Genomic DNA, 65,709 nt, shown 5'->3' on the forward strand with positions numbered 1-65,709 from the left:
CTCCATTCAAGCCAGATGAATCAATCAGTCTTGAGCGTGCACGCTCCCGTTTAGTGCCGCCAATCACCCGTGTTCCAATCAATGCGGAGCCGGCTAGCCCTTACTGCTGCTACTCAGACATCAAGTCTCAATACTCACCTCCGGCTACGGACTCCAGCAGATAATGATGATCTAATTAAATCAGTAACACAACCAACTGTTGTCATGAAAATACATTTGACATTTTGTTTTAGACAGGTTTGGAGGAATTACGTCAAATGTGCTCTTGAAAGGAATGTTAACAACAGCCATGAGTCTGCTGTGCTGGCAAATGGAGTGCAGCACAAGGGGCAGGAAAGGCTCTTCAGGCAGACATGAGGACATGGCGTGGACCTTTCCGGTGGGGTTGGGGGGTCTGTCCTATTTATCTCCAAACCACCCATTCCCTTCAGTTTCCTTTGAGGAAATGGTCGGGTAATAATAATTACAGGAGCTGATAACAGTGGAGCACACATCTGCACACAACAAACAACTGCTTGTTTTGCACACAAATAAACACAATAAGGACTTAACCTAAAAAAAACAAGCATTTATTCAGTAATAAAGCTAATTTGTATTGCCTTGTAACATAAAAAAAAACATGGTATACAATTAAGTTACTTTGTCACTAAACTAAACACACTTATAATTATAATCAAACTATGAAAATACAACATTATTCTAGTTCACATATAATGTCCTCCTTCTGGAACCAAAATCACCCAACATAATTAGAATGAGGTGGCAAATTTGGAAAGTTCTGTTGCATAACCCATCAAAATCTAACTGATAATATCATCCTCATCAATATCGTCACTGTCGTCTGTGTTGACGATGAGTAGCGGGTTTGTGCGAGGACAAGGCTCGAGCAGTGTTGGTGTGGCTGACACCTCCCCTCGCTGTGCTGCAGCAGAGGGCTGAGAACCCCCTCCACCTCGCTGGGCCCGTGTGCTGCTGCTGCTGCTAGAATGCCTCTCTCCAGACTGGGCCTGTGCCAGGGAGATACACAGCCCCTCCCCCATCATCAGCCCCAGCTCCTGGATCAGCGGGCTGGACGAGTCGTCCCTGGCTGGGGCTGCAGTGGAGGAGGAGGGGGGGCCGTTGGGTTTCCTCAGTGCTGAGGGGATGAGAGAGAGGGCGGGAGCAGGGAGGGCAGGGGAGTCAGGCAGGGGCCAGGGTTGGAGGGGGCTGTCCTCTGCCGTCCCTCCTCCTCCTCCTCCTCCTCCTCCTCCTCCTCTCTCTGCTCTGGGTGGACAGTTCTGTTCTACAGAGTTGTCTTCACTCTCTTCGGACGAGTCGGTGTCGTCGCTATCGGGCTCCTCTCCGCCAGGGGAGTGAGGAGCCCCCCCGGATCCTCCTCCCTTCTCCTCCTCCTCCACCAGCCCTGCAGCCACCTCCAGCACCTCCAGCTCCAGCTCCAGGTCATGCTTCCCCAGGGAGATGCTCTGTAAGGGATCTGCCAGAGCCGTCACCTTGGCGGACCTGAGATGCAGAGCGGGCGAGAGAGAAATGAGGAGGGAGGAGAGAGAGAGATAAGTACATCTGAGATCGAGCTGTTTCTCCTGTTTAACTATTCATACAACCAGAAAGGATAAGCCATCTCATATCATTTCATCTGCACTGTACCAAGATATGGATACTATACTGACTGACTGTATATTGCGGGGTAAGGATCCAGCAACAAGATAGCCATCTACAAATCTAATATCCATCACCCAAATCCCATTCTTATCCAAATGCTAAGTAGACACCGATTCGCGGAAGCACAAGCTCAATGAAATATGGAAATGCTGTTAAATAATGGAGATAAGATGAGGGGTGCCGATAAGCAGGTCTGCCCTTCTCCTCTCCATCTGCAGCTCTCCCTGCAGGAGGTGATAAGAGACTGGGGGAAATTACAGAGATACAGCAACCCCCACCCACTCTCTCTCCCTGGTTCACACGCGCAAGCGGGCGTGCGCACACAAGCACACACACAGTCAGGCTGACACCATAGTTAGGGCTCCAGCTGGAATGGATCTAGTGTTGTTCTCTGGCTACAGAAGACTGAAGTCTGCGCTCTGTGGAATTGGTTAGCCTCGTATCTGACTGGATTTGAAGGCAGGCTTAACATCTTGGTCTTGCCGTGTTGGAAACGCCAACACATTTTTTAAAAATTATTATTTAAAAAGAAAGACATTGGGCTGTTAACAAAGCACATTGAAACTCAACATTACATTTTTACTCTCCTCAGCTGTAAAACTTTAACTGCATATAAATGAATAACATTCAAGTAACAAAACGAGGCAACACAAATGACAGCAGCAAACAGTGGAGAAACAGAACCGAATAATTAAATAATAAACCAAACCAGCTGTATCATTTGAATACAGTAGAGAAATGTTCGAAGAGAACATATTCATAAAAAAAGTGCATTAACAATGCATTTCCAACTCCAACAGGACACTTAAAGACAAGGGCATTCTTCCAGAACAAGTTCTCTCACTAATGAATTTCCTCCACCATCCTTCTGCTCCATGGTGCTACCAGTGTGCTCCTGCCCATGCAATATTCATGCTGCCAAGGATGTTTCCAAACTCAAGTGGCTGCTATTCTTACCCAGTGCAGTCAAAGCGGGCATGCAACTCTTATCGCCATGGAGACTACCAGCTGACCCCTGTGGGTCAGCCTCCCACGCGGCTCCAGCCGTGTCCATTCAGGGGGGGGGGGGGGGGGGGAGGGGGATAAAGGTTGCGGAGCTGCGCTCCCCTCCAGCCATTCAGCCCCTCACACTCTGCAACACAAGAGCTGCCGCCGTCCTCGCTGGCCCAATTAACCCACCGCTGTGCCCCAAGATGGCTCCTTGTTACTGAAGAGCCCTAATGAGCTCCCGCTCCCAGGAGGAGAGCGCTTACAGTCAGCATGCAGCCATGTGATGTCATTTAGGAGCTCGGGAGGGACTGGGTAAACAGATTGTGTAGAGAAGCTCAACCGGAGAAACATGTGGGGGGGTAAGGGGGGGATTGGGAGAAACGCGCCGTGTGAACCCTTCCCCAATGCCCCATAAACACCCAATGGGAAGAACCGCTCCAACACTAAGACATGGCTATACTGGGGGAGCACATTCCCCTGTAGGATGTGAGGCTAGACATGGGGTGGGGGGGGGGGGGGGGGGGGCGTCCCACCTCCTCTGGTGTGGAGCATATGGAATGGCGTATATATATATCAGTGGTCGTCAGGTCTGTGAAGGCCTGTGCGGCTTCCAGGAGAAGGCTGGCTGGCAGGAGAGAGAGACCCTCCTGTAGCACTGCCACTTCAAAAAGACGGCCCGTATTCTCTTTCCCCCGTGGGAAGTCATTATTGAGTTAGCATTGGAGAGGCGCCCTTGTTTTCTCTCCCCTCCCTCGCTCTGTGGTGGGGGAGAGCGGGCTTGTGGTGAATACAAAGGCTCCTTTCGAAGGGAGGGATAATGTTGTACACAATCCAGTCATTACTGCACCACTGTTGTGGCTCGCCTTCATTAACTGAGGAGGGGCGGCGTTTCAAGGTTGGAAAACTTCGATGTCGAGACAAAGACGCCTCCATCTGCCACACACAGACAGGATGTGTGTGTGTGTGTCTGTGTACTAGGCAAGATAAAAACTGACTGACATCACTTTCATGAAGCCATGTTTAATGAGAGCAGGAAACGTCTAACATATGCTTAGATTTAAACGACTTCCGTTGAGTCGAGGCCCGTTCTCAGATGCAAGAGTTGCCATGTTCCATGAGCACCAGGCTCTGCCGTCCTGGTGGCTGCAGCACCCACCAGCTGAGGTGAACGAGCCAACACTCCGGAAGACTCTTCTTGTTCAACTCACTTAAATGCCATTCTGACACCAGAAAAGAAACACAATCAAGAAGTCAGGGTGACTTTTGGCTGTTCTCGTCAAAGCGTAAAAAAACAAAACAAAAAAACAAAAAACAAAGCAGCGCTAATAATAAACAGATGAGCAGCGACAACGAAAGAGCTTCTAAAATGGTCCCCGGGATGCTGTTATCCGTCATCGTGGCCCGCTCCAGGAGGGCAGCGAGCCTTGCAGGTTGCATCATTAGAGTGCTGCCGATGCGAGCGTTGGGGAAAGTGTGATGGGCTCTGCGTAAACACACACACAAACGCCGGGGGCCTCACGCAGAGAGGAAATCTGTACTGCTTATCCCCGGGAGCAGAGAGACACATCCTTCTTTGTTCAGCCCAGCAGGATCCTGAGATCTCCCGTCTCTGTGGCAGGGCTCAAACCCCCCCTCCCCTCCCCCCAGACAGACTGTGCTATCTGCAGCATCAAAGGCTCCGGGACGGGACCGAGGCAGATGTGCTGGGTCCTGTGGATACGGAGCGCTGAAGGTGTCGCTTCAACAGGACAAACACCACCACTGTGTGGACGGGGTGTTTATTAGCCGTCGGCTGCTGCGTGCGTTGACGCGAGGCGACAGCACATACACACACACTCCCAAGGATATGGGCCACAGGGCCTTGGCGGGGGACGCTGCATGGGACTCTGCTGGACTCTCAGCTCTACTTGACCCCCTGGCCTGGTGGGGGGGGGGGGGGGGGGATCCAGCTGGTTCTCCCCGCGAGGAGCTGCTGTCCGCTGAGGCCCGCTGTGGAGGGCCCTCCTCGTGGCCATTGTTATACACGCACAACGAGAGCGAGCGCGCGCGCAAAACTTTCAGGTTGCCATGGTTTTCTGCTCGGGAATTTAATTGACCCAATTAACGAGTCGGAGACCGACACCAGGGGTGAACGAGGGAGGAGTGAGAGTGTGCCAGAGCTGGGAGAGCGAGGCAGGCCCGGCTGCTTTAGCTGCGCTACAGTAACACAACACTGATATTATCAGCTTTGTTGGGCTGGTTGCACAAAAATCTACATTGGCCTTCCTCCAAGCCTTTTGATGAGTGGGGAGAAGCAGAGCCAAGAGAAAATGAGGAGTGTGGGGTTTCTTTTCAGTCCAGGAACACTGCAGGGCTTGGCATCAAGAGATGATGGGAAACAGAGTCTAATAGACTTAAGAGGCTGCTCAGTGTGTCTGTTCACAACTGACAGCTCGACAGACGATAAGAATCAGGGGACGTTATATACACAAGAGAGCTGTGTCCAAGTGATGGGCAGACCTTTGCACTCACAAAAATCAACTGAAGCCCTTTTCCCCTCCTTAGCCTATGATGGACAGGCCACTTGTTGTCTGTGTGTGTGTGTGTGTGTGTGTGTCGACAGGGCCTGTCCAGAAGTTTAAATCACAGGCAAGTCTTTCCAATGCAGTCAATTTGAGAGTGATGCCTCAGCAGTCAGTGAGACTTGAAGAGCACAGACTCATGTTGTGCAGCAGGGAGTATAAATCAGACAGCCAGAAAACACTCATCAAACGGCACGTCCATGATGAGGGGCTGACGGTGTGTGTGTGTGTGTGCGCGTGTCTGCTGGTGGGACTGACGAGATACAGGGCCGTGGCCCGGGTATAGATTACATCTCATCTTACACCACAGAACTCCCATGGACGACTCACTTAGCAGGGACGACAAATCCATCACTGGGGAATATCTCACGGAGGACAACAATGCTTCTCCAATCTGTCATCAAACCTGTCACAGGCCTCACCAGCCTGCCACAACAAACGGCACGTGATAAGAGAACTGCGTCTGTGCAAACCACAGACGCTCCAGCTCCGGGTCACTCAAACTCAAAGAGCAGCTCTCGGCAGCGCGGAGCACTCTCGCTCTAATCTCACACTTGAAAGTCAAAGAGGGAAGGAGTCCACGAGGCCCAACGTTATAGAACAAGTCTGGAATGTCTAAAATGCCGTGGCTGGGGATGGGTTTCACAGACAGGAGAATGGAAAGTATACTACATGCTCTGGCGTTTTGCCAAGTGCCTCGAAGCAACAGCAACAGGAGAAGTAACTAGCTTTGAAACAGCCTTTCGACAACTTGTCAACAGCTACAATAAGCCTGTTGGGGGCACAAAAAATAAAATAATAACTTTGTGTTTGACTAAAGTGAACATGGAAATGTAACAATGAAATCCGGGTCAATGCAGAGAGAGGCCGGGCTAATCCATTTAATGATTGATCTGGGGTACAGCACAAGTCAGCATGTTAGGTCAGGCGAACATTTAGCTCAGATGTACAAAGAGCAGAAGGAGGGCAGGGGGGGGGGGGGGGACTGTGAAGAGAGGGAAGGGAGCACTCATCCTCAGGTGTCCTTCTGCCATTTCATCTCCTTGACTCTCTGGCTGAGGTGAGACTGATTGAGTTTTCCAGTGGGTTGACAGTGCTGCTTCTCCTTCACGCACTGAGAGAGCGCTCCAAATAGAGCGATTTAAATCTCTTTTTTTTTTTAAGACTTCACTCAGAATTCTTCATCAAATCCCTGCAGACCTTTTATCGTGTCGGCATCTGGGCGCTGGGCCTACAACATCAGGCGCACAGTTTTCCAGGCGAGCACACCACTTGGCTGAACCCCATCCAAGAGTAAAACAGAGCTCATTACTGAATAATGTGCTCGAAGGCTCACATTTGAAATGTGTAAGTAATTGTACAGTACGTACCGGAGCGACTGCCACGGGTGCTTTGTCATTGAGGGAAAATAAATCAGCCCAACAATGACAACCTAAGAAACAATTCTAGGTTTTCTGCACACACATGCACACAGATATACACGCTCTGATTAGACGGCGTGCCTTCTCCTGCCTCTCCCATCTCAGACGCAACGTGATTCAGGGAGACAGGCCAACAAGCCTTTAGAGGAGTCTTTAACATGGGGATAATTGAGCCAGGTAGGTTACATCTCACAATGGCTCTGCCACTCACCTGCTCAAGCTGTGACAAATGACTCGTCTAATCCTCTCCTCAACTGGAGTGATGCACCCTGGGAGCTTAGCTGAGAAGAGCTCCTCACCTTGGTCTGAGAAGTGCCTCTACTGGGGATGAAGGTCTCCGTGGAAGGAGTTGGTGTGTGTGTGTGTGTGTGTTGCAGAAAAACGTACTTGACCTTCTGGATCCAGATGCAGTAGTCTGTCATGTAGAGGTCGTTCAGTATGTAGGCCGGGTCGTTCTTCCGGAAGGTGCTGTGGATCGCCAGCAGGCATTTGAGGACGCAGGCCTTCCCTGGACACAGAAACACAAAAGGCCAGGGTTCTTACTCCAGCTGTATGTATGGAGCGTAAACATTACAGACAGCCACTTCTGTTTGCAGTAGTGCCTCACGGGTCCAAGAGCGCTTTAGCGTCTTCTAGATCTTCTGGAAGGTGAGTGAAAGGGGCCATTTGATCCCGCCCCCCCCAAAAAAAGTTGTCATCACAACACTTCTCCCTCAGAGCAGGAGGAGTCCCCTGGTGTGAGGTGTCTGAGCCACAGAGCAGAGAGAACGCTCCCCCCCACCTCCTCCTGGCTGGCCGCTCGGGAAGCAGCCAACACATTCCAGCACAGTCAAAACAAACAGTGCTCTTGCACCGAGGAAAGCCTTAGACAAACATTTGGTTCCCATTGAAGCACGGGATCCTATGGAGGAGGATGGGGTCGGGAGTGCCGCTTCCAGCTCCAGGACCGGCCCCAAGAGGGAGGAATATATAAGCCCCCCGTCTCCTCCCCTCGCAGCCGCAAGCCCCCCCCCCGGGCAGCTTCCCTCTGGATCCCAGGGCCCACCAGAGGAGACTGAGCCCTGCTATTTCTTCTGTAGAGACTGATGACAAGTTGAGCCAGCTACTAATGGTTCTGGTTGGGATCCAGGGAGACAAGCCCAGTCTGGCCCGATCTCTGGGCACGGAGGTAGGCCCAGCTGCCTTGGGGGCACTGCCCAATGACATCCATCAAAGCCAGGGGATGACAGAGCACTCGCACGACACACGCCATACATATCCAACTGAACCAGTCTGAACTGGTCCAAGATCCACTTTTACAAAAATGCAATACAATACAAGGTAAAACATTTTATTTTTTTTATAAAAAGGATGATTTGTTTTCCCCCCTGCAGAAGGTCCCCGCAGTAGAGACCCAAAACATGCGAGCCGTCCCCTGGTCATCTCCCCCCCAGTCCTCCTGCTCTCTCCGCATGGCGGCTGCCCTGCCTCGGGCCACTCCGCCCAGGCAGCTGGAGGAGACCCTCCAGTCTGTGTGCCACGCTGCCAGAGGCCTGTTCAAATATTTACCCTGGATAACATTTCCTTCAAGGCCTTAACCTGCGTGCCGGCATTAATGGGTTTGTTTTCCTAATACGTATCAATGTTTGCTTTCACAGCCGCTCAAATGAAGTGCCTCAAATGGGAACACACGGTTTCATTTGCCGTATTCTGACTAATGAATTAGTGTGAAATGCTGCTGGGAGGAATCGCAGGGCCTCAAATGTGGGCTACGTCAAGCCACGTAACTGTAGCAAAACAGGTCAATAGGGAGAGACATTAGTCACCCTCGCCTGTAAATTACCAACATGCAGATGTAAGCACTATGCCACTATTTCCACCCCAGCAAGCACAAACGGATGAAAAGAGGGACTTGTAAATAATATAGATATCACCAGTCCGCAAGCCGTTCCCAGCACGGAGACGGCACACATGGCCCTGTGCCAGTATCAGCAGACTTTCCTAGGCGAGGGGAAAGTGAGGATTCATTATACCAGGTGAAGCGTGCTCTCATTTATGAGAGTGAAGGCTGGGAGAGGGGAGGAGGAGTGAGTCTCCCCTCCTCGCAGTGACACCCCCACTCTCTTGATCAACTCATCTCTCCCTCTAGCCTATGAGCCGTGGAAATGCTCATCTGGAGCTTAAAGGGCCTTTAATTTGACAACATTTACGAGTGTGGAAATCATCACAGACTGGGTAATGTCACACACACCCCCGCGCACGCAGACAAGCGCACACAGTAAATGTGTTTATGTTGCAGAGCCTTCATCTCGCCGCGGGGCTTTGATTTTGGAGATTAGTCTGTGCACTCGCCAGAGATCTCAAAGTCAACAGGCCGTTCTTAACGCATCCACACTCCCTGCCCAGGAGCAGCCAGGGCTCCGCTTGAGTAGCAGCGTGCGAGAGAACAGGTTCGAAGACACCTCACTGTGCGTGGTTTCGAGCAGGGACATAGCCTGCTGAATGCGGAATGCTGACTGTGCTCCTTGTGTCGTTACAGTGTGTGCCAGCTGTCGGCCTGGGTTTCTATCAGCCTCCAAAGCATTCAGACAGCAACATTCCAGAAGCTTCCATGCAGGCAATAGAAAAGCCTCCTCATTTCCATTTCCAACATAAGTCGATTTCCTACATTGGTTAGGCTCAGGCGGTTCAATAAAATCAATGATCTCAAATTAAGCCCGGGTGGGCACCCGGAGGGGGGGGGGGGGGGGAAGACTAGGTCACACGTGGGCGTAGCAGGCGCTGCTCGGACGGCTGCACCACACAAAGAGGTCACCAAGAAAACTACTCAAGGTCATTGGCAGCTGCCAGTGGTCATAGGTCACAAGAACTCACCTGACTGCAAGATCAGAGCGGTGTCACGCACGGCTGCAGAGACCAAGGAGAAGTGCCTGTAGAGAGGGTAACACAACACCCTCCTCCCAAACGCCACCAGGACTTCCTTCAGAGAGCTGTACGTCTGAAAGACAAAAGAGAACCACATTGATTTCCCCTCTTCCTCGGCCATTCATAAAAACAGACAGAAAAAGATACGCAGCCTAAAAACCCAAGAGCCGGCGGTCTTGTGTGTTCCTGTGTTCTCCTCAGCCTACGCGAGGCTATCCCCCCCCCTCCTAATTGCAGTCATTGGCGAACTAATTAGCCTTAACGACTTCTCTTTTATAAGGAGGGGGGAGAAGCGAGGAACTCTTAAACACCTCGGCTGCCACGCCTTAATTGTTGGTGGTCTTTAATCACTGGGTTCACCAGAGCTTCTCTCTGCTCCAGTGGACATGCGACCAGAGGGAGACACTTTTCTCCCCCCCCCCCTTTCCTTCTCTGCGAACGCGGGAGTCATGAGGGATCCTCCGCTCCCTGAGGGCTGGAGGGTCTACGTGAGCCTGCTCCTGGAGGGGAACTCTCACTCACGCACACAGACAGCGTTGTTTAGATAGGTAATCAGCCAGCTAATGGAGGGAAATAAGGTACGAGGAGGGAAGGGGAGAGACGGAGAGCGGGGAAGAGAGACAGAGAGAGAGAGAGAGAGAGACAGAGAGACAGAGAGACAGAGAGACAGAGAGACAGAGAGACAGAGAGACAGAGAGACAGAGAGACAGAGAGAGAGAGAGAGAGAGAGAGAGAGTCTGAACGCGAGGTCCATCAGTGTGAGCCGGCAGCTCTGCTGAGTGACGGCAGCTTTCAGGCAGCTGGAGGATGTCATTACCACCTCCTCCATTATCACCATTATGGGCAAACTGCTACCTCTCTCACTCTGGCCGAGGCATCCGATTACCGGGCCTCATTGTCAGGTTCACAGCTAGAATGAGAGGGATTAAGGGCTGGAGCATCCCAGAGTGTAAGACGAGCCGCGGACACACACCCAACTCCCTCGTCTAGAGCCGACACTCTTCGACACTCACAAAACTCTCCGTCTCTCACACACACACAAACGCGTGCAATAGTGAGGTAGCGGACCAGTAGTGGCGGTTGGTGAACAGACGCCCATCACAGAGCGCTGTTCTGCCCATCACAGAGCGCTGTTCTGCCCATCACAGAGCGCTGTTCTGCCCATCACAGAGCGCTGTTCTGCCCATCACAGAGCGCTGTTCTGCCCATCACAGAGCGCTGTTCTGCCCATCACAGAGCGCTGTTCTGCCCATCACAGAGCGCTGTTCTGCCCATCACAGAGCGCTGTTCTGCCCATCACAGAGCGCTGTTCTGCCCATCACAGAGCGCTGTTCTGCCCATCACAGAGCGCTGTTCTGCCCATCACAGAGCGCTGTTCTGCCCATCAGCTGGGAGTGAATACCTGGTTCAGCTGTAGCCTCTGGGCTCCGGTTCTGTCCTCACTCTCATAGTGTGGATGAACAGGGAAAAACAGCCTCAATTATGAGGCAATAAAAAACGGAATTCTGTTTATTACACTCTTCTAAAGTGAAAACATTTACATCTGCGCCACCCCCGATGTCTATTTAACATGCCCTTTCAACCCAGTAACAACAAACTGAAACATAGAGGGAGCTACAAATAGGCTGGTGTACAGGTTCTCAGCAAGTGTCTGCCTGGATACGACGTGCCTGCATCAGTGACATCACAGAAAGATGACGCAAGTCCAGTGGCTTTGAGGAAGCTCCAATGGCCTGGATCAGTCCACTATCAGTCCACCATAACCACACTCCTGATAAGACCCATTTCCTGAACCTTCTGACATCGCCGTTCACAGAGCTGCTTTCTTACCTCAAGCCAGCAGAGCGTCCCACTGAGTTTGCGGATGGTCCAGGCTGATTCCACCTGCAGGAAGAGGACCACAGACATTCAGCCAGCGGACTCCCGTTGCAGCAAAGCCAGGAGTGAAGCACACTGCAGAGGCAGGACTCCATCCTTACTTAGACACACGTACAAAGAAAAGGAAATGAACATCAGATTCCGGTGCACTCAGCCCTCGCTCCCTGGTGTCTATTACAGGTGGCCAGCGAAGCAGAGAGAACGTGTGGAAACAAAGGCTGTCGGAGGGTAACTACCCCCATGGTGTTAGCCCTGTTCACAGAGGACGCTTCACAGGTCCCGGGGATGTGCATGTTGGGCTGCAGGCCTTTCACAACAAGTTCCACATCTGCCATTTTAAATATTGTAGAGTGCGAAACTACTACATCTCAGGACTACTGTACTGTGGCCTTTAATATCTCCTAATATGCCACAGCTCAGCAAAGTATCTGCTGAAGTGTCACAGAGGAGGGTAGACAGGAGAACCACAGACCTCTAGATGACCCCGCTCCCAAATCCTGTGTTAAGATTCTGACTGATGGAGTGCTGGAGGGGCTCATCTGAAGGGGAGGGAGTTGTAAAAGACCAGATAGAAAAAGCAACTTTGGGCAGTCAGCCTTTTCCCATCGAGCAGCACATACATGGAATACTATACCCACAGAACAAAAGGAGTATCCCATCGCTGAACTCCTTCTACAAAAACAGTGGTTAAATAGACAATCAAACATGCAGTCGTGGTTATGTCATCGTTTTACAATTTACCTGTGCATGTGCTCTTGTACATTTTCGTTGAATGTTAAAATTTGCCATCAACCTGCCAGGGAAAAAAATGTGCCTGTATGGCGAAATCTGGCCCACTTCCATGGACCCAAGTGCTCACGTGGATCGCTGCGCTTGATCCCTTCCTAGACCAAACAAACGAGCACCAGGAGGTGTGGAGCGTGTAGATGCGCGCCGACTCACCGTGGGCTCCCCCTCGGTGGTGCGGACCTCGTAGGAGTAGGCCAGCAGGACGTCCACCAGGCCCAGCCACACCTGCTGGCGGGCCCTCCTCTCCAGGAGGAACGAGCGGTTGGTGAACCTCCTCAGCTGCTGCTTGTCGTCGTCGGTGAAGGACACGGCTGGGAGAGACAACAGCTCTGTCAGAGAACGAGCCGGACCTGAAGCCAAAGCCCTCCGCCTCAGTGGTTTTATGTCTGGCAGAGGAGAGGCACGAGTCGCTGGTGTCGCCTGCATCTTTCAGTGGTGAAAGTCACACCGGACGGCTTTCAGACCAGACTCAAGTCAGCACTTTTTTTACACAGCTTATGGAACAGCTGTAAGCAATCCTCCTCTGTGTCTCTGGGGATGGTGGGGGGGGGGGGGGGGGGGGGGCAGGTGGGATGGTGGGGGCAGCCTGGATACTGAGAGCCTGATGTGTAGGCTGCAGCGTGTAAGTACACACACACACCACAGCAGTTTCAAATGATCCTCTTGGCTGCACTGGGATCTTGGCTCTACTGGGAACTAGATTCCTGATGCATTACGTCAGGGCTTGGATCCCTGCAGACGATACCTGAATCCCAGTGGCTTGCAGCTGCAGCAGCCAAGCAGAAAACACACACACACACACACACACAAAGCACGAACACACCCACAAGCACACACACAATGTCTACAGGACCCTGGTTCCCATTGGGAGAATTGGCAGGCTGCTCGGGGGAAACATAGCACCCTTGCTGGCCCACATCCAGCTGCCTCCCTCAGAGGAAAGCTCCAACACACAGCCCTGGGCCATTAGAGACTGAGGGGGGGAGCGATACTATAGGGCTGGCACACCAGTTCCTTTGTGTCTTCATTAGGTCGGTGTTCTCACTATCACACATTCATCAAGTCAGCTGAAGGAAAAACGCCCATCCACAAGAAAGACTGAGGCCTCATAAGCTGCTCCATCAGTGCATCTTCCATCGTGCCGAGTACTGTGTCACACACGCAGCAAGGCTGTATACAAGCATTTGAAGCCGGTTCCTGCTGCCCATGCATCTTTACATACCCTCTACCGCTCAGGACATGAATTACAGTGTTTAAGGCTGCATTCAAGTATTTTTCTTTTTATTCAGTCTTACGACGGAACTAGTTCACACTTTGCCGGTGGGGAGCTCACCCTCACTGTAACTCATTCTCTACATTTCCCTTCTCTACTGGTTCCTACATGACCATCCTGGGGTGTTATGCTGATCCTGTGCTTTACAGCCCTGTAGCTGACCACTGCCCAAACGCCAATGCAAAGCGAGTGCTGCAGTGCTCTATTAATTCAGAACTCAGAATATCTGTGTTTCACCATTGGATTGTTTTATTTTGTACTTCAGTCTTTATTTCTCACTGCATTTGAATTCAGACTTGGTCTGGAGCTTACTGTATCACCAACAGTTTCTGAAGGAAGGGATACCTCACCGAATTGCTCCCCCCAAGGTTTCTTTCATATGCTCTGTCTGAATTTTACGATGTCAAATTTGATAACGCAACTCCCAAAATGCTCGACACTCTGTTATTATGTTAAAATACAAGACAATCCATTGATACTTAAAATATCACCACATTTTCCATCTAGCCATTCTAGACTGGGAGAGAAATGTTGGTGTAGAGGTCAGGTGCATGAAGATTAATATTTGACCTAATTCCTCCAGTTTGAGCTCTCCCCTGGTCCAGATGGTGCCGTTGACATGGAGTAAATATGCCCACTCCCACCGTGTAGGAGGCAAGGGAGGATCTCCAGTCATGGAGAGAGGGTTGGAACACAGCCTTGAATAGAACACTTGATAGGCAGAGGAAACGCTTCAGGTTAATATGTTTACAAGGCTCAAGATAAAACAACCCTGAAAATGAATACCCAAAGCGAAGGACGTCTTGTGCAAGCTGGTATTTAGTCAACATCACAGACTGCCACTGACATGTCAAATCAGCCAGAGCAAACTGCAGCAGGTTCAGAAACAGCTGTCAGCTTCACTCAGGCCTGGTTGGGAGTGTGTGTGTTTGAGCGTGTGTGTGTGTGTGGTGCCCCAGTAGCCAGCTGCAGCCTGTCAGTGCTCTGGCCTCGAAATGGGAGGGAAAGGGACACAAAAGGTGGAGTTTCTCCTTCATTAGCACTTGTGTATCCATCCATCTGTCAGCTGACATCCAGCTACTTCAGTCTAACCAGAGGAAGGGGGGGAGAGAGGCTGAGGAAGGCTTGGATTTCAAAGCGGAAGAATAAAGCTACCGCTTAATATACAAGAGCAAACATTCTCTGAATGATATGCAAGGCAACCGAGTTTCTCCGTCAAAATCTACCATTTGCTGACAAACACTGTTCTCCCAAGCCAGGGGAGCCTGATGGGATTCGACCTGTCAGTCAACCCATTAAGTTTAATATGGCCCATTTTTCTGAGTCTGCCCTCTCGACATAGCTCTACCTTAGAACGCAGAGCGGGGGAGGGGATCGGCTTCAGGTCCTGCAGTGGGCTCTACACAGTCAGACCTACCAATGCACTGTGTATCACTCGTGAGCCCTGACAGACAGCTGCTCATCAGTGTGTGTGTGTGTGTGTGTGTTGGGGGAGGGGGTTCTGAGGGACATCTCAACCGGTGAGAACTTGTGTGATAATGCTATCCGTTTAATCTAAATCCACTCCTGAGTGTACCGGCATCCTGCAATAACATAAGCTCTGGCCATGAGCCATATGGCTCGCTGGAGGTGTTGGAATTAGCAGGCTTAGGAGAGCAGCATGGCACGACGGCGCAGTGTCTTGCAGCAGTGAGGCTCCATAAACCCTTACTGCTGTCATCTGAGAGCCAGAGATAAACCTGAGGGCGAGGGCCAGCAAGCCGTGGATCCTGGCTCTTACATGAACCATTGATTCCAGATGTCATAGACAAGAGAGAGAAAAGAACGTGTGCATTTGTGTGTGTGTGTGTGTGATGGGGAGAGGACACAGAGAGAGACCATCGGGTCTGTAAAGACTATGAAAAAAGGCCAACTAGCCGAAAGGCACCACTGAATCTGTAATAACACAGCTGATTCTGATCCTGATCCAAGTCATACGTCACTGATCCGAGACCAGCATGTACAAACACTGCTTTGCAAGACATTCTCCCTCTCTAAACAAGGCAACCAATCCAGAATGATGCAAACAAGTATATTTACAACCGTCATTTGAAAACTGTCACAGAACACATAATATACATCCCTTTACACCATACATCTTGTAATCTATGATGAAGGTTTTTCAGTAAGGTGGTGATGTTAGCGGTGTAGTGGCTAAGCCTAAAAACTTAAAGCCACTGAGGGGCTGCTAGACGGACTTGAAACAAACAGTCTATGGATAGTAAGCTAGCTGACACACTTCTACCTTACATCGCTTTGTAGCCTACTGTTGAAATCAGACTTCAATAGTCATCTTTGCGTTCTGATGGCCATTTATTGATCACAATGTTCTTCAAATGAGCGTGCAACAATCCATGTGTCCATTAAGCTCCATCAACAAACATTTACACATCCCCCTGAGCGTTGCGGTGTAGCGATTTGATGCGATCAAAACTATTTGTGCTCCTCCCATTAACAGCACCCCTTGTTACATGTTGAAAGGTTCCTACCTAAATAGACATCACTCAAAAGCACACTAGTGACATCAGTGGACAATTTGTGTCCTACACCCACAACAAATGAAAATGGCTCTTCCAAGGGGTGTGTGCTGAGTGGGAGGGTAGATCAGTCTTGCTCACCTGTTCCTCCCTCCTGGGTGGAGTCTGGGCTCAGCTGAGACCACCACGGGGAGAACTTCAACAGACTCTGAATCTGCTCGTCTTCAAACAGGTCAGCTCTGCAGGAACAAACACCGGTTTCCGATTCAAGTGTTTTCAATGCATCAAAACTGAGGGAAAGTAGACTTATTCATCGGCAACAGTTTAGAATTATAGAATCGAGATTGCTGATGTATGGCATCAGCGTGAACGAGTGCAGTACTCACAGGTAATGGTCATGGCAGAAGATGGTGGTCTCTGCATCCAGCCTCATTTGTCTCCTCTCTGCTGCTGTGGTGCCATCAGGGTTCTTCACGTCAATCACATCACTCAGCTCCTCCTGATTGGACAATATCACAATCTCAATGAGACTTTTGTCAACCAATTACATAGATCGTTTCGGTGAACACAATGAAGTTTGCCATCCAGCGAACAGAGGGACTGAACATGTTGAGTTCTGCCAGTTCTGGGAGCCTACCTCCAGTCTGGTGAAGACCCCTGACCTCTGATTCCCAAACCCGTATCTCTGGAGGCTACGAAGCTGCTCCTCAGAGCACTCCATGAACACCTGCTGCTCCACCTGCCAGTCCAAATCATCTTCATCCTCTTCCTCCTTCCTTTCCATACTCGCACTGCAAGCTTCTGAAATGCAACCAGTAATGTGGGTGTAGAAACAAAACTAAAACATTGCTCATCTTCATCCAGCATCCCTTGCTTCTAGATTAGGGGACATGGCTGTCAGCATACCCGTGGTCATGTCTTCTACCAGTGGCTTGGCTGAGCGGGAGCCTTTAGGAGCCAGGAGACTGGTCAACATCTGCAGGCCCTCAAAGTGCTCCCCGGCACTCAGCTTGGGAACACGGAGGGTGAACAGACCTTGGGACACACGGAAAGGAGGAACGCAGAGAAGCTTTAATACTTCAGCTTCAGAAGCACATAAAAGCCAAACAATGCATCAAATGCAAATGGATCCTTTGACTAAGATAATTTCATAGGTTCATGAGCTCTCTAAAGACCTCGTAAAACTTTCAATTTGACATATTTAGCTTAAATGTTTCATGCTCGTCTAATTGCCTTCGCTGTGGGCCCCTAACGAGACACACTGGGTCCAAAGAGGCATCTTAATGATTTCTAATTATAAGAGCAAACAGGGACACCCATTAGCAGAGCTTTATCACACCAGCTGTTACTGGCTTCCTTAGCCACAGCATGTTGGACAGAACATCACTGACAGAGGTGTTTAAGTCCTGTGTTTAAGAGGCAGACGTCTCTTGTGAACCAAACATCATTTAAACTGATCATTTGAAATGTCACCCCATTAAACAATGATCAAAGACTTGACTTCTTAAGTGCTTATAATGTTAACACTTGCCATGCACACACAATTAACCAATGCATAAGGAGGAGTTGAGGAAGTACAATCTATGAAAATAAAAGTGCCACTATGAATGAAAATACATAGGAAGCAGATCAAATGTTACCGAGTTCATTAGAGAAACAGTACAACAACTTGATTTTGTATGTGTGACTTGCAAATATATAGGGAGCATTCTCACTCAATTAACTGTCAGAATACAGTGATATGTGTATCATCATTATCAATATAGGATAGTGACTGGTCTGCTTTTGAGGAGTTGTGATCAATGGCTTTAGACTTACCTTTATCAATGTCAAATGCGCCTTTCTCTCTTCCATCCTCCACTATTTTTCCAGGTAAGGTGAGTCTAGAACAAAATTCCTGTTTAGTAATCTGGAAAATGCACCATTTCAGAATCAGTACAACTAATGGCACTAAAGGCATTTAAAGACGGCTAAATACTTCTGAAAACATGAATGAATTGCATGCTGCCCTGTTCATCCTCTGCTCACCTGAGAAAATAGGGCTTGGCATAGAACTTGAAATCAACGCCATCAATATAGAGATCAAACTCGGTGGTTCTTGTGTAGGGCACACGGATGCTCAGATTCAGGAAATCTGGATCCTGGCTCAACTCGAAAGCTGGGGTAATCATGATGAACAGCCAATGGTCTGAAAAGGTCAAAAGATAAGTGACTTCAGTGGGGGGAGGTCAGTGGTGGCTAGTTTACCAGAATAATTATTTCAATTACCTTAGGCCAGTTCAATCTATTTGTTAAAACTGAAATGCTCTAGCTACAGGCGGGGTATGTGCAGCCTTTTGCTTTGGCCTCAGTTGCAGTGTCCGGCGACAACAGTGTCCGAATTAAATTGGTCATTTGGTCTAATTTATCCGAAATCCAACTGCTTCAGTATTCTATTAACCGAATTCACAGCTTTGATGTACCCGGGTGGGCTTATTCAATTAATTGACGTAAGCAACGGGAATCTGATCATCAACCATACGGCAGGTAATTCTGGAGGGGGGTGGGGTGCGCATTTGCATCTGAGGAATCTGAAGGATCTTATTCTAAAAGTAACTAACTACTGCCACCTGGTGAATGAGTTGTCAATTACCATAACATACCACGTGCTAGCCTTGTGTGCCACACAATAATATAGCTAAGTATCTAGCTAATCCAACAACTTGTCCTCCAACAACACCTGGGTTTAACCCGTAAACATCTACATCTGTAAATAACCTTCAATTGGAGTGAAAAGACCTGCCCATGCCATTACAAACGTATATGGCTTCGTAAGAAAGCTCAGATATGGTGGTTGTCAGCTAGCTCTAAAGCTAGCTGACTAGCTAGGCATCTGGCATTAGTGAAGCATATTCCAAGATACTGTTTCAGTGAGCTATAGCAGCTCAGACGACAATGTTCTTAAACGTAAAAGATAGCTTTGAACAATTCACTCACGAACATGTGCTTACCTGTAACGACTCATTGAAGGAAAAATTCATGTGTGCTGTTGTCCCATTTGCACAGCAGAACTTAGTTTCGCGTTCATATTTACCGTAATTCACTAGCTACGAACGTAAACCAATGGGATATTTTATTACATGTAGTTTATGATGAAGGGCAAATATGCAATTACATGCTTTGCTATCTATGCTACCTAAACTACGTGATGGTAAACACAAAAATATGTATTATTCATGCATTTTCGAAATACCGAAAGATTAAACTGGTGCCATGCATTTGAAGCTGCTGCATGTTCTCAACTTTTTGGGGGGGGCGGGGGGAGGGGGGGTATTGTTGACATGTTATATTTGACATGCGACCTTTGCCCGAACCAATCCAAAAGACACTTAAATAAATTAAATCAATATTATGATGATTACGGTTAGCCAGTGAAGCACCTCCTCCACCTAATGCTTCATGGATGTGCAAAGCTTCTCTTTGCTCTTTATCATCTGCAGTGTAATGCAATTGAGGAGTAGGAGAAGCAACAAAATGTCAACTCTGGCTGGTATTTTTTACTCACAGACATGAAAGGGTTATCATTAGTTTTTTTTGCTATCCGAACAATCATCCAAGATGCGAGTTAACTGCAAAATAGTTGTAATCGCTGTCTGTTTCGGAGTTTTCCTACTTTTGTACTTTTTTGGGGGGAATGCTGCGGACGAGCCGCCTTTGAAAGAAGTTGAAGAAGATAACTCGTATCAATCGTCCTATGAGCTTGGAAACAAGGTTGCTTCAAAGTTGATAATTAAATCACACGACGAACTTCACGTCCCACCAAAACAGCAACTCACGGAGCGGAGCAAAGAAAGGAAAGTAATTAATATAGGGAGAAATGTGAACGCAAAGAGGTAACGGAATTTGGCACCATTGCTTGCACAATGTTGATGTTATTCATCTTTTTCAGTGATCCACGCCTGGGTCCTCACCAACCAAATCACATAATAGCAAAGATATATGGTTCTATTGTGGAATTTGCTCGTATGGGCTATCGTTCGCATTTGTGTGCTCAGAAGTTGTGCAATGAGAAGGCTATTACATTGGTTACAGACACTCTCCGTCATTGGTTTACAATAATGCAGGATGAAGTCAACACCTTGAATCAAGAACAGGGCATGCAATTGTCATTTACATCATTATTTAACTGCCTAAGCTATTCGTCTTCCCATTATAGATTCACGCATGTGGATGCATGTGGTATAGTATTTGGAAAGTGGCCTTCACTACACAACCTAGGTCTATGATTGAACCGTGTTTTGAGTGCACGATGAGCTGTTTGACTGATTAGAAGAATCCCTTTGTGGATCAGATCTGTGACATTTCAGTGATCTGCATGATCATTTGGGCATTGGACCTCAAAGTGGCACTTTGGATTTGTAGTTTATCTATTTAAACGTTGTCTTGTGCACAGATGTAAAATAAAGGTCACCTTGCTAAATAATACAATGTAAATGATCATATTCTTAATTCAATCTGCTGGTTTATGATCCCATTTGGAGGAATCAAGTCAAATTTACATGACCCCAATGAATAGTGAAAATAGAAAATACCTTTGTCCTGGGACAGACAATGGACCTAGTTTGATGTTTGCAGTTTGTATCTGGAGCTTAAAGCCTCTTATTTAGTATTTTAATTTGAGCACATATTCACATTTATTCAGTCTTACATATATATAATTAGTAGGATGGCTTAGCCATGGTAAACAGCTTGCCCCCATGGTAGCATTATTACAGCTGTCAATGTAGACTGTGGTATCCTCTCTGTGACCACACCCATATGTGTGCAATGCACTGATAAGAGCAATGGGGTGAAGAGGCCAGCATTGAATAAAGAAAATGACTAAAACAGATTTGGTGGAATGAGGGCTCTGCCCACTGCACATTTACAATACCTTCAGGCTCTTTGACAGTGGCAGTGAGACATTGACCAAGATCTATAATGTTACTGTCTGGGTTAGGTAACTCCCTCTTGTTCATAACTGTATGGTTTGTATCATTAACTAGCAGCAGCAACCTTCCAAATAACCATCATTCCAAAAGGGGTAATTTTCCCTTGATGTCATGCTTCTTTCTGTGTATAAAATAAAGACAGAAAACCTCCAGTTTCCCTGAAAGAGACGACTGGTTCTGAAATCCTCTTAAATACCAAAATAAATATCTCACTTCATCATCACGCACAGTGGCAAACAATATCCCTGTAGCAAGAGTCGTATCCTGTTGCTGTGGAAATGTAAATATGTAAAAAAAAAAAAAAAAAATCTGGTTTAGGACTGTTTCACTGTAGTGCTCTGCGTTCTCCCTGCTTACCCCAACATCCTGATGAGGTTTCAGAGACTGCTTATGTGGGCCTCATCAGGGGTACAGAGCTCAAGCTTGGGAAGGCTAACTCCACCTTTTAACTGCAACACAGAGGGTTGGGAAAGGAAGGGCAGAGAAAAGAGTGGACTGTCTGGCAGTCCACAAGAGAGTTTGGAGTTGAAAAATATGTTGGTCGTTGTCTTAGGAGATTATTGCTACTTCTGGCATAAAAAAAAGGGTTAACTGAATTCCATACTCAAAGTCGATGTCTTTTGAATTTGGGTGAAAACCAAAACAAACAAATTGCTCATCCACCTTAACCACAATTCAGATAATCTTCAAATGGCAGTGGTTCACTTCAGGATATTGGACGTAACAAAGTATTTTTTGACAGTAAATTATTGCACCGCTAGACTGTATTGTCACTGCTCTTAAAGTTGAATCCTTGAATCTTGTTGTTACAAGGAGATGGATTCTCCTTGGGCACAGTGTTGATTTATTGTGCTCTGTCTTTTGCAAACAATTCAATATTTTCAAACCCCTTGAGAGCAAGATTGAGGCTGTTTAAATGTATGATGTGAGCAACATGTTTGCTTTGTGTGGGGGAATATTTTTCAGTTTGCAATTCTTGTGTTGTTACTATGGGATATTTCCAAGTGGATGTTATGCTGAAAAGAAAATAGGCCTACAAACTGTTCCAGTGTAAATATACTTGTTTTGTTCTTCTAAAAGTTGGCCAGAATACGATTAATTCATCAGAACAGTTCTTAAAAGAGCCTTCCAAGTGTAGAGTACACGTAGAGGTCCCTCTTATCCATTCTAATCTGTGTTGCATGAATATCTCTGTTCTTCTATGCAGAACACAACATGTCAAGCTTTGAGACTGTCCTGTAAACCACCTGTCAAATCAATCTCCCTGCCCCCTTGGGTTATCTGCTTCCTTGAAGCTCAGATCTTCCTGTGTATAGGTTGCACCTTGGACTGGATGAACCATTTTTTACCTGCTAGGCCTACATTTTCACCAAAATGTAAGACACACTAAACAAAATGCTTATTGTTTCTAAGAAATTACACTGACCCTGACTAGCATTCCTTGGTTGGCTATGATTACATCTGGACTACATGTGTCATTACACACAGCCAACTACAATAACTGTAGTTACAACTGGGGCTCAGAACATCTATGGTTAGATTTACCCGTTGCTGTTGTAAGGGTTACATTTTAGGGTGTGGATTTTATGCGTCTACAAATCCATTAGAATTCAGTGACAGTTCTACCTCTGCAGAGAAAGCAGTTTGACATCCGATATAAACTTGTCTTTGTGTGTGGGAGAACAAAGCCTTTTGGGTGCACAGCCCAGTAGGTACTGTACATCCAGAGAACCAGGGGGGGGGGGGGGGGGGTTCTGAAAAGTAGGCAGCTTGAGATATATCTAGTTTAGCCTTCCTACGAATCTGTGTGATGCAGTGCTGTGTCTGGAACATGTCCCAGACACATCTTATCGTATCCCTTCTGAGTTCATCTTAACAAGTCAGCCAATATCTTCCTGTGGCGCTGACATGTTCATGATGTCGTGTTTCAATGGACTGTCATGCAATTCCGAGGGGACGGTGCTGACAATTAGTGTAAACGTTTCCACTGTAAACTGAGACTTTTTTTTCCGTCATTGGTACCGTCATAGTAGACCACGGGCTGACGCCAGACGGCCCGTGTCGAGGCATGCCCGTGGGGAGGAGATCATGCACCTCGCTGTGGTAACCTGTGGCAACCGCCTGGATGAGACCCTCACAATGGTGAAGTCTGCCCTCCTCTTCAGCATCAAGAAGATCAAGTTTCACATCTTTGCAGAGGACCCCTTGGCCTCACAGTTTGAGAAAGAGGTGAGTAGTTTACAGTGTGTTCGAGTCCAGCTTCTTGGACAACATTTTTCATGTATCTCAAACATTCACATTTTCTACGGCTCAGTGTTAGATGACATTGAGACCTGAGCCATTAAAACTCCCTCTGTTACTTGCTGGAACACCTCACCAAAAAAATACAACCCCTTTTATCTCAAGGTTAGATCGTATCAAACAGACATTTGCATCACGTTGTTGCCATGCAGCATTTCAGAGTCCTCTTTACCCAATGTATGTGCCAGTAATATGAAACCATTAAAAGTTATATATGTTATACTGATATTTCATGTATTCACATCACAGTTTGATTGAAAATCCTATGTTGAATTGTATGATCTGTAAATGAAAGCATGTAGCGAAACATGCTTGCATGCATGTTGTTAGAACTTCCAGAACTCTTTTATCCATGTTGTAAGCAGGAAGTGAGAGCCAGTTTGGGTTCTGAAATGAGCAACATGTGTGTAGGATATAGCTACAGCCCAGTCCCATGTCCGGCTGCGGGGCAATGAGACAGGTTTGGGGTTTAGCCACAAGCTAGCCTCTTTGAACTCTTTACAGTCAGCACCAACCCTGCCAAGTCCTGACACTCCGATCTGTCTCTCGGGGCCAAATTGCTAAATAATGTGAGCGATTATGCAGGGCTTAAGCATCTAACAGAGCAGAAAATCATAGGCTACAGTGGTACAGTTTGGGCTTTGAGAGAATAAACCCCCAGACCAGGACATGGCAGCAGGCCTTTCTGATAGCAGCTTGTTTAGTTTCACTGTCTGGGAGTACGACTTGGCTGTATCAACAGCTGGCTGCAGTATGGTCTGTGCACACCACACCACTGCACTTAAAGGCAAGACTTCATTGCTTTACAAGGACATTCTTACAAGTCATTTGTGTTTACACTGTCGTTTAAACGTAACGCCTGGAAGAAGAGTATCATGGATCAGCATTTAGCCTGGCCCTTTCAGTACTCTTTGATACAGTCTAAACTATTTCAAAGATTAGTTCTGTTTTTCTTTCTTTCTTTTTTTCTCAGAAAGAGTAAAAAAAGGGACTTCCTTTATAGTGATTTCAACCCGTTGTGCTGTCTCTGCTAGCTCATGAGGATGTTCAGGATCAACTGCAGCCTAACATTTTGTACTTTCTCCTGCAGCTAAACCAGTGGCCTCGCGCAGTCTCTGCCAAGTTCCAGTACAGTATCTATCCAATCACCTTCTCCGTGGGGAATGCAGAGGAGTGGAAGAAGCTTTTCAAGCCATGTGCTGCCCAGAGGCTGTTTCTCCCTGTAAGACTGAAGCTCCTCCCTGGTTTTCCACATATTCACATACTCTGTACTGTATGTTGCTGGTTCTTTTCGATTGTCAACTGTTTATTGAGACTACAGTATCGCATAAATTGACATATCTGCAGGTCCCAGTAAGGGACGCGATAATTAACCCCGGATTTATCAAGTATCTGATTTCTTATTCATCTTCATAAGAAACTCATTCATGATGATGAATGAGTTTGAATGATCAATCAAAAGATGAATGATCAATTTGGCAGTTCATTGTACCACTGTGCATATTTGGAGAACCAAAGTCATATTTAACACTATATTGTATATTTTCATGAAAAGGCCTTTCCAGGCTACAGGAAATAACCTTTTCTAAAAACCTGCCACCAGGTCATTCTTAAGGAAGTGGATAGCCTGTTGTACGTGGATACAGATGTGCTGTTTCTCAGGCCTATGGATGCCATCTGGGCCTTCCTCAAGGCCTTCAACAGTACCCAGCTGGCAGCCATGGCTCCAGAACACGAGATTCCTAAGATCGGCTGGTATAGCCGCTTCGCTCGCCACCCTTTTTACGGGGTCACAGGGGTAAACTCAGGAGTCATGCTGATGAATCTCACAAGGATCCGGAGCACTTTGTTTGAAGTAAGACATGGTCAAAGAGCATGATCCTGTCACTTCTCAATGAGGAGATTCAGACTGTTAATAAGACTGTTAATCCATTGATGCTTCAATCAATCAATCTTTATTTATGTAGCGCATTTCATACCAGGAGGCAGCACAATGCACTTCACAGAAGGTAGGGGTGGGGGGATACAAGCATTTATGTTTGACAGTCATTTTCCAGAGGGAAGCAAAAAACAGATCACCCATCTGGGACAATATAGGAGAACTGTAAAAATTCTTCCCTGACCTCTCTAAAATGAGACGATCGAGCACTCTCCTGGAGAATGTGAATTGCCAACATATTACAAAGCACACACATAGCATGAATGATACTACATCATAGGAAACCTGACATGTCATACAAACGAAAATAAAAAATAAATTAAGGGAATATTGATTAATCAAAGCAAAGAAAATGTTTAAAGTGTGTCAACTTTAAATCAGTTTGGCTTTGGAGTGTAATAAGGAGGACTATTTTCCATAGCAACAATGTCAGCAGTGTGTTTTGGGCCATATAGGGCCATTTTGTAGGCTGAATGTTTTTTAGGCCTCACTGTACCACGTTGAACTTTTTATTACAGTGATTTATTCATAGTTTGCATTTGTTATGTCTTAGACAAAAGAGACATCTGATAATAGTTTAAAGCTTTCATTTGAAAAGTAGTCACGTCTCTGTTCTCAATTGTCATATTTTTTACATTTATTAATTAAGAAGATGTTTTTTTGAGAGTGAGATACAAACGGTGCTACAAAAAGTACAGCAGAAGATCAAGGATCAGAAGTGAATAGTTCTATCAGTATTTCAAGTCAAGGTACGGTTTGTATTTACAAGCCACATCGCACAGTGTGTTGCATGTTTTGCAGAAGGATGTAAAAACGAACCATACATTGATTGTTAATTTTAATGAAAAAGAGTTGCTGATATTCTTCCACTCAAAGACTAAACCAAAGTCATCCGAGTTTAATAGCAATCTGAAGTTGTTACATAGAATTGTCCTCTCACTTTGACTACACAATATGAGTCATTTAATGGCACTCTGTCTTAGCAGTCTGTGAGTTCAGAGTGGACTTTGATTGAAACTCTCTGATTGTCACACTTACATTCACAGTCAGGCTTCAAATTTAGCAGCTCTCAAGAACTCACAGTAAGAGCAAAAAATGATAGCTTCTGTGCTCAGCTTAGTCAATTTGAAATGTAAATGTGCCTCCTTTGAAATCAGGTTGTGTAAGATGCATGAAGTGTCTAGTCTTGAGGCTGTGAAGATAAAACGACTCCCTGTTTGTTTTTCAGAACAGCATGATCCCCGGTGGCTTGTCTTGGGAGAACCTCCTACACCCACTCTACCAAAAGTACAAGAATCACATCACATGGGGGGACCAAGACCTTCTCAACATTATATTTCATTACAACCCAGGTAGAAAGTGCTTTTTTGTCTTGAGTAGTGAGAAATTGTTCTGAAATAGCGCAAAGCTTCAGTATGTGTCTTCTACTGTAGGTAATATGCTAGCCTTTGGCAGCAGCAGACGTCTCTGTCACAGGTGCAGGTTACAGACAGTGGTATTAAGTACTCAAAGCCATAAGCAGACTTGGCAGCCTCACTGTGTCTCTAACAACACTAATGGAACCTGTCCAATAAACAATTATCTCCTGAAGCAGACAGTGATGGGAAAACAGTGCCATGTGGAGGTAACAGTGGGTGTCTGTCTGTGGAGTTTCTCCTCTATGGCACCACTTCAGTTCTGAGCATGTGTCTGATCATTCTCCATATGCGCCTGCCCACATGGAATGTTTAAAGCATTACACTTTTGGTATTTAATCTTTTTATGCCAAGATTTGATTGGAGGTTCCTGGAATACAACCATCTCTTTGAATGTCTTTTGTATTTAAATAAACTAAGAACACGTTATTGAGGGGTTTTAATTGGTTTGTGTGTCATGCATTGTACCATATTGGATTATTTGTTTTGTTTCAGTACAGTTATGATGTGCTAGCGTGCTTTCACTACCATCCTCTGTGCTGGTGCCTTAGAAGGAAGATGTAACAGACACATGTTGTGGTGTGCTGCTGTGTGTGTTTGCCACAGAGTGCATCTACATATTTCCTTGCCAGTGGAACTACAGGCCTGATCACTGCATGTATGGGAGTAACTGCAAAGGGGCAGAAGATGAGGGTGTGTCCATTCTCCACGGGAACCGTGGAGTGTATCATGATGATAAGCAGCCAGCATTTAAAGTAGTGTATGACGCAATACATGATGTAAGTATCCCTTTGGAAACTCACAAATGCGATTCAATAAAGTTGTTAGCCTTGGTCTCACTTAAGTCAAACCCAGGTCTCAATGCAATACTGGCTCCCTCTGCTGTTTAGAGAGGCTTTTATTTACATGATGTCATCAATTTTGATTTATGTTCATTTCTCTGTACTCACAGTTGCAGAAGGTGTTTGGAAGATTTATTGATCCCAATATATACTGTATTTCTTATTTACAGTTTCCCTTTGAAGACAACCTGTTCCAGTCACTGTTCTATCCCCTCCAAACCAAGTTTCTGGAAACTGTCAACACTTTGTGTGGTCGACTTCCCCAAGTCTTCCTCAAACAGGTGGAGAAGACCATGCGGACGATGTACGAAAAGAAAGTGGTCCACCGTGGGAAACCTCCACAGAAATAACTCCTAAATAGAGGAAGTAGACTCTGACTCGGTTGACTGCCAGGAGCTCCCAGGTTATCAATCTGATGAAGTGACATCAGGACGTTTTGATGAATCAGAATGTGTCCACAACAACGCGCCGCAGGTCAAACTGGCATTCCTTCTCTTAGGAACGGGGGTTGTGGTCAAGATGTAGCTGAATGTGGAAAGATAGGCATACAGTGCTGGTCAGTGATGCTGTGGAGTTTGCTTGTGTCACCACCCATTTACTTTTAATATACTGTTGTACTTAATGTAATGTGAAATACTGTGGATTTTTTACTCAACATGTTTTATCAAACATAAAAACTTTGAGCTCAGGAGCTCAAGTACTGGATGAGAATATTAAGATGTTACATTTTTCAAACCAGTTTCGCTTTCTCTTTTAAATGTACTTACATTTGTCTGCCAGGCATAGTGTACTTGAGTTTCCTGCTAGTGGTCTAAAATGATCCTTTCTCCACCTTAGGGAAGCTGTAATTTAAGCTTTTTTCAGACAAAGACAATTTTATACTTTTAGAGTCTCATGGAGTCACATTTCTGAAATAGCTTTTTTAACAGGCAGTTCATGTCTTTTTATTCTTCCTAATTGTGCAAATGTTTCACACCAACAAATGACTTCAAATATGGTTGTACATGTACAAGCTCATTGAGGACATATTACACTTGTTCTGCCAAATTCCAGTATCAGTATTGGATATGATCATCAACTAAAGTAATTAACATCTGATGGGGTAGTCACATTTAAGCTACTTGCCAGGATAGTGTAGTAGACTTCATATGCTGTTTATTATTTGAAACAATGTTTTGGAATGACCTAAGTGCAAGCAGTGATATGTCTTCAAAACTTCAGAGTAAATATACGTAGGGCCTATCTTCATTACAAAAGAAAAGTTTTGTACAAAATCTCATGAAGCAATTTATAGGCTATGGATGATCGTCATTATGCGAGTGTGAATTAAGTCTGTCAATTATCTGAGAGATAAACATCAAAATAAGAAACTGTAAATATTTGTTCCTGAATAAAGGAAAAGCAAATATTGAGGCATTTGATTATTTCAGCATCATGGCTATATGGTTAATGAATCGATTGATACAGCCTAGTCGGCTTTTTATGTGTATCTTATCCCGTAACGTCAAATCTAAGTGCGTAATTAATCACACCTATTCACTTAGCTTTTCGTCGTCCGACAGGTGACAAGTCTAGTAATTCAGATTTCTAAACAGGTAATCTTAGTGACACAAGAAGAACTATAGCTACATTATTTGACTGGTTGTCGACAGTCAGGCTCTGACCTCACAAGCGCCATATTAAAAATGCTGCTTCTCTCTTCACTTTTGTGTTTAGAGCGCTGCCTGCCACCAGTTTGCGTGCCTCTAGCTAGCTGGATCCAAGAGATTGACAGAGGGCAACGACATAATGGAAGTTGACTCAATCCAAGAAGCTCTAAAAGGTCATTTGACTTCATGATAATATATGCACATCTTAAAATACGAGGAGTTATTTTGTATTCAGAGGAAGGTTATTGGTAGGCTATAATGCCAAAATGTGTTGAATGTGTGCTGCTAGCCTTACCTAGCTACCTACCAGCTATCCTTCCTGGCTTGCCGGTGGATGTAACTAGGTAGCTAAGTAACACAGGTAATTAGTTGGCTAGCTCCTAACGTTAACCGTGACAAGAGGTAACGCTAGCTTTAATTTATCTAGGTGAATATCCTAGTACCGTCAGTAGGATAGCTATCTACAGTGATTACAAACTGCCTGCTAGCTAAATTTGCTATACCATGTAGCTAGCTATGGCATCTTCAGCTAGGCTAAGTTTGCTAACGTAAGCTAAGGGACGTTAGCTAGCTAGCTCTAGCTATTATGTCAATAATTTGTGATGCTAGTCAGCTTGCCTAGCTATGTATCCTTGACTAATTCTGTCTATATTGAATCCTAACTAGCTAGCTAGCTAGCTAAATTAGAAAACATTGTTCAGTTTTAGCTACCTAGTTGGCTAACTAACTTGAAGCCAGGTGCTAGTGTAGCTGGAATAGTAAGTTAACGTAGTTAAAATAGCTTGCTTTTTGTTACAACAACATCACTTAGGCCTGATAGCCAACTACAAGTTGGGTAGCTAACTAAAGCTGTTAGCTGGCAAGTGTAGTTGGCTACATTTTACCAACAGGGTACGAATAAAAAGCTATCAACACTGGCCAAGTATCGAGCACTACATTATGGCTCATTAAGAATTATCTCCAGCGTTATGTTCCTTCTCTTTGGAAGGCTGCATTCATTTTTTAAATTTTTTAATCTAGCATATGTACTTGACAATACTGTGTGTCTCAACAGACTTTGAGAAGAAAGGGAAAAAGGAGCCGTCTCCACCTTTGGACCAGTTTTTGTGTCATGTTGCCAAAACTGGAGAGACCATGTGAGTTGTATCTAGATAATAAATCTGTGTCTAGCTAGCTACCAAGACAGTTTATTTCTGTTCCACTGTCACTGTTCAACTTTCCAACTCTTGATGACCTGAATGTCACACTTGACAAGTCTTCTGCAAATTGAATTAGACTTTAAGGAATTTACCTGTGTAATGTCTATGGAATCATGGGGGGAAATAAGTCAGGTCTTGCCATATGTCGGCTAGTAGTTTGAATATCGATACAACTGAAAGGATTTCAACGTTGAATGTATTTGACTAGGTTATTGCAAATGTTATTTAGGTTCTTATATGTCAACTAACTATTAAAATCTTGACCTGTCTCTTGTATGTTATTGTCCTAGGGTTCAGTGGTCTCAGTTCAAAAGCTATTTCCTCTTCAAACTGGAGAAAGTCATGGATGACTTCAAAGCTTCAGCACCGGAGCAACGAGGTCCTGCCAATTCTAATGTGGAGTCTATTCCATTTGAAGACATGAAGGAAAGAATATTGAAGATTGTCAATGGATACAATGGGTAAGTGAGAAAGTCGACCATTAAAATAAAATGAACTAGGAATTTCATCAGTAACTTTTAGACAAACACCCTTTTCCATGTATGTGCTATTATCTAAAAGTCAGTCATCTTTACACAATGGCGCCATCTACTGAAGAGTATGTTTTTCTTCAGACTGCACAATGCTACACATCTTTAGGGCATAATGTCAATTGAATTCTTATCCAGCTGTCTGTTGTGTCACATCAGCTTTGTCTTGACTGCCTTTAGAATTCCGTTCACCATCCAGCGTCTGTGTGAGCTACTGACCGAGCCCAAGAGGAACTATACAGGAACAGATAAGTTTCTCAGGGGGGTGGAGAAGGTGAGTCTGAATTTAATCTTGAACCGTTTTAATTTTTCAAAGTCCTCTTTTTTTGAGTTTCTTCAATTACATTGATTTTTTCTCTCCAAAGAATGTAATGGTCGTCAGCTGTGTGCATCCTACCTCAGAGTAAGGGTCCAATTTTCTTATATTATGCACATTTAAAGTACAGTATATCACTGATTTGTATATCTCCTACTGAACCAAAAGCAGCATTACATTTGATTTTCTTCCTTCCCTGTGAAGGAAAAATGGATGCAGTGGTCTAAACAGAATGAATGGAGTCATGCTGCCTGGGAACACATCTGCATTTACAGAGAGGTAATGATGAGGTCCAGTGATTGATTCTAAACCTCACATTTGAAATGTTGTAAACATAATTCCCAAAATATAAATGCAATGTTTCTATAGGAGGGTGTTCGAATGTTTTATGTGGTCCCCCTCTCAGGAAAATCAATGGTCCAGGGACTCTCAGGCTGCTGAGCAGACCAAAGCTCTCCCTAGCCAGCTCGGCTGCAACCAACGGCCTCCCAGACAGCACAGAAAACAAGGACTCTACAGCAGACCAGGGACACAACACAGCCCCCAGGTAGTTGCATGATACTATAAGCTGACTGACTGTGCTGCATAGCAACGTGTGTAATCAACCTCATTGTTTTGTGACCCCCCACGCACACACACACACTTTTCAGTGAAGTGTCAGCGACGGGAGGTGCCCTTGGGAGCTCTGTGAAGAATAAACACAATGTGGACGAGGAAGAGGAGGACATGGAGGCTGAGCAGCATGACGTGAAGAGGCTGAAGTGTAACAAGGACGAGGAGGAGGACGAGGAGGAGGATGAGGAGGAGGACGAGGAGGAGGAGGAGCAGGAGGCGGACCCTCTCAGGACCCCACACGCAGACAGCCTATCGGAGGAGGCCGAGTCCATGGTCCAGGAGAAGGAGGAGAACGAGGAGCTGGACGAGGAAGAGGATAACGAGGCGGCTGCCATCTCAGCGGGAACTTGTGACGACCAAGGTAGGACATCCGTTATCCTTTTCCCTATGACGACATCATGAATGGCACGTTTTTGGATGCATCTCTGGTTAAATCTCCTGAGCACGAGAACCTGTATTTGGGTGCATTGTCACGGCATCCAAGTTGTTCCCTTTTGAAATCCCTTTTGTCCCTCCAACCCACAGAGCCATCGAGCACCCATTCGGAGGTGTCGGCAGGGCCAGGGCAGGGTGGGGGTCCGGAGGAGCTGTCTGAGAGGGAGGTCCCCTGTGGCTCCCAGGAGGAGGCTAGTGACATGGACCAGTCAGAGCAGCAGGCCCCTGCTGGTGTCCTTGAAAGCCCTGAGGCCAGCAGTGAAAACAGTGACCCTGTCAGCAGCAGTGGTAGCAGCAGTCACTTTGAGGAGACGGCAAGCGAAGAGGCAGTTCCTTCACCCTCGAGCAGTACACCTGAGACACCCACAGAGGGCGCCATGGAGAGTGGCAGTGTAGACACGGGGACCAGTGATGAACCTATGGAGCAGGATTAGCAGGATTCCTGGATTCATTTGTGACCATAAGACTCCAATTCTCCAGTCCAGCTTGACTAGCGCCAAGGGCATCACACCTAGCCCTCTAGATACTGAACGCCTTGTCTCAATTTTGGACACTCCTCTAAATGGCCACCTGGCATTGATTTGGGCGAACTGTTTAATTTTGAATTGAAGGCCTGTTTTCTTTTTCTTTTCATTTTTTTTACCCCCTCAATATATATATATTTTATATATTGTTTTTCTACCCTCTGCATTTCATTGAAGGCTTGTGGCCTGCAATGGGGTTTGTTTCAGCCTTGGTCAATCATTGGGGATATAGATATAGATTCAGAAGATGTATATCTGCCCCCTTGCTCTATAAGGGCATTAGACAGAAACGTAGGAAGCTGTTAGTTGTGTACCCCCAGTCCCAGTCCTGTCTCTGTGGGTGACTAGCAGCACTAAATTGCCAGGGTTGGAACAAGGACAGACCAGCCACACATTCACACTGTCCAGATGGGAGTGCAGCTTGAGGCTCAGCACTCGCCCCATACCACTATTGCTTTACTCAACTGCCATCCTGGCTGTTGAGAAAGATGTCTTTGTTTCTTTGGTAATATTTCATCCATCTCATTGGGAGATGGGAGTTTTGAAGTCGGTTTCTCTTTGTATGTGTCCTTATTCTCCTTTTAAACAAATGTGTTGTCTTTGATATGATACACTACCAACTCCACTGAAAAAGGTTGCTATGACATGGTACTTTTACCCTGTTGAGGACTCCTATGTCAGATTATATCATTTTGGGTGCAATGAACAACCCTAATTTATATGATCATTTCAAATTCACCAACTTATTTTTTAGTATGCTTTTGGCAGTCTGTTAGGTTCCCAAACCAGCTGTAAGTACAAAGAGAACTTCTGCTTTGTATTGTGATGTCACCATGTTGTTTCACTGACAAATATTCAGAACAGTCACTGGTTACCAGCTCCACATCTGGTTAAGCTCTACTTTTTGATATTTAGAATTTTAAATTTCTGTAAAGTAGATTTTTGTAGATTGTAATACAGTATGTGTTCACTGCCTTTGTGAAACCATATATAATGTATAATTTCTGTGTATACTCTGAATGCTTTTGCTTTCAATGCAGTATTCAGATAAAGCAATAAATGTTTTAACATTTGTGTGTTTGTGTAGCTGTCATTTCTTACTTCATTGATTTGTAGGTACTTTTGTAGGTATTTCACAGCTTTGGCTGGAAAGGGCTTGCAGTGTAACATCTCTTATGCAATGACCCCTAACACACCTCTTGATACTGGCCAATCTGTAATACCAAACATACACATACTGCGGTAGGAGAACTGTTTGCGAGAACTGAGCCTGTTTGCCTTCAGAAGTCAAAGGGGGGGGGAGAGACATGCAGGACATTTGAATTTTTCCCAAAAAAGTTGAATTCTCCCAGTGTTTCATCTTAACACAGGAAGAGAAGGGGGCTGGTAGATATGGTCATATTAAGTGCAACTTGTCTGTCTCTTAGCTGCTGAAATATGTCTGGGCTCTCAAAGGAAATAAAAAGTGGGTTGTGTAAATCCAAAAAGCGAGGTTCTGCAGGAGGCAGCGTTTTAAGAGTAGTCTTTGAAACATGTCCCCAGGGAAATAAATGCCAGGCTGATGGGAATAAAGAGCAGCTTGAAATCAAATGAGCCATAATTTGATCCCTGCTCCATGAAAGGCTTGGTTGTTATAGAGAGAGCACTGGTGACTTAAAAGTTTCACACAGGCTTGCTCAATGAGCTTTTTCATGTTCTCACTTAAATCTGTTCTCACAGTTGCTGCACTCAGATAACAGGTTGACACATATGATTCAACACAAACTGTCAATTTACCCGTTGTCATAATGAGATAAATGTGTTTAGTGTTTACAGTTCAGCTCAGTGATTTCAAAAGTAAACAACAGCTTGCCATGTTACACAGTGGCATATTACATTTACATTTAGCAGACGCTCTTATCCAGAGCGACTTACAGTAAGTACAGGGACATCTCCCGGAGCCAAGTAGGGTGAAGTGCCTTGCCCAAGGACACAACGTCAGTTGGCATGACCGGGAATCGAACTGGCAACCTTCGGATTACTAGCCCGATTCCCTCACCACTCAGCCACCTGACTCCCTGTGGTCTTGAGTGCACCTCATTACTATGTGAAAAACATTTGCATACTTGTCTTTGATATTGACACCATTGGTGTGGCTCAGGTGATCTGGGTTCATTAGATAAGGATGAAGAAGGTAAACATTGAACTCCTCTGTCACATATCCATAAATAGCTGCTCCATCAGCCTTGGGCCTCTGTCTCACAGTTCAAACTTCATAAAGGCAATGTTGGGTATGCTCATGTACAAAATATCACAGCCCTTTTTTTGCAAGCCAACAATTTGAGCAGCAACATTTTGCAAACCTTTGTTGATCATGGCATCCAAAGAGGAAATTGTAAGAAGTAATCAACTTGCGAATGTAGGGTCTTTGCTTCATGAATTTCGAACGTAGCACGTAAATTAGATATTGTTTGGCATTTCCTTGCTTCAGCTCATACTGAGATTAAATGGAAATTCAGTGTGCCACTAATTGCACATCACAAGCCAAGCACTGGTGCCAACTTCTACTTGACGCTCGGCTGTAGTTAAATCCGTTGAGATCTGTGTGCTTAAGATTTGCAACAGGCTTAGAATTCAGGCTTCTAAGATTGCTCACTTTTCTGAAGCATTTTTTAATGAAAATGACCTTGTGATAGATGTTATTCATTGTCCTAACAATCACTACCAAAACTGAACCTCTCAAGGACATCAGATATGGTGTCTTCATATATTTTCCACATTTTCTAAAATCCTCAAATGTTCTCCTTTAAGTGAACATTTCTAAAACAATGTTTGGTTGTGAAAGAAAAGCTGCTGTTATCTGCTGCCCACACCAGTGTTTCCTGGAATATTAAATTAACCTGTTCTCATACAGCACAACACTCCTGGCTTCTAAACCATCAGTCAATAGGATCCAACAGAAGGAGGAAACCATTCATCTAGCTGATGCTTTTACTCAAAGTGTTGTAAAGATGTTCATATTGTACTAATTGTAGATCACCATAATCAAAGTTATCATGTTTATATATTTATGTAATGGGTTAGTCTCACAAAAAAAGGGAGCAGTTCAGCAACATTTTGGAAGAAACTTGTGAGTGTTGATACAAGTACATCAGGTGCTTTGACTGGATAGGGTTGGATCAGTTTGTGATCACGTTCCTTGTCTGGTAGGATCACACATCTCAGCGTGCAATCTCTTTATCATCCAATAGAGGGTACTGTTTAGTTTCCCAGTGAGACTTCACATGATAACCTTGTCTTGATATAAGGACTCCAAGTGGTTGCCTGTAGCCGAAGATATTTGACATATTCCCTGTACTATCGCACATTCTTTCCCGGATCACAGAGACTTTCTAACCTGATGACTGTGTCCAAGGCAAAACACAGTCTGCACCCTGTCATGTGTCAGGCCTGAACATCTAGATTGTGAATAAGCTGTTGATGGTAGTCTATTTTCTACACTGAGCCCACACATTTGAACATCGGCACATAGCGTACGAACAGTTGATGAGATAAAAAACAAACTTGATTACAAGATCCACAGTGCTGGTCTGAAACTCCTTTCGGTATGTTTGTGTGTCTCACTGGCAAAGTAGTAGATGAAGGTTTGAACTGTTTGTTGGCCAATGTCAAGTTCCATTGTCTGGCATGCAGCAAGGTCAAACATTCTACACCATTGTGATAGATGGCAGGCATTGCTTGTGGGCAGGCACAGTGCACTTGGTTTGTACACAGACAGAAAGGATAGAAGTGCTTGTTTTTGTCCTGCAGAGACACTGCTGCTCCTGTGTAAGCCAAGGGATACCACTTAGGGCTGCAGACGTTAAACTTTACGACTTCACCAGAGCCGCCTATCGGTCAGGAGGCAGTGCTAAATATTCGGAAATGCTCAGAGAGGGAGTAGATGTTTGGGTTGTTCTTACTGTGGGGGTGTGACTTAAAGCAGGCGCCATTCTCAGGTAACTGTTGTTTGAGTTGCCACTTACCTGTCAGACTGGCATCACTGGCATCAATACCATAGACATCATGTCGAATTACCTAATTTACAAAGTTTTTTTTCTGTCAGATCTCAAAAAGATAAGTTCAGTCAAGACAATCACGTATTAGATTTGAGCATTTATTGTTACATGACATGGACATGTAGATTAACTTTGGAGGAGTGGATGATCTAAGTGAAGGACCCCCTGCCTCCTCGAAGCAACACATACATACATGACATATGAGGCAAGGAGCAATAGAGATATAATCCCCCTGGTGGAGAGAACATACAGACAGCATGGGGGAGAAGGGGATGGTGGAGGGCGGCAGCAGCACTGATACAAAAAAAATGGGTTGAGTGTGTGCGTGTGCGTATCCGCGCGTCTTTTAAAGACGACTTATCGGACGTGGCCCAATGGATATGCGCTGCTAACATGGGTGTAGTAGTGGGTGGAGGAAAGGAAGGTGAAGTAAGACGCCTTACGTCCCTGATAAATGGATGACGCGCGCTGCCCGATTGCCCTGCCTGAACCAGCTGCGCTTATGAAAGAAGCGACTGGAGGAAAACATGTTCATAAATTTACAGTAAATATAAATATATGACATTATTGATATTGATACCAGGTTGTGAACTATGTGGCCACTGTAACTCTGCATGTGGGAAACCTTTTTTTTGCTGTCTTACCTTATTCATAACATAGCAAAACCTGGAACATTGTTAGGTTTCCAGACTGCCACCCTGTCCACCCTGGCTAGAATGAATTAGAATTACACTCCTTCTAAAACTGTTTAATTCTTTATGACTGGAATGATCAGACTTGCATGACAAACTATTCTTATGAACAACAAAAACTGATACGCTGGTTGAAACATTTGCATTTATAGATCAAACAATGCATGAGACCCAAAGGTTGTGTCACAACACATGCTCTTATACTGTGTATGTGTATGTATGTGTGTGTGTGTGTGTGTTGTCTCCTTTGGCAGGGTTCCAGTTTGATCCTTCCTCCATTTCGATCCTTCCTCTTTTTCCTCTGCTCCTTTCTACCCTGGCTTCCAAACAAGGAGGAATCCTACGGATCAACCTTGACTCGAGCAGTCTGTCTGAAAGGAGTGTGCACCTTAATTGTACGCTTAACTATAGAGTAAAATATTTTCAAGTCATTTTCATCTCATTCCATAGTAAAAAACAGAACTTTCACAAGCATATCTTTGCACAAAATTGTGGAAGACTGCATTATTTTACTACACAAAAAGACAGTTTGACACACCAGATAGGGGGCCCATTTTCCATTTATACCTTCATTGATTGTCTTGATTAGTAGAGTCTCCAGGTCATGGCATCCATAAGAATACCACAGTCTAATGAAGTGCACTAATTGACTGCTGGAAGCATCTGTTTGTGCATGTTTTTTTCCCCTATGTTGTGGCCAGACCAGCCACTCAGGCTAATGGCACTGAAGGGGCTTGTTTATATCAGAGCCAAAGCTTTTAGGGTCCATTTTAAAAGAGGTGGGCAGCTCTTTGCATTGGGCTGTAAAAAGTGTGAATGGGAGACTCATAAAGGCTCAATTAGAGCAAATATGTGTGAGATACTGAAGTTAAGAGTGAGTATGTGTGAGTCCTGCTGGTGAGTTGGTCTGGCTGGTAGCTACATAAGCACAAGTGCTTGTTCGACCTCGGTGGAGAGGCAGGTATGTGAGAGCTCTGGAGGAGACTACTCTCACCATGGTATTACCAGTCTCAGCTGATACAGATGAACCTCATAACAATGTCGTAAAAACAAAAAGTAATAAGCACCACGCCAAAAAAACTATATGAAGCAACACATGCTTCGTTTTTTATGATCAAGCATGTTACATTAGACATGAGCCTAGATGTGCACGTACCTCACCCGTTTCCACTTAGCAGAGATAAGAATGAATAGTCTTAGTGTATTGCAGCCTTAAATGGAGTCTTGCCACTTAACTGGTATTGATTGGACGTTGCTTTGAAAGATCATGCGGCAGAGAAGTGGCCTGTGAGAACATGCCCGGGGTGGAGAGACTGTAGCTGGGAGCCAGACCTTCAAGAAGAATGTGCCTATTGAGCAGATAGATCAGGCCCTCCAAAGACATCCAGTCACATTTAAAGAGCACTGTTGTATCCTAAATCAATGGCAGGGAATAACATGTTAGGCATGACTGCACACTTAGAACATCAAACACCACGTTTTTAGATATCAGCAGATTGTGGGGCTGCCACTCTAATGACTAACTATAACATAATAGCAGATGCATCATAACTGTGCAAACGGGGCATTTACGTGGGTGGTAAATGTAAAATCAATGGCATCTAAATACATTGTGGTCGATGCTGACAAGTCTGTGGATTCAGGATGGAATGTGCTTATTAAGAAGAGGTATCTACTCTCCCCAACCTCCATCCTAGAGTTCTATGGAGTACCAAGTACCTTGGCCAGATAATAAAGATTTAGTTTATATCCAGACTGTCCAACTTGTAGTTTCTTTATTTTACAGATTGATGTGAGTTGCAGATCAAGTAAAAGATACTTCAGTGAATTGCCTTGAAGCTATTTTACATTTTGTATTCTGTTTGTACTGCTATATACTAATACTCATGGTCAGTTGGCTAAAAGAATATTTGAAAATGACTTCTGAGTGACTTCAGTCTTTTAAACACTGAAAAATAAAACTCTATTCCTAGCATTTATTGTCATTTCACAAGGCAGCACATTTGTTTTCATTGGTGTTTCTAATGAATTCAGGGTTGTTGACATGGTTCATTGTAAAACATTTATTTGGACAAACCTGTTCTTCATAGCATGGCCATGGTAAGGTGTGCAAAATGACCAAGTACAGAGATGAGGAAAAAACAGCCTGTGGTTGCATATCACCCCCTTGTTGACCTCCCAAATCAACATGTAAATCCTCTCTTCACTGACAAGCTCAAAGGAGGGCCCGGCTAAGTCAACAGTGTCATTTGTAAAACATTTAACGATGCTGAACGGCATTCAAACAAGAAATCGCAAGGGAACATTTGTGAAAACTATATGTGTGTTTTGTTCAGCCTAATGGAGGTTTAAATATTAAATAGTGTTTGTTGTCATCTTGCTACAATTTATACACATTTGCAATGTGTATAAATCAATGTGCTCACTCTCTTTCTCTCCCTCTTTTCTCTCCCTCTCTCCCTCTCTCCCTCTTTTCTCTCACTCTACCTCTTTCGGGACTCTTTCTGATGGAGTTCCAGTGATGGAGTACAGCTATGTCTGTGTCATAGTAAATATGGTGGAGGCGGTCTGATGACATTGGCCCTGAAGATTGTGTCAGGTAAGTCAGAGGAAACTACCCTGGGCTTCTCCCCTACACAAAAGTTCCGTCAACACACAGCCTGTGGGCAATGGACTTGACTGCAAGATCTGGCTGCAGGGTCAGGCTGCACACCTGACACACACCAGGATAATACAAAACATTAAAGATAGATTTGAGGAGCTCAATCCACTGGGAAAGGCATATGTGGTATTACCACCAACCTTCCCTCTTGTTACCATTCCTTCACCACACAACAACCTATAATCTGGAATGTGTATAATGAACAATTAGCCATAGCCAAATAAATCCTTCGCCAAGAGGCTAAGAGGCTTGGTTTGGGCCCACGGGGGTTGGTGTCTTTTTGGAACTTCCTCTGTGGGAACCGGAGAGAGGCAGAGGATCGCTGACAGATCGCTGTGAGTTACGGCTCTGCCGAGCCATAAACAAAGACAACCAAAAAGGACCTTTGAACTTAACAAGTCCATGCTAAGTTCAAGGGTCAAATAGGTTGTAATAGGGATTTATGTGTCTGTGGCCCTGAAAGAATCAGCGCCCTTTTTCTGTCATTTATCTTTATTTATCTAAGATAAATATATACATAAATAATATTACATGTGTATATTTTATGTTCTAAGATACATAAAATATAAACATGTAATATATGTATTATCAATAAATGAACACTAGAATGGTATGTCTACATTCTGAGAGCAAAGACATACACTATCTACAGTATGTGTTACGTCATACCAGTGGTTTTCATGTGTTTCAAATCTGTTTTCAGCTGTCCTTGCACTCTTTCACTCTCTTTTTTGTCTCTCACTCTCCCTTTCTTCTCAGCCATCTTGGAGAAGGAGACCAGGCTGTGAGATCAGCCTTGGTGTCTCTCCTCACGTCTCCTCAGCCTTACAATGAAAGTGCTGATGACCAGTGGCCCCATCCTGTCGACCCCAGGACTGGACTGTGTAGTGGGAAGAAGGTGTGAAACAACCATTTACAAACATTGTCACATTTGTTTAGAACCCGTAAAGGTCACTGAGAGTTGAGTGCCAAGTGCAGGGAAAACATCAACTTGAGGATCTTCGCCTGACCTTACACAAAAGGGCATCCAGTCTGAGTTGAGTTTGGTGTTCCTGTCTGTAAGTTGTAAAGGCACAGTAATGAGAATGTTGTTTAATAATACCAAAAGACAGTCCCCTCTTCCTTCTATTGACGTGTTTCCAATAGAATTGGAATATTCTATCCAATATTTGCAAAAGAAACAATATTAATAAGACGATTGAATGTTGAATCAAACAGTCCCACTAGTGGTATTTGATTAAATGAAATGCCAACACTCAATAATTCACTTATATTCATAGATGCATGTTTATGGACAGCTGGGTGGTGCCACTGGGGATTGAATGAGAACACCTTTCATTCCCGGAGAACATCCATCCACTCTCATACATCACTGAAGCCAATGCACATTTTGATGATATCTAATCTTTTCAAGTACATGCCTCTTCCTCATTTTTTTATTTCATGAATGATGCCTCTTGTCAGTCCCTCTCATGTTTGAGATAAAGTACGATACAGGATATGGCCCAGTGTTTATTATTCATTTTATGTATGTGATACTTTAGCACTGCCTCTGCTCCTCACCCAGGTTGTCAAGGAGTTTATTTATTGTTAGTTGAACCAAAGATGGATAACAGTGTTTCCACTAGGAACACTAGGGAATACTAAGTGGTTTCTCCTAGTTTTCCATGTGATCTTTGGTGGATCTAAATACTCTGAGATATGATATATCATACAGTCTATCCAGCATAGTAATACTGTTAAAGTATATGTACTGTTTTCATGTTCATAACCTATCACCACATCCTTCAGGCTTAGGTATCCTACTAATACCAGGAATTGTTTACCACTGTTTAGCAACACGCCATTAAGTTCAGATCAGAATGCTTACCCTGGATCAACATAAACACCCCAGGCCATAAACAAGAACAGAAGGTTAATTCAGTAAGATGTGATATAAATAAAGAATGGAAAAGTGGGTCAGCTTTTTATTTTGTTTATCAAGCAGTTTGATGTCTTTAATGTTGCATTCAGGATCTGCGTTTCCCTCCTGCTGAATTGTACTTTTTTCCAGACAATCCTCATGTTTGTCTCAAAGGCTTACTAACTGCAAAATACATAATTACTTTGATTTTAGGTCAAGTTGTTATACAACAAAACAATTGTAGCCTACTTTCTTTCCGTTGCTTTCTAACCTTGGAGAGAATGAGGAAACTATCCATATTCTACATTAATTCAGACTGTTCAAAGCCTTGGGTGAACCTGAGAAAAAAACTTTGAAAAGGGGACCAGTCAGTGTTCAGTAAGACATCTCCTCCCACAACAGAATGTAAACAACTCAGGCTGAACAGAGCTAGGCTACAGAGGAGCAGCCTTATCAGTTAATGAATGATTAAACTGGAGTGTTCTCTGCACAGTCATTGAAACTGATGGGCCAGCCCAAACACCGGACAGCCAAACGTACTAAGAGAGAAATACTTTCATTATCAGATAAAAAAAAAGATAATACATTGGAGCAACAAAGCCAAGAGTGTAATCTTCCTGCATCGGAGGGGGATGGTCCAGAATTGATTGTAAGAGCTTTTTGTTTGCCTTGCATGCCATATTGTTATCTCCCATTAAAGGAGTGTATACACAGCCTTGTAGCCAGACATAAATCATATAGCTTTGGCTCGGTTAGGCTTAAGGAGGAGCAATCAATTACATTCCAGCAGACACAGAAAGTAGCTGAGCCCACTCCCATGGCTAGTCTCATTACCATAATCATCCCCCTCAGCGGTGCAGACACAAACACAGAGATGGGTTTATAAATATTCCAGCCAGTGAGACAATACGTCTCATAGCATCAACGAGAGATGTCCTTAGTACATCGGATCAGTCTGTGCTCAGGTCTCAGTGATCTAAAATCTTCATCTCCATTTCTAAAACTGTAATGTAAATAAATGATCCATGTATTGATAAGTTTGTAAGACGTTTTTTTGTCCAGGTTGAGTCGAGAGCCAGGAGGATGCTGGGGGGGCCAGGGGAGGACAGAGGAGGCAGTGGCAAGTGTAGGTCAGAGCCCTGAGTGAAGGGATCAGCCAAGTGTGGATAGCACTCATAGCCCAGAGACACAAGATTCATCACACAGAGCATCTCTCCTGCCAATAATTTGTCAAAGTAATGACATTTCAAGAGGCCATGACTTGGCTGATTTCACCATAGGCATAATTCAGACCCGTATTGAGGGTGAAGTTTGAGAATTGATCACACTATGTACTGACAGAGTTGAAACAGAAGTCTTTTTCTGGAAAAATAAAAACAAACGTGTACCGTGAGGAAATGAATTGGAGTAAGGGGAAGAGTGGAAGAGGGGTTGTTCAGACAGATGGTGAGAGCCTGCTGTCAGGGACATTCACCATCACCTCAGCTTTGACCTTGCAGGCAGAGGAGTCGGCCACCCTGCCAACTCTGCTGCCCTCTTTCTAACTCATTATGCACATTCCACTTGGACAGACTTTAGTCCAGGTGGTCTGACAGTGCATTATTATTTATCAAACTACGTGATAGAGAATTAATTCAATTCAATACAACATGGTTGGCAGCCTCCTTTACAATTATGGGTTTCATCGAAAATGTTTGTGCTGATTTAAATCATAGATCAAAAAAGGATGCTAAAGTATTTTTTTTCATGACAAGATATTAGTATTAAATCCTTTTTACTGCCTGAAGTTGACCCTTTAATGCCTCTGAACTACGACCAGCAGCAGATTGGATTATTTATGTAAGCAGTCAGCTACTGACTAGGAACATCATTTTATGTCCATCTGTAATCTGGTTCATCAAGTTGGAAGTCCTTTTTTGTGTTCCTTTGAACAGGCTGAATCCTCTAAACTGCTCAGTTATCCGGGCCAACCTTTAAGAGAGGTTGAGTCAGCAACATGGCTATACTCACTTAATAGAGCATTTGGTTTATTACTTAGAATCCATTCGTACATAATCCCTCTATTTTGTAGCATATTTGGGTGAGGATGGGGAAACAGAGTAGGTGTGTGTTTCAGTGAGTTTGCATAGAAACTGAAAAAACTGTAGAGGCTTCGGGGGTTCACAGTCCCTATCCCTCATCCCTCATCTTTACTTTAGTGATTGTAATTGAGTCAATTTGTGAAACATAATCAAGGATTCCAGGTCAGAGGCTGAATGAAAAAACACAACAATTCTCTCTGATGAAAGATTCACTATCAATTTCTATTTAATTTCAAATCCAGAGCACGGATCTGATTCATCCAGAGCAACTATTGATTTTCAAATGAAACCCTTAACACAAACCTTAGAAAGCTCATCAAATATAAAACAATAATTTATTATTTCTCTCATTTTACAAGACATCGAATTGTGTAGACTACTATGGATTTTAAGATGTGTTATTTTCTCTTAATACATGGAGTCCTACTAAGGCAAGGAGACTACAATGTGCTTCAACAACAACACAGAAAGATTCCTCCTCTAACTGTACATATACAATGATATCACTTAATGATGGTAGTCTACAGTATGTAACAGATGGCATGTTGCTGGATGATACTGTTGATAACGTTAAGAATACAGCCGCCTTTGATATCTTCAAACTAAAAACTGTTTGTTTACAATAATATAATGTTTGGTTAAATTACAAAAGCCCTCTCAAAAAGGATAATGCTTTGACCTTGAAGGTAAATATTATTATTTTCTTTCAATATGCATAAGTCATGTATAACAGTAAAATACTGATTATAAAAAACTTGTTAAAAACAAAACAAAATATGTAAATGTCGGCTGTTTACTTATGGCACACAGTCTTTACACACTTACAAAACCTTTCAAAGACCCAAATATTGAGAGACAGATTACCCAATATTATTCAAAATAGCAAGCACAAAGATAGAAAGGTTATTGAAAGCATTTTCAAATCTGTCCTGTCAGATTCATCTTCTAAGTACATCCTTGGAACACTCTGTGGAGCACCTCTAGACCACTTTGGTCAAAAGTTCCTTCAGAAAAGGCTTTTCCTATTTCCTATTTACAAAATGTTGCCACATTGAACGAGGCAGGAATCTCTACCCCAAATGGTAGTGTCCTATTTACAGTACATTACATTCCTGGGCCAGTGTTCCTGGCTTCTAAACCGTGGTCACTGATAGCAGAGAGTTGTACACTCGCGTGCCATCTGGAGACTTAGTGCCGTGGGTCAGCAGTTCCTGAATGGTCATCCAGTTGTCAAATATTTTCTTGTTCCTCTTTTTATTCATCTTTTTGTGGCTCAGTTCGATGATGTTGGGCTCCTTCTTGTCATCCTGGCTCGCCTGATCCTTCAGACAGTCAGCTCGGCTCTGCTTCATGAACTCCCGCCGCTGCCTCTGCTCCTTGGCGCGCACCGCGTGCTGCTTGCGCTCCTCCTTGCTCCAGTAGCGGCCCATCTTCAGCTCGCTGATGGCATCGTCGTCCGTGGTCATGCCGCTGCGCTCCTCCCGGATGCGCAGGGCACGCTCTTTCAGCAGCTTGTCCCTCACAGGCCGCTTGGTGATGTAGCGCGTGCCGTCGCTGCGGATCTTCACCTTCCACTCCATCTTGGCCTCCAGATCCCCAGGGCTCACTGGGTCACGGCACATGCTCACCAGGCTCATCTGACTCTGGGCGTACTCCACCGCGGACTTCTGCTGGATCAGCTGCATGTAGCTCTGGTAGTGCTGTGCGTGAGCGGGAATGTGGGCATGTTTGTATGGGGAGTGGTTCTGCCCTAACATCGAGCTCCTCCCAGGCTTGCTTGGCTCTCCCAGCACGTTCTGCTCTTTCCCGTCTGGCTGCAGGTCTCCCTCTGCCTCCTTCGAGGAAGAGGCCCTGCCTCTCACGGCGCCTCCAGCCTCCTGGACAGGAGAGAGCAGGGGCTTGGGGATCCTCATGTTGAGGCCAGCAGTGCCCGAAGCCCCGGCCTCCTCTTGGTTTGGATCTCCACGGCGTAGAGAGTTGTCCGGAGACAGCTCCAGGGTGAGAGGTGTGCTGCGGCAGCTCTCCCCGGTGTTGTAGGCGCTCGAGCTGTCCTTGTCCGACTTCTCCGGCAGTTCAGTGATGTCAGAGAGCTCGTGGCGGCGCGCGTCGATGCTCGTGTTGTAGTTGCGGAAGCCGCTGTTGTGGAGCATCCACGACTCGCGGTACTGCTCCCTCAGCTGCTGCATCTTGTGGGCGCGGACGATGTTCAGGCACTCCAGCTCGATGCTGCGCAGCTCTTCGTTCAGCAGCTCCAGCTCCTTGTCCACGCCCTCCTGCTCGGAGGCCCCCCCCCCGCCCTGGCAGTACAGGCCCGGCCCGGCCGCGCTCCGCACCTGGCACTTCAGCTCCAGCAGCTCCCGGAAGCGCTCGCACTCGTCGGCGGGGATGCCCAGGAAGTCGACGTCGGCGTAGTCTGCGGAGATGAAGGACTCGCCGCTCAAGGGCAGGTCGGCGCTGCCCAGGGTGTCCTGGCTGTAGGCCAGCTTCCTGCGGCTGCTGCCCAGCGTGTTGGAGGCGGTGGTCTGGTCGTCGCCCATGTTCTCCTGCTCGGAGCTCTCGTCGTTGCGCGTGCTCTCGTCGGTGCGGCCGACGCCGCTGTCCTTCTCGTGGTGCGTGGAGAGCAGCGTGGCCGTGTCCGTCGTCCCACCGTCCTCCTCGCGCTTCTTCTGCAGGGAGACACAACAGAAGGGATTCCTACGTTTGTCCTCACACGCACGCGGGATTTATGTTCATATAACTCTGACATCGACTACTACTTTTTGGCACCTGGAGTCATATTTCAATCGACTCTCTTGGTTCAACTTCGACTGACATGCAGATGAACATGTGCGGAAGATTGAAGGAATACTGGGCGCGCGTGCGTGTGTGTACCTGCTGCAGCATGCTGGCGGTGAACTGCATGGCCTGGTGGTGCTGCTGCTCCAGCATGTCCATGTGAAGGTCGTCCAGGAAGTCGTTCCTGTCGTCGTCCATCCAGCCCTCATCCAGCTGAGACACACACCGATGGAGATATGGCGTCATTAGACTCACACGGCCATACACCTCAGCTCACATCTACGGAGGCTTCCAGGAGCTTCTATTGAGTGCGTCTGAAGCAGATTTCATATCCGTGTAGATTAGCTGTGGTGCTGTGCTGTGTGTTACCTGGATCTCAGGCCTGGCCACCAGGAGACAGACGTTCTGGTTCTCCTCACTGGTCAGCAGAGCTACTGCATCCTCACGGTTCTGGATCTCTATGCCATTGATCTGGGGGGAAGAGGACAGGGGGGGATGAATCATCAGATAGGAGTTTTGATATTTTATAGTATAAAGGTGTTGGATGGGTTGCTGTAAAGTAAGTCATGGCTTTACCTGGATAATCCTGTCCCCCTCTCTGATCCGGCCATCTTGGGCAGCAATGCTGTTTGGATCAATCTGAAAACAATGGAGAAGGTAGGGTGTACTGCTCTAGAGTTGACTATCAGGATTCTCCACATCAACTTATCATGATGGTGCTTCAATAGATAAAAGTAGTGTGTCACCTTGGGGCATTTCATATAAATGAAGGTAAAATAAATCAGGGAGTTGTGATAATGTTTAAATTCAGAAGCATGCTGTCTGTAACCTTGGACTGTCTGTAACCATTCAATGATAAATTGAGTTTGATACAGAAGACTAAGATATATAGCCGAGCATGCATTCACTGCACACCGACTGTATTCTGTAGTTTGATATGTTTAACTTCACGTACCTCACTGACATAGATGCCAGTCTCGTCCTCATCATCAGTTCTGTAGCAGACGGTCAGGCCAAGCTTGTCCTGGATGTTGGCTCTGTACAAATCCACTTCCTAGACCAAGAGAAGACGCAAGCGAAGGGTTACACCTCGCTCTCTCCATCTGAACGGCATCGATTGAATACAAAGTGTGTCTGTTGTTCATTATTGACATGGTCTAGGAACGCACCATCACCAACACCAACACATTCACACAAACAATACTGGCTTCAGTATGGGATCATGGACCAAAAAAGACGCATCAATCCCTCCCAGTAATGATAGCTCCAGCTGGGTGCAGGTGGGGCTGTGTCCCTCCACTGACCCAGTGACAGCATGACAGATGGGTCCCCGCCTTTCAGCTGAGCACAGGCCCGTTTGTCACTTGTCAACACCTGTAATCTTGAAGATGCAGACACTGATAGGAGCTGCGCTGTGCCTTAGGGCACGGGCCAGGAGTGGGCAGTGGGTTAACCAAATAGCCAGAACCACAGCAGCTGACTACTGAAATCTGCCCTAATCCACAACAGAATCCTCAGACAGGGTTTTGTAGAAAAGCTTCAAAGTATTTTAGACACATGCAGGAAGGGGAAGTACCGTACGGTACTGTACGACAGAAATACTAGATCTTGTTGGAGCACATAACAATTTAATATTATTGTTTTCAGTGGCTTTTCGTGACAAAGCCCCTCAAAAGGCTCTGCCTTCTAATCCTGATTCATGTCCACGCCGCTCAATGGTTTCTTTAGGGAACTACATAATAAGGCCTTTAATTGTTGCATAATGCTTCCCTGTGCCATAATACACTGAAGGAGAAAGATAACCACAACCCTGATCTACAGAGGGAGGCTACAGGAGCTGGTGTCTGGGTCTAGGACAGGGTCAGGACCAGCCTGTCTGCTGTGCATCAGCCTGTCTCTGCCCAGGCTGGACTGCTCTCTGCTGCTTTGTGCTTAATGTGCTGCAGTAGGGCGGTGGGGGTTGGCAGGGGTCATCTGAGGAGCACCCGAAAAGCCCTTCTCAGTCAATACCGTCCTTCTAAATCCTCACCACGACCCCATCCAGCCGCCGTTAATGTGCATCACCAGATCCATCAATCTGGCTCTATTATCTGTGCCATCTAATTATCCACTATACATGATCTCCAGCCAGGGCCTCTGTGACAAGCGTCCCTGCAAAAAGACGCATTAGCAGTTGTCACGAATAAGTAACGATGTCACCGTCTCGCATCTGCTCGGGGCACGCTGCGGAACAAACAAGCCACTGGATTCCTGCCTGGCCTACATGGCCGAGTCTTCAGCAGGGTACAGTGAGCGTGGGGTTCATCAATAACCGGGATCTATTGGAGGAGGAGACCGTGCGGTGACTAACAGAGCCATTGAGCTGGAGTCACGGAGGCTAAGTCAGCCCCACTGATGGGACAGCAAGAGGAATATGGCGTCAGCTGTCTGAATGGACATCTTTATTGAGAAAGAGACAGGGAGAGAGGGACTGAGAGAGACTGGGAAAGATATAAAGAAAAGAGAGGAACATTTGTTTAACCTCGTATTCCAGCTCCTCGCGCTCCATCTCCTGCTGTATGCCCTCCAGGAAAACATTGGGGTCGAAGTATGCATGGCCTGGGGGGTGCCTAGGAAAGGGATTCAACAATACATGGAAAAATTAGGAAATAGACAGACCACTGTAAACTAATAAAACTGTCTGACTAGATGGGGAGTTGTTTGAGAAAGGAAAAAGAAGTAATCAGGTTACTTTCTCCAAGTCCAAACTTGAATCAAGTTAAGATGCGTCTACGGCCTGGGGTTAATCTGAAATTAGCATGCCATGTTTTTAATTTGTCTCTCAAATGAATTACATGAATCATGATGGATTATTAAAGGGCAACTGTTTCCGCTTCTCTGTGGGCACTTCTCTCTAGGCTCATGGCCATCCATAGAGACAAAGTAGATTACAGCATCCAATGCAATATGCAAACACTAATTAACAAGGCTATCTTAATGTGTCCATGTGTCCCCTAGAGCATGTCCGCTGTAGCATTTAAATGAACTCGGCATGAAAACCAATATCTCCTGCTGAACCAGAAGCCTACATAGTCTCAATCTTAACTGGCAAGGTGAAAGATAACAGTGAGCAAGAATGAACACGTGTGATGAGGTGTTGAAGCGAGGAGGGCTGGGACTCACTCCTCCGGCAGCAGGTACTGCTCCAGCACAGCCATGGTGGGGCTGGAGGCCGGCAGCTTGGTGAGGGCCATGATGTGCTGGAAGGTGATGTCCGTCTGGGTGCTGATGTCCACCACCTGGGTGTCGGGGCCGGGGTTGGCAGGTTTGGGGCGAGGGGCACGGCGGAGCACCTGAACCATGATTGGATCTTTGGCAGTGCGGAAGGCCTCCACCGCCTGGTCATGGGTGGCTTTGGACAGGTCCTTCCCGTTGACCTAAACAGACACAGGAACACAAGAAGGAGAGGGTTAGGGTTTGACAGGGCCAGGTGTCTAGCGGTGCTGTCTCTCTGATGAGTGTCCAAAATTAACTTTGGATTGAGTTTCCTATAGAAATCCCCCTTTTTCTTCTGACAAGAAACTACAGTTAATGCTGCAATAGGTCATACTCATTATAGGAGCTTGGCTGGAACAAGATTGCTGGAACGTTATAGGCTGGAAAGTAGCGCATCACTCCCAAAAAAATAATAGAAATGGACATTTCACTGACACTGAGCTGTCTGTGTTGCTGAACAACTCTCAGAGGTACCTATTGTACCTTTAAAGAAATGTACATCCATGTGGTAGATAAAAAAAAACCTGTTCTGTATATAAAAGCTCATTAATAAAATAATATAATGGATGATTAAACCATATTTGTCGGATGAGTATATTTCCTTTTGCACACAAATAGTGGAGCAGTATTCCAGCTACGCAATGACTTATTACAGTCTCTGATACAGGGTTAGCGCCCGACTAAGATGGATAGGACCTTAATTAGAAAGAGGTCCTTTTTAATTAATCAAGGTTGTTAGAGTGAGCTACATGGAGGAGGCTTCATTTAGCTAAGTAATTTCTCAGCAGGGGAAAATTTGACCTCCTTTGAGAGACAGCGTGGATGCAGTATGTTAACCTGGGAAGATTAATATGAACAGGCTACAGTGTCAGCGAGAAGAGGCAAATGAACTTTAGATGAGCCACTAAAGCCAATCCTCTTCAGCTCTGATGAATGAGGAGCACATACCCTCCACATCCTCAGCATGAATAGAACGTGCCACCGGATCTTCCGCTACACTCTCAGTTAGAAGAATCCAGCAGAGGGTACAGAGAGGGGTGCGGGAGCCTTCAGAAGGAGGTAAGGAGAACACCAGAGATGGGTCCTCCTGCAACCAGCGCTGTGCACCCTGCGTCAACAGACCGCCTCTTGGCTTATCTGCACTTCAACAGAGTTTCAGCCAGTTCCGCTCTCAATCAGCACAGGATTTGGAATTTGTTGGTTTGTGATTCCTGGACGTGTGGAAGCTTTGATAACATCTAAGCCCCGGGCTCTTCTCATTTCACAGGCTTGTCACGCTCCTTATTCACACACACATGCACACATGCACACACGTACACACACACAAACACACACACATACCCACAAAGAAGCAAGACTAGGGCCAGCAGCGTGTGACGAAGATATGATGAAAACTTGCATGATTCAGAGAAACTCAAAGGTGATGCAACATGGTTGAACCTAGTCTGCACATACGTAGGAATACATATAGAATGTTATTCATCTGTTTCACCCATTCTAGCAATCTCTTTCACTTACACACACATGGACAAACATAAACACATTTGGGGATTAATTTTCAGAAGCTTGAATACCGTTTCCTCTGGCCATGTTAGTCTCATTCTAATTCACAGCAGCAGTTTACTAGACTTATCTGGGATGCCATGTGACAGCACTTATAGCAGTAATGTTCACCATGATCCTAAAAATAAAAATATATTTGCAGAACAGGTCTAGCTACTCTTGTCCTGGATCATATTTGCAGTCTGCTTAGTTTATATATAATACCCAGTCTTGTATTTATGGGAATCTCAATCTGCTAAATTGTCACCCAAATTGTCACTGAGTTTTGAGGTATGGAGGGAGAGAGAGGGAGATAGAGGGAAGGACAGAGTGAGAAGGGGAAATTGTTCACTTTAACTTTTGAAGAGGTTATGTGCCCACTAATAACCAGAGAGGATTAATGCTAATCCCAGCCTGCAGGATAATTGGATCATCTCCAATGGTTTCGACTTCCTCTTTTCCTACATCTTAACCTGGTTAGAAAGTAATAGCTTCCTCAATGTGAAATTGTTATTGACTAATTATACACAGAATTATGGAATGTTCATGGAATGAGAGGGTTCTGCACAATCAAAATGGAAAGAAAACTACACAAGCATATTTATGAGACATTGAGTACTTCCACGCATAAACACATGGAAACTCTTCTTCCTCTCTTCCCCTACTTTCTTGTGATGGTTCAGAATGGACTGTGACGGTTCAGATCAGCTGAGACAGGGAGCAGAAGTGTGTGTGTGTGTGTTTCTCTCGCCTCGTTTCCCAGGAATCTCAGTGGCCCTTGAAGGCAGCGACCCGGAGACAAAGCTTGGCCCCTCGAGGAGAGCTCTGAGTATTCTGCCTCAGTGCCCTGAATGGGCGAGTCTCTCTGAGTCAGTGAGGGTGTCCCACCACCCCTATCCCCCCCCTCTCACCTCTGACATGGAGCAATCCTGCGCTGCGCTGCATAGCGCAATGACAAAACTACACAGAACTTAAACACACAAGCAAACACAGTATGTCTCACTTGCAAGCCAACATGCTGATTAGTGAACTCTTTACCCGGTACCTTCTTCAAAACAGAGGGCTTGCAGCTAGCCTGCAAAACTACACACTCCACAAAACACATGCTAGGAAGGAGCAGTGAACAATTCTTTATAACATTTCATCAGAACAAATCAGCAGATATAGCTCTAAAATTTCTTAGCTGTAAACAAAGTCTAATGCATGGGCAAATTGCATAGGGAAATTCCAAACACTCAATTGGTCTGCTGACACAAAGCAGCAATGACTGGCATCTCCAAATGATTGTTTAAACATTTCACACCCCCTCTGGAAAATCCTATTGAATGACAGGAGGGCAGCACGCTCCGTCTTAAAAGGAATAGTAATGAGGTAAGAATCATCTGCCTGGTGTGTTACTCCCAGGGGCCCTCATTCAGCCAAACCCTCAAAGCCCTCTGATGAACACATCAAATCACTATGGAGATATATATGAGAAGTCTTCTATTTCTCTCTGGTTCCAAAACCTGAATTTAAAGTGTGTATGCCTGTATGGAGGGTAACTAACTCATTTGATCTTCTTAGTGGGCCGTATTTGTGAATCTCTGATCAAGTTGTTGGTAGCCCGCTACGTCCTGAGGGTAATCAGGAACAGCAGACAGCCACGCTACGCTGACATGGTCACTCTCACACTCTGACTCACCGCTGGAATGCTAATCCGGCCAGATTAAGACCTTCGCAGGTGTGAGTGTGTGTGGGCATGCGTGTGTATTAATCTATCTCTAATTGCTGACTTGCTGCCAAAAAAACTTTTCTGTCAGCTCTGTGAGGCTTGACACTTTTATGTCATCGAAGGTGTGCCACATGATGTGTTGAAAACATCTGAAATGTGACAAATTAGATCATCAACAAATGGGTTTCAATATATATATATATACATAAAAAAGAACATAATTGAAGAGGAACTGTAAGAAAAAAGGGGTGAATGAAATAGAAAGTCTGTCCAGCATGGTGAAAGTTTCCTTGAATAGCAGAACGTCAGGAAACCCTGGGAAGCTCAATCTATAGACAGCAGCTCACAGGGCCAGGAGCAGAGCAGCCTCCTTTCTCCTCTAAAGTCTCCCTTTCTGCTCCGATTCACTCCTTAAGCACATTATGCAGTCGGCACATTACAAACAGAGAGGGTTGACGTGATGAGATAGAGAGAATGAGAGAGAGGGAGAGGGAGAGGGAGAGGGAGAGGGAGAGGGAGAGAGAGAGAGAGAGAGAGAGAGAGAGAGAGAGAGAGAGAGAGAGAGAGAGAGAGAAAAGAGAGAAAAGAGAGAAAAGAGAGAAAAGAGAGAAAAGAGAGAAAAGAGAGAAAGAAGACTTGAAGGCTTAGTTTCAGTGGGCCTATAGCACTTGAGTGGCAGTGGAAGAGTTTTGAATGCGGGTCAATTCAGCCTGAAACCACAGTTAATCTGTCTTTTATTTCACCTTTTACCATTCCACAAAAAGCAGTCCAACTCAGGAAGCTTGGTTTTAGAGAACGTGTATGCATTTGCGCTGCTCAAAGACTTAAAACACAGCAGTCTTTATTTACAGCAACTAGAAGGCTTACCGACAATTACGGACGAAATTGCAGAAAACAAATGGTTCCTACAGGCATGGCAGGCTGAAAAAGACACTACTATTTACTTTCTCCCAATCTGATTAAAGCATTGGACATTCTGATGACACTACATCAATCAAATACCCAAATCACTCCATCTAATCAACCCATCTAATGAGCAAAGCAGACGAGATGGTCTACCTATCTAGTTCCTCCAGTGCCTCCCACAGTGCCCAATGAAAGCGAACAGCTCTGTTATAGATGATATACACTCTACAAGACAGGTGCTCTAGCAACATGCTGTTTGTGTGTGTTCATATTAGGCCATCATCGTCTTAGGGAGCCCCTCAACAGTCAAGCGACAGGAAATCCAACATGCACAATAGCGATGGGCTTGTCCATTCAAATATGACCGTGAGTAAAGGCACACAGCCAAATCACACAGTGATTGTCGGTTGAAAGGGACATCAAAAGAAAGTCGTCCCCCCCCCCCCCCCCCCCCCCCCCGTTGGAGGATCCTAGATTTGAGTCCTAGGTGGCCCGCTTTCGCAGGTCACAGTCAAACATACACCCGGCCTCCCTCCATATTCATAAGAACACCAGGCTGGGATTGTAGGCAGGGCCCTGTGCTGAATGAGTGCTCTGGGAGGCTCCACTCTGCAAGCCAGATAATGAGGAATAATGACCCTCCATCATCTGCATCAAAATGGCCCCTGCTTCTTGGTGCTCTTTAATAAGTACTTACGGCCCTCTGTCAAGATGTTTTATTCATGACGGGGTGTACACACACAGGGGACGCCTCGCTCTATTTATGGGGTACATGTGTACCCACACACACGCCATCTGATGTCTTCATCAGGTCCTGTCTGATGTCTGACATTTACATTTTACATTTACATTATAAAGCTCTTTGTAATGTCAGGTGTTTATAAACCCTCTATGGATTCTTAACTGTACAGTGCTACTGAGTTCATATATATTGAGTTAATATTGCACCTGTTAGCAGCTTTATTAGATAACCTATCCAAAATGATTGATCTGTCACAGAGGATCACATATCACAGAGTTCTGTGTGGTCAAGATGTGTGCTGTTATAACGATCAGCCCAGCCTGTGTCTATCTATCTACATTCCCATCGGTGTCCCCAAGAGTCTTTCAATTTCTGACATTGGCGGGGCCTTTGTGTCAAAGGAAATCATCTGTGTCATTGGAACAACCTCAGGTGTTCATGTCTTAAATGTTGGAGTGGGTCCAGAGAGCATGTCCTGTCATTCAACAGCGGAGGAAGAGTAATGCGTCACACTGACCTCACATAAAGCTTCCACTGAACAGTAACTGCCCCCCCTTTGTACATAACATAGAGCCTTTGCCCGGGTCTATTTCACCTGTGACACTTCACCGTGGGTGAACACCAAAGGTCTGGCTTATCTTTCCTGTGTTTAGTCTGTCGACTGTCGTGTTTGTAAATATAGTCATGACATTGGCTTTTAATTCCCCCACAGTGTGTCCTACACTCTTCGCGCGGGGCGCGTTTGTTGTGTCTGTCTGTGTTGTATCCGTGCTGTGACTGATCCCACCCCCGGTGCCATGTGGCATGTGCCGGGGTGGAGTGTGGAGAGAGCAGGGAGCCAGCCTGGGCTGGAGTGAGCACTCCCCTGTGGCTGCTAGCCACCTGCTCCAGTGTTGAACAGATGTGGAGGCGCACCAGGGTGAACCTGCCTGTTATTATACACACAGTTCTGGCCCGACTGGGCCTCCCCCCTGCCTCCCCCCCCCCCCCCCGGCTCTAACGGCTTTGTTTCTCCACCCTGCCTCTGTCAAGCCTCATTACCAGACAGGAGGCAGAGGCGAGCGCACCGGCTCTGCTGCTCCTTCTGTCATGGCTGCTTTCATGACAGGGGTCCTGTCAGTGGGGGTCAGGGCCATGTTGGACAAATATTTTCATCTCATTCGTCTGTCTGGGTGGAGACACGTCAAACATTCCCCCCCCCCCTTTTGCCACCGTGCATTGTTTCCATTTGACGATCCAATACTAATTTGAAATATCAGTATTTACTGTAAATATTAGCATTATATACTGTACAAAGAAGATCTCCTTCTTAGATAACCCAGACCTGGGTCTGACATCAAATGACATGTGAATCACTTAGCAACTGAACCAATCAGTCACATATTTTGCACTGATTAATTCTATGGATCCATTTCCAAGCAGGCTGACTGTAATGGGCATCGAGAGAGGGGGCTGCAGGGATAATTCAGCCCGGGTCAAAGCGTCAATGGCTGGCTTGTGTTGGAGCTCTAATTAAGCTCAGGGTCTAATACACAGACACAGACAGGAGCCGCTGCTATTGCATGGCTCTTCTGGTGAGATTAGCTTCCCACTGTCAGGCTGTAGAGTTCCCAGCTCTCTACCTTCACTGTCCGGACAAAAGAATCCCTGCATGGAGCTTGCCTTAGAGGAGGAAACATGGGGTTTACAGCTGTTACCCAGGTCAACTTATTATGGAGGGAAGCTGCCCAGAACCATCTCTCACTCTGTCCCTCAACTCCAATATTATTGACTGAGAACATTCTACTACCTCTGATTCCCCTTGACACATGCATTTTCATGGCAAGAGATGAATAATTCTTGTGATTCGTCATCGACATTAAAAAAAAATCCAAAACATATATGCAGTAGGTAGACAACACATCTCTGTGTTTGTTCTGTTTTCCCCATCTAAAGCAGTTTAAGCTAAGTGAGTGTGAGAGACAGTAGAAATGTTCTGCCTCCCTACGTCTCTAGAGAGCAGTGGAAGAGGGCAGAGTGGGCGCAGTGCCAGGAGCTCTGATCAAAAGCATCCGTGTGTTTGTGTGTGTGTGTGTGTGTGTGTGTGTGCGTTCTATCAGGGAGTGTAGCAGTGCTGCTGCCTGGTCTCTACTGTATGAACCTGCTAACACAGACCTCCCTGACCGCCCAACACTTCACACACAGCTCCAGGAGATTCATTACCAACACACGCCCAGGCCGACAAACACACACACACTTACACACACCCTTTTGCCCTCTTCAGTAAGGCACCCGCATGTCACAAACATTGGCATGCGCCTGTGTGCACTTGGGCACGTGTGCATGAGGACAGACAGATGCAGGCATGCATGCCCTCACACAGAGAGGGCACAGAGGTCTGCAGCATGCCTGCTGACCATGCAGGGCCCATGCAGAGATATCCTGACAGTTCACCCCAAACACCCGGAGGTGTTACTTTACTGGTTTTTATTGACAAAAGGCAGTTGCTATAGAAATGCCCTGTTTTCATTGGATGTGACATTATGTTGTACTCGTCAAAAGCAAATTATCCAAATTGCGAGTGACCAAAATCTAACTTTTACGTTTACGCTTGATCCATCATCATGCGGCCATGCTCGCAAAAAGCCCCAAGCAACAAAGACTTCATTATCTTTTCAATTAGAGACAGTGCAATGGTGGATTGTTAATGGGTTCTTCGTAGCCTAACGAATATTGCTCTTTCACCATTGGCTGTTTGCTGCCAAAAATAGAACAATCCACCCTAAAGCAGGTACTCGATTAAGCGAACCAGAGACAGATAGAGCTGTTCTATACTGCATGGAAAGTCAAATTGCCATATTCTGGCAATGTCACATTCAGAGCTCGGTTCAAAGTGTCAGACATTCACACTTTCACACAGACAAGACATCTAGAGAATATCAGGTGTATTCTGTGATGCTGCTGTGAGGCATGTCTGGTGCTAGCTAAGTGAACTAGTGTAAACTTGCTCAGTGTGCTCTGTCCCAGCTCAGGCAGACAGCTGTGGTTGCCGGGGTCATTGGCAACGCAGGGGGATGCCATATGACCAGCAGTAGGACCCCAGCAGCAAACAGCCTGCCAATCAAGCACAACTGACAGGCAGGATGACAGAGTTGCTGTGACCGAGGTGAGAGGAGGACAAAGGGACAGAACAGTCCTGCCCCACAACATATTCTGCCTGCCATCTTCAGTTTGGGACGGGGGAAGGGAGAGGCGAGGCAGGGGGAAGGTGGAGGGTGGGGGGCTTTGCTCCTTTCTGATCCCAACATCGGCTGTTTGACATCGCCAGAATCCATTGAGCATCTCAAAAAAGCAGCCCCACCCTTCGCGGAAACCTTTTAGTCATTTTAGAGGCGGCCCTGGCATGATCAAAGCAAGGCGATTTGCAGACCCAAAGCTGAGACTCCTCTGTCATCTCCCACTAATGGGGCAGAGCAGTGTTTTGGGGGATAACGAGGAAGACAGACAGAGAGCCTCATTAGCTTCCTCCAGCCAGCCACGAGCCACCCAGCCGCCTGCTCCCAAAATGGGCATGTCGTTTGCCGTGATAAGAGGACAACACAACACGGGCGCCGCCCGTTATGGATGAGCAGGGGGAACAAGAACACGCTGCTCTCCTCTCAAGAATACAACAAAGTCTGTCTCAGTCTTACGCTTTGAACCACTGCTTTGTCTGGTGCCTAGAACACACAGGATCTTCGTCATTAAACATGATCCCAGCAAAAAGGCTAAAGATGAAGGAACCGTTCTTGGGAGAGTGGGTTGATTTCTGTGACAGCGGGAGTCTGAGAAGAGGACAGAATGGTCACATACCCCAAAGAACTTCACGAGAAACCCCCTCTGCTGGGCATGGAGCAGACTACACACCGTGCTCAGCATTCGGGCTAGCAATTCTCTACCCAAGGAACTTTTTCATTGTTTGTTGTTTAAAAAATGTTTAAAAAATACAATACAACTTGATCTACCTTGAGATGAGCATCTGATGTCAGCAGAGGGAGCAGACAGCTGCTTCAGATGCAGTTCAAATGAGGACAAGACGGTTGTCAGAGAAGTGATAAGAGATGGTGGATGACTCCCGCACATCGTTCCTCGCTCGGCAGAGTTCTCCTGCTTCTGTTTCTTACGGCTAAAAAGTAGATCTCCATGCCATGATTTTTGAAATCAGTACCCGAGTCAGACAATAAAACTTTAAAATCATTGATGTATTTTGTTAAGTTATGGTTGGGGTTCATTTCTGTGCATTAAGACCATTAGCACAGCCACATAGCACACATATCATATTGTATAACAATATTAAAGGAATAACAGCCCATTCTTTACAGATAACCTTTGTACAAATAAACTTTGCATCAGAATTCCAAAAACGATAAAGGGATTTCGAATGAAAACATACCCTCTTTTTGTACAGTGTACATAACATGCCTTGTCTATTTCTTTAGAAAAGAATGTGCAAAATAAGCAAGTAAGAGTGTTAAACATAAACTTTCGATGAATTCAAACAGGGGTTAAAAGCAGAAATGACAAAGTCAGCACTGCGTTGACAATGAGGAGGTGGGTGTGTGGTCAGCACACACTAAAAGATACATTCAGAGCCTTGTCACTCCATCATCCTTTCTTTAACTAAAGATCTTCACCTCTCCCTGACCCTGTGCACAGAGATCACACTGATGCCCCGAAGGGGGCAAGCCAGACAGTCACCACTCCACCCTATTCTGCTATACTCTGTTCTGTTCTGCTCTGCCCTTCTTATCCAAACCACACACATGGGTGAGAACATCAGGGAAGCCAGAGCAAAGAAAACAAGTCTGATGCCAGAGGAGAAGCTCTACAACTATCATCTAAAAACAAAACAAAATTGAAAATAATTCTGCCAAATAAGAAATTTGACTAAATAGAATTCTGAAAAACAGTACACTTAACTAGAAAAGCAACATTCAGCAAAGTTTCTTCCCACAGTTCTGTACCAAGTTCCATGAAGAGACGGTTGGAACAAGTTAAGCCTACCTGGCAGACTTCATACAGCAGTTTGTACTGCTCCTGTGGCTTCTGCAGGGTACAAAGGCTGCATCCCATCATGGAGGAGAGAGGGGTCTCACCATCCAGTCTTCCCCTCTAGCCAGACAGGCAGGAAGAGATGGGGAGATATGTTGTTCTGCTTCTCTCTCTCTCTGTCTCTTACTGTCTTTCCTTCTCTGGAGTGCCTCACTTAGAGCTTGACCACACAAGTCTGCTCTTTGTCCCTACTCTCAAGTCCAGGAATTGGCTTTAGGTTTAGCTTTTAGATTGACATAAAGGCTGCCCTGCGTGTATGTGTGATTGACTGAGAGGGAGCACACTCTCAGTCTGTCCCTCAGTAACACACACACACTCCCTAGCTCTCTGAGCTGCGTCTGCTCTCTGTTAAGCCTGCTGGGGCTAGCGCCACCACACAGTCTAGAGACACCCCCTCATGCATATTAAGTGTCTGCTTATTGAATAATCATGAGGGGGGCTGCTCCACAAAAATGGGGTGAGTCAATAAAGGTAGAAAGTAAGTGCCAACTATGCTTAATGTAGAAGCATTCATTAAAACTCATAGCGTCTATTTTCTGCCAAGACAAAGTGAGTGACACAGAATCTTTTTTTGTGTTCACAGCAAGCAAACATGACTCTCAAGGGGTCAGAGAAGCGTGTCATTCATAACAGCTCCACAATTCCTTTTGAACATTTGAAGTGTGACAATGAAGTCAGCCCTATGAAAAGAGGATTGGAGTCCTTTGTTTCTATCTAAGGATTAGGGAGAAAAGTTATGAAATACTTTCTCATGAAAGGAGGAGATTAGATAGTATAGAATGGATATTTCCCTGTCCTCTGCTGAATGAAGTCTTTATTATCATGACCTTTGGCATTTGCATTGTCAGAGAGTGTCCATTCTCTCCCAATGTATGTAGGATAACAGCCAAAAAAAAAAAAAAAGAAGCAGCCTGGATGTTTACCTCAGACTTCACCGTCATAGAGAGCAGGCTTCATCCGGCAGACCATCTGATGCTAAGTGACATGTCATTCTCTGCGTTCTCGCCGTGTCCCAGTCCCAGTCGGGGGCTGCTCTCAGCAGAGCGGCATCTGACAAAGGGTCATCTCCGATGTCGCAGACCTGGCATCAACCCTGCCCTCCACTCTGGTGCCACGCAGCCAACCAAGCCCAAATGCCAATTAGTGCCAACGAGCAGGGCGCCGGGTGGCCTTGCGTATTACGACCCAGGGGCGTCAGGGTGCTCCCAAAAACAGAGTGCTTCTGTCTAGGCAGCGCTACTGTACTCCCCGCTCACGCAATTACCGACACACCACCTCGTCCAGTCTGATGTCACTTGGCAGGCAGACCAACATGCCTGCACCCAGCGGGCTGGGAAATGTAGTCTCTCGACGCCAGTCCAAACACAACACACACACCCATCCCAAAGTCCTACAGCATGTCCAGGCGCATGACGTGACATGTCATTATGGATGGCGTGACAATCCATGGTAACATCACCGAGAGAGGGCCACTCTGACATTCTCACCCCCTCCATCGCCCTCCCAGCCAGGATACCATTCCCCGCCTGTCAGAGGGAAGGTTATCAACAAAGGAAATATTATTTCAGACACTCGTCTGCAGGGCTCCAGCCCATATCCGCTCTGCTCTCGATGCTAGTCTGAGGTGAGTCCCAGTGTTTGGCTCCCGGACCTGGATGTAGGACATGGTGGGAGAGGTGGGGCTCCCGAGGGGCCTCCTGGTGTTGACACTGGTTCATGAGCACGGAGCAGAGGGTTTCCTCTGGCCCAGATGTTTCCACAGATGCCTATCAGCCAGCAGCCCTGGCTGCTCTGCACCACAATCCTCCTCCAACAGGAAGACCTCTGTTTTTAGCGTCTGCGCCATCCTGTCAGTTTCTTCATCTCCCGTCTCCGCTGAGGAACAGCTCGCGGATAATCATCTCCTTTCCCACCGTTGTGGTTTTCAAAAGATGGTGCATGTTTTAACAACAGAGATTATATGATCATTTCACTCTGCTGACGAGTGCTGATAATAAGACTGCCACAGGCAACCTGCAGGGATACCTCTATTTGGTAAGAGCTGCAATTATAATCAGTCGAATTGTGTGTAAACTTAGACTGAAAGCAGGGGTTGGGTCCCCATGGTCATTGTGTGATTAACTGAGTCTTGGTTGTGTGGAGTGCTTGGCAATGTGAGCACCATAGAACATATTATTATTATGTTCATCTTCTCTATCGTCATAGGGAGCCTAAGGCTGGGATAAAGGAATGATTTCGAGAAGATCCTCTTTACTCATTTTTATTTTAAAGCATGGAAAAGAACATAGAACACTGAATCCATAGTTTATCCAACATGAAGAATTCAGACAGAGACTGTTTGGATTGTCGGACGGAACAAGTGCTCCAGAATGCTGTCACTGAATTCATTAATTTCCTTTTTTTTTTGTCACTGATCAGTTGTTGCCTTGACAACAGCTTATTTGTATCCCTGTCCCTGTGCATGGGGACTGTGGAACCTGTCCTTTTGGGACAAACAGCCTTCAAACATTTGACCCGTGGACTCAGGAGAGAAAGACAGCTCAACTCTCCTTCATTAGAGAAACGCACAGTAGGTCAAACTGCCTTCACACAGAACCCTGTTAACAAGTCACACCTAAAGTAATAATGTCATGTGGCTTGTCATCATAACACTGGGGGGTTTGGGGGAGGTGGTGGTGTTGGTGGAGGGGGGTTCTAGGTGGATGGAGACAGACGAGGCAGGTTTGAGGGGCGACTGTCCCCCCCTCCTAATTAACTGTGAGGTCCTTTCCCAGAGCAGCTCCCCTGTGCTGGCAGAACGCTTGGCTGGCTCATTCATATTCATGGGCGCTCTGTTGTCCCAGTGGACCCAGTTTACCAGTTGAGGTTTTAACTACAGCAACAGAGGGATCCGGTGACTTCTGCTGCCTGCCACACGCACTACCAAACTCCTGACCAATCACTTAAGCCTTCTCTTGACTGAAACACTGCCGACACATCCCTGTCTTTTCTCGCCCTCCAATCATTTACATTTGTTTTACCGGATCTTCAGAGTGCTTAATTTAAGCAATTTTGAGGCACGCCGCTTTGGATAACAGTGTCTGCTAAATGAATAAATATAGAGTGGGACTGCGCAGACCACACGTGGAACAGTGGGTGACCACTGGCATATATTTACAGTCAGTGAGCTGACCGGTCTTTGACTCTAATTTGACTAATTAAGGATTGACTGGAGGCTCTAGGGCAGGGTTAACAGTGTGTGGACCTCAGGCAGCCCTGGTGCTGATCCCCAGTAGTGCTTAACAGGGTTATCAAAGCTTAGCAACCGGGCAGTACCTCTCTCCCAGGGTCTTTACCCAGCCACGGAGTTAATGGAAGCTGACCTTGACATTTCAACACGCCACACATGAAAATGTCAGGCTATCATTCTCTCCTTTGGGGACCGATCGACCGTCCAAGAGTTTAGAAGCACGGTCGTTAGACCTGAGCGTGGACCAAATGTTACGTGAGAGGATGAGAGAGAAAGAGTGTGTCTGAGGGAGGGAGAGAGAGATAGAAAGAGTAGAGTAGAGAGAGATAAAAGAGAGAAAGAGAGACAGAGCAGGGCCTCAGCTTGGTGTTGAGACTGGGTTCAGAGGGTGAGGACGTGGAGAAGTGTGGGGAGTGTGGAGCCTGATGGTGATAACACTGAAAGGCTTGATGGACAGCTCCTTCTCACACTCTGACAATGCAACATCAGCAGGAGAGGGTGGGAGGCGTGCGAGAGAGAGAGGGAGAGAGACAGGGAGAGAGAGGGAGAGAAAGAGGGAGGGAGAGAGAGAGAGAGAGAGAGGGAGAGAGAGAGAGAGAGAGAGAGAGAGAGAGAGAGAGAGAGAGAGAGAGAGAGAGAGAGTGTGAGAGAGCGCGAGAGAGCGAGAGAGTAATAAAGAGAAAGATAGAGCCAAATAGAGCAAAATAGACCAAAAGAGTGATAGAGTGAGAGCAGGAGGATGGACACCAAACGGAGGGGGTAATTGGAGTCCCTGTGCTCTATTCCATGCCTTTGTGGCTCATGTGAGAGTGTGTTCCCGTGTGTACTGTATGTTGATGTGTGTGTGTTTACTTGTGGAACACCAGGTTGTGTATTATTCATCAGAGAGCTGTCAGCTTCACTCTGAGCCACAGATGCGGGTCCAGCAGGGACCCTGGCCAGGGAATGAGATCCAGCACAGCTTAACCAGCCATGCCATCTCTTTCAACTGAACACTACAACTGGCTGTGTAGGGACACGGCTACAGAGTGCTAAAGGGGCATGTGACCACAGTAAATCTACACAGTATGTCAATATAGGAGTTGGTTAGTTGCTACTGCTAGTCCAATGCAGGTTGTATGTGTGGCTGGCATGACCAACTCTCTAGATGATAAATATAAAACATTTATTCATTTTAGGGGGAAAATGATGTCCTCAATAATGAAATAATGATATGTTTCCAGTAATGTGAAAAGCAGCAAACACAAAACCTGTGGTACAATCACTTATTGGAGATATTATTTTCAATTTTAAAGTATCATTCTACACACAATTTTCCTATTAACGGCACTGCTGCCTCAACAGCATGTACTCAGCAGGAGCTAACAACAATATCACTATCTTGGTCTACTGCACAATCATGTGGGATATGGGAAAACCAAACACAATCACTCTAGAAAACACACTGCCATATCTGATAAAAATATCAAACTTGATGCCAGATAGGAAAGCAGATCCACCACTTTTAAGTTACTCTACACACAGTGAGCCACGGTTCTCAGGCAAAAACAGACACAACAGTGTTCACACGAGAGAATACACGACCGCAATCTGCCTTTCTGATTGTGTGAGTGGCTCAGAGCTGCTGTCTGGGGTTTTCACACAGGGGAGAGAGATGGATCTGAATGTAAATAAGGGGCTTGTGTTGACGGAGTGACTGTGGCTGTGGTTGATGGTCTGCCCCCTGCTCTGCTCTGCACTGACCCAGGACCTCTGCCACAGACTGAATAAGCGACCACCACAGGTCATCCAAACAATCACAACCTAACCTTTGCTACTATAAACATTCTAGAGCAATTGCCCACTGGCAAGGTATCATAAAAACTGTTTACAGCTAATTATCCAAATGCCATGCTATTCCTCCATGAGGTAACTCATGGTGCTTGTCAACAAACTTATTAGGTGGGATATTAAAGGAGCTCATATTTCATCTTTTCTCTCCTGTGCTGAGGGCTGAGCCTGCTGGTGCAGCTCTGTGGTGGGGCCCCCGGCCTCACATGAATGAGCCAGTGGTGCATATGTGGGCACTGGCTCCTGTCAGGAGCTCATTACCCATCAGCCCTGGTGACAGACCTGCCAGCTCTGTCGCCATGCCTCATGGGAGTAGAGAGAAATGATGGAAAGTAAAGATGTAGGGAGAGAGGCACTGAGGGGTGAGTGCATAAAGCAAGGCTGCAGAGCTATGCTGAGGTGGGACAGTGAGTGAGGAGACCATGGCTCAAAGAAGCTGAATCAGCATCTGTGTATTCCCAAGGGGGCTGTCATGTCTGTCTGACAGGACTGTGACAGGAGAGTTACAGGCAGCATCCATGTTCAGGACACATCTCATTACATTACAG

At 45.7% G+C, this 65,709-nt stretch overlaps 4 protein-coding genes across 9 annotated transcripts in view; 2 read left to right on the top strand and 2 right to left on the bottom strand.

Moving 5' to 3' along the window:
• Positions 1-547: 547 nt before the first annotated feature.
• shq1 (SHQ1, H/ACA ribonucleoprotein assembly factor) lies at positions 548-19,644 on the bottom strand. 3 transcript variants are annotated; one of them, XM_062463664.1, is made up of 12 exons: positions 19,536-19,644; positions 18,020-18,179; positions 17,810-17,874; positions 16,898-17,026; positions 16,629-16,792; positions 16,378-16,490; positions 16,133-16,230; positions 12,356-12,513; positions 11,366-11,419; positions 9,485-9,608; positions 7,019-7,139; positions 548-1,500 (listed from the first exon to the last, which is right to left on the bottom strand). In XM_062463664.1, the coding sequence occupies exons 2-12, from the start codon at positions 18,160-18,162 to the stop codon at positions 801-803; spliced, it is 1,869 nt and encodes a 622-aa protein (XP_062319648.1). In that variant the 5' UTR covers positions 18,163-18,179; positions 19,536-19,644; the 3' UTR covers positions 548-800. The 3 variants fall into 3 exon arrangements, with proteins under 3 accessions (XP_062319648.1, XP_062319638.1, XP_062319659.1); XM_062463654.1 differs by lacking the exon at positions 19,536-19,644 and adding an exon at positions 18,982-19,083; XM_062463675.1 differs by lacking the exon at positions 19,536-19,644 and adding an exon at positions 18,432-18,455.
• Positions 19,433-28,877, top strand: gxylt2 (glucoside xylosyltransferase 2). Of its 2 annotated transcripts, none has more exons than XM_062463688.1 (7): positions 19,433-19,863; positions 22,992-23,190; positions 24,353-24,484; positions 24,866-25,117; positions 26,430-26,553; positions 27,223-27,395; positions 27,629-28,877. In XM_062463688.1, exons 1-7 carry the CDS (start codon positions 19,589-19,591, stop codon positions 27,806-27,808), a joined length of 1,335 nt encoding a protein of 444 aa, XP_062319672.1. In that variant the 5' UTR covers positions 19,433-19,588; the 3' UTR covers positions 27,809-28,877. The 2 variants fall into 2 exon arrangements, with proteins under 2 accessions (XP_062319672.1, XP_062319681.1); XM_062463697.1 differs by having other exon boundaries at positions 22,995-23,190.
• A 277-nt stretch (positions 28,878-29,154) lies between these two features.
• On the top strand, positions 29,155-33,802 carry ppp4r2b (protein phosphatase 4, regulatory subunit 2b). Its single transcript, XM_062463708.1, has 9 exons — positions 29,155-29,280; positions 30,162-30,243; positions 30,597-30,767; positions 31,017-31,110; positions 31,202-31,239; positions 31,357-31,431; positions 31,559-31,699; positions 31,803-32,128; positions 32,293-33,802. Exons 1-9 carry the CDS (start codon positions 29,247-29,249, stop codon positions 32,634-32,636), a joined length of 1,305 nt encoding a protein of 434 aa, XP_062319692.1. The 5' UTR covers positions 29,155-29,246; the 3' UTR covers positions 32,637-33,802.
• A 10,615-nt stretch (positions 33,803-44,417) lies between these two features.
• pdzrn3b (PDZ domain containing RING finger 3b) overlaps positions 44,418-65,709 on the bottom strand; it is a 52,757-nt gene continuing 31,465 nt past the window's right edge. For 2 of the 3 annotated variants that reach the window (XM_062463731.1, XM_062463721.1), the window contains 7 exons: positions 50,039-50,292; positions 49,398-49,485; positions 47,832-47,930; positions 47,453-47,515; positions 47,246-47,347; positions 46,973-47,089; positions 44,418-46,767 (listed from right to left, as the gene is read on the bottom strand). In XM_062463731.1, the coding sequence (XP_062319715.1) occupies positions 45,235-46,767; positions 46,973-47,089; positions 47,246-47,347; positions 47,453-47,515; positions 47,832-47,930; positions 49,398-49,485; positions 50,039-50,292 (2,256 nt within the window). In that variant the 3' untranslated portion in view covers positions 44,418-45,234. Of the gene's footprint in view, positions 46,768-46,972; positions 47,090-47,245; positions 47,348-47,452; positions 47,516-47,831; positions 47,931-49,397; positions 49,486-50,038; positions 50,293-60,054; positions 60,399-65,709 lie in introns of those variants that run through there. The other variant, XM_062463739.1, reaches the window with a different exon arrangement.

Source organism: Osmerus eperlanus, chromosome 1 (assembly GCF_963692335.1).
Source record: "Osmerus eperlanus chromosome 1, fOsmEpe2.1, whole genome shotgun sequence".
Taxonomy (NCBI): domain Eukaryota; kingdom Metazoa; phylum Chordata; class Actinopteri; order Osmeriformes; family Osmeridae; genus Osmerus; species Osmerus eperlanus.

Excerpts from the sequence above, each read along its gene's own strand:
- ppp4r2b (XM_062463708.1), top strand. The coding sequence starts at position 29,247 with ATGGAAGTTGACTCAATCCAAGAAGCTCTAAAAG. Across the intron at positions 30,768-31,016 it reads ATTGTCAATGGATACAATGG|AATTCCGTTCACCATCCAGC; the intron begins GTAAGTGAGAAA and ends GACTGCCTTTAG. Across the intron at positions 31,700-31,802 it reads GGACACAACACAGCCCCCAG|TGAAGTGTCAGCGACGGGAG; the intron begins GTAGTTGCATGA and ends CACACTTTTCAG.
- shq1 (XM_062463664.1), bottom strand. The coding sequence starts at position 18,162 with ATGATTACCCCAGCTTTCGAGTTGAGCCAGGATCCAGATTTCCTGAAT. Across the intron at positions 11,420-12,355 it reads CCACCGAGGGGGAGCCCACG|GTGGAATCAGCCTGGACCAT; the intron begins GTGAGTCGGCGC and ends CTCTTCCTGCAG. Across the intron at positions 7,140-9,484 it reads CGCTCTGATCTTGCAGTCAG|GGAAGGCCTGCGTCCTCAAA; the intron begins GTGAGTTCTTGT and ends TTCTGTGTCCAG.
- gxylt2 (XM_062463688.1), top strand. The coding sequence starts at position 19,589 with ATGCGAGTTAACTGCAAAATAGTTGTAATCGCTGTCTGTTTCGGAGTT. Across the intron at positions 19,864-22,991 it reads AGAAATGTGAACGCAAAGAG|TAGACCACGGGCTGACGCCA; the intron begins GTAACGGAATTT and ends GTACCGTCATAG. Across the intron at positions 24,485-24,865 it reads CCCAGAGGCTGTTTCTCCCT|GTCATTCTTAAGGAAGTGGA; the intron begins GTAAGACTGAAG and ends ACCTGCCACCAG.